General features: G+C 36.7%; 3 protein-coding genes and 1 long non-coding RNA gene across 5 annotated transcripts in view; 1 reads left to right on the forward strand and 3 right to left on the reverse strand.

The window, feature by feature from the left end:
* Nucleotides 1–1,708: 1,708 nt before the first annotated feature.
* LOC149793329 (titin-like) lies at nt 1,709–36,602 on the reverse strand. Of its 2 annotated transcripts, XM_089967306.1 has the most exons (8): nt 36,384–36,463; nt 29,219–29,301; nt 28,820–29,107; nt 28,255–28,584; nt 27,640–27,924; nt 19,342–19,626; nt 15,756–16,040; nt 1,709–2,760 (listed from the first exon to the last, which is right to left on the reverse strand). In XM_089967306.1, exons 3-8 carry the CDS (start codon nt 29,070–29,072, stop codon nt 2,624–2,626), a joined length of 1,575 nt encoding a protein of 524 aa, XP_089823432.1. In that variant the 5' UTR covers nt 29,073–29,107; nt 29,219–29,301; nt 36,384–36,463; the 3' UTR covers nt 1,709–2,623. The 2 variants fall into 2 exon arrangements, with proteins under 2 accessions (XP_089823432.1, XP_089823431.1); XM_089967305.1 differs by lacking the exon at nt 29,219–29,301 and having other exon boundaries at nt 36,384–36,602.
* A 79-nt stretch (nt 36,603–36,681) lies between these two features.
* LOC149793330 (uncharacterized) lies at nt 36,682–39,019 on the forward strand. The gene is made up of 3 exons (XR_016422766.1): nt 36,682–36,974; nt 37,292–37,419; nt 38,880–39,019. It is a non-coding gene; the product is annotated as an uncharacterized LOC149793330 (long non-coding RNA).
* On the reverse strand, nt 37,795–59,610 carry LOC149793331 (uncharacterized). The gene is made up of 4 exons (XM_089967307.1): nt 59,386–59,610; nt 58,716–58,949; nt 40,005–40,146; nt 37,795–38,769 (listed from the first exon to the last, which is right to left on the reverse strand). Exons 1-4 carry the CDS (start codon nt 59,442–59,444, stop codon nt 37,978–37,980), a joined length of 1,227 nt encoding a protein of 408 aa, XP_089823433.1. The 5' UTR covers nt 59,445–59,610; the 3' UTR covers nt 37,795–37,977.
* Nucleotides 59,611–67,245: 7,635 nt separating this feature from the next.
* Nucleotides 67,246–72,089, reverse strand: part of LOC149793332 (uncharacterized) — a 6,821-nt gene continuing 1,977 nt past the window's right edge. Inside the window, exon 2 of the mRNA XM_089967309.1 lies at nt 67,246–68,182. Coding sequence (XP_089823435.1) covers nt 67,590–68,182 — 593 coding nt within the window. The 3' untranslated portion in view covers nt 67,246–67,589. The remainder of the gene's footprint in view (nt 68,183–72,089) is intronic.

Here is a 72,089-nt window from a genome sequence, read left to right on the forward strand (position 1 = left end):
TACGCGAGCGGTAGGAAACATAGTCTGCCACCTTGAAGAACAGCCCGTGTTAGGACTACTATAAAATTACCAAGGTGTTTTCATTTTAGCTTCAAAATCCCATTTCGATCATACCTTTTAACTTACTAATTTGACCCTACTGACCACGGTTCTAAAATTATTCTTTGGCGATATATGACTAAGGCCACATTCAAGTTTTCGCCTGAATAGAATTTTTCGGAACGAAAAGGACGCTAATTACCCAATTTTTTATTTTCCAAATTTATGTTGGTTAGGAGTGTTTTAAAACCATAGATAGCTTGACTCTTATTACAAGTGTGGCTTATGCAGACTTTAGTGTTATGGAAAGCCTACGTTAGATAACTGGGAAGAATGTGATCGATAGTACATCTGTGGTATTTCAGTAGAGGGTCACTTTCACTTCTGCTGCGCACAGACTTTTCTTTCCGAAGATAAGTTAAGATGGTAGCTGTGCTTACATTTATCAGTCGCACAAGGCCGGATTGTCATAAGAGACTCTAATGTATGACTGACTGATTGATTGATTGCGGTCTGGTACCCATTGTTGACTGGTCAACAGCCATGACACCTAATATTGCAAAACTGAACGAAGTACTGATGCATATCTACAGGATAAGACACAGGCTGATTGAGGTTAAAACGAAAGAGACGTTAACCATTTTATTCAAGATGGCGCAATGTAACTGGAAGATGTACTGCGAGAGTATATCCAATGAAAAAGAGAATAACGGGCTGAGGATTATCAGCAACAGCAGCAATAGCAGCAGCAGCAGCAGGGATAAGTGGTGGGCGAGTTTAAGACGCACATAGATGAGCTCTCTGTCTTCTACAGAAAGATTAAACCATGTGATGTAGTCACGCCCATGGCGATACCTAGCCTGGATATCATTGTCGTTAGCATCTCGACGGTCAAGGAGTACAACAAAACGGCCCATTTTAGGGCTATCCACATTCCTTAGAATAGAGATCATATTCAATCATCGCCAATTTTGAACATTTGTGTGTGTGTGTGTAATTGTATTCCACAAAACAATTTCAAAACCGCTTCTACCCCATTGTAAAAGTGTATTTGTTCTTTGTATAGTATGTAGGTATAAACACTCCGAAACATGTGTCGTATGTTAAACCTATATGCAAACACAGAAAGGAATGGTTTATTTCAGGTCATTGCAGTTTCTCTAGATCTGCATTCTGTATTACACATAAGGATATTTTCCTTCACGTCAGCTTACCCAATCGAACATAAAATTTCGGTAATGTGCGTGCTTCAAGCATATAAAGCAGTCGTCAGTCTTGCTATCAATAATAACGTCTTGTCTATTGTTTATGTTTCATCGTGTGTATTTGTTGTGTGTAAGTATAAACACTCCCTCCCTAGTTTGTTAATGTACGATAGTATGTGTATTGGTGCTTATAGTGTGCATATAAACACTCCTATCCTTATGTGTTAGTATGTTTGCATGCATCTACGTATATCATATGTGTATACACATTCATCCTTTTTGTTGGATAGTATGGTGGGTGATGGATTATAATAAATAATTAGGTGTTTGGTAGTAAGCTATGGGTTGAATGGTATAACAAAACAAATGTGTTGGATATCATATAATGTTTAATCATTACATTTCCCATTATGGCCTCATCAATATTTCACACTAGGAAATGGTCTGTAACAGTCCGGCAGTTAATATTATATTTGCCGTCAGGACCTCATACAGTCACTGCGATGTTAAATTTCATTTATGACCCTAATAATACTATCCCAATCTTAAAAATATGGACATTTTTAAAACAAAAAATAGGATTTACCTTATGATTCCATACGTCGCCACATATATACTTACTGGCCCATATATAAGTATAATACCCCCAGTCGTCTCACATAAATCTTTCCGTGCGTAAGTATCGGCCGACACGGCTACCCAGCTTAAAATACGCATGATTTATCCGGAAGAAAAGAGTGAAACAGGAGCAACATGATATACATGTAATGCGTCAACTTAACTACCTAAAACAAGAAACCAGTCTTGAATTCTGATTATTTTCTCTGACTGGAGGTAGATAATAAATCTTACTGAAGCATTTTGGACAATATGACTGGCATTTTGGACAATATGAATAAAATAACTTAAACTAATGCAGCATGTGTGCATTGGAAACTATTCCTTTGCTTAGACAGTAATAAAGAAAATATTAAATTCTGTTAAATCTTATTTTTAAGTCTGATTTTATTTAAATATGAGCAATAGAAACAAACAATTAATGGATTTCTCGTCACTCTGAAGACTACCCAATGACCACAACAAATTTGGGTAGAAATCGTTCTGCAAAACTGCATATTGAAAAGACTAATATGAAGCCACATAAAAATGCACAAAACATGTGTATCAATTATGTGTATCGATACCTATTTTCTGATATTTACATACGTACAAATACATTATAAAATCACTCAAGGAGTGAGAAACATAATAAATTAAAAGACAAAAGAAATTCATTCAAAACATTCAATGCACGACATAAACATGTGTGTGGATTCTTCTGCTGATGCTGATGATGAACCATTTGATGACTTTCTGCTTTTTCAAAACAATTCAACCCATTACCTCCAGAAAAGGCCAGCAATGGCCCAAAATACATCCCAAACGAAAGTGACGACGGGAAAGGCATTTAAAGCCACCTCAAAAAAACTCGGTTTCTGGTGAACGTGAATATCTACCTCAGTATGTCTGGGTTCCGCTGGAAAACAAAAAACATCATATTGTCTCGTCTGTTTTCTCTCTCATTTACTCATCAATTATTGTTGCTTTCTTCTCTTGCTTTCTTCATTCCATCGTTCTTTTCACAAGTGTTTTTGTTATAATTTCCAGCACACATAAAAATTATATACCAATGTAAGTAATGATTTAACGACGATGCTATCAGAAAAAATCCTTTTTAAGTATCACGTTACTTACAAATAACTCACATACGACGTTAACTAGAAAGCTTCATCTTTTAGTAACCATGAAACAAAAGAAATATGGTTTTTTTAATGATAGGTTAGGGCTGTTAAAGATTGGGGTAGCTTGCATTGTCTAGCAATACATACTGAACAGTGTGTACTTAACAATACAATTTGTGTCATTATATATTAATGTCAATTACTGATTAAGTGCTCAAAGGACAGTTTACAAGTATTCATTTGATAAAACAATTATGCAGTGACTTGAATACTTGTACATGCCACAATCTGGCTGTAACATGCATCAACCGTAAGTCGTTGTGTATCCATCAGATCGTGAAATAGAGTAACAAAATACCCATAATTCAAAGTTTTAAAAGTTTATTTTCTTCTACGATCAGTCAATCTATGATCCCTGACATTAAACTGAGAAGCTAGACATTTAGAGAAATTACAATAAGGGGAATGTCTTATGAGACAACGACAACGTGTTCCAGAAACTGTCAGCAGATACGTCCTAAAGCCATCACGTCAATGCTTATCACAAGGATCAACATAGAGCTGAGAACCTCCCACTGACCCACTAATTTAAACAATAGATACAAGATACAAAACGTTAATTTAATATCGATAGTCGGTAACATAAAACCACAAACACTGGAAGAATTATTTTACCGATATGACGTAATACAAATGCTTAATATTTCTGAGGACATGTACACAGATAGTACATATTTAAAAGAAAACTATAAGCATCAAAAACATTACCATGCTAACAGGAACATCAGATTAAAAAACAAGGCAACAATATATAATATGATGACATTCATTTATAATAAAACTTATGAACATATCAAACACGCAACAAAAAGGTATACGTTTAAATTGTTACAAAAGAAATATGACAATTTCCTTCGTAAAAACATGTACATTTTTTAATGTAAGAAAGTGTTTATTTAAAATTAGCATTATGAAAGCAGGATTTAAGCCTTAAAACCTCAGTAATATTAGTAACATTAAAGCTGGTTTGCTGATGACTACTAAATATAATGACATCAAGGGTATTTACAATGGGACCCTGGTCATGTCTTAATCAACCTGCTGAGTTCCGTTAAATCAAAGATTGCTTTTGGTTCATTGGACAGGATATTCCACATTCTTAAGCGTTAAATTTAAACGAGACCTTACTTTACCATGTGTTCATCATTGTTGGTATTATTGCCCAGTATTGGTGTCTATGATTATTGTTGGTAGTATTGCCCAGTATTGGTGTCTATGATTAAAGTTGCAGTTTTTAACGTGACCAGATTCCTAAGTTATTAAATGTCTTCCTGTATGCTTTAGTTGTCATGTCTCTTAATCTACTATTTTGAAGAATAAGAAGGTTTGCTTTTCTTAGAAGAGAAACATACGAGCTATTAAAATCATTAAACACCAATTTTAAAGCCCCATACAGTATATTTCTTGCCATGTTTTCAGGATATGTTTTGATACAGAAATGCAGCATAAGGGGACTTCAGTTACAGTTTGACATAATAAAGCTGACGTGGATCATAAGCTTAGTCAGAGTAGATAAATAATGGTCGAGACATTTCACGATGTTTAATTATCTTGCTGATGTTTGATAAACAATTATGTGTGGTTCCTAATATTTAGTTCAGAATCAATATGTACTCCAAGGAGTTTTGCACAGTCCACACGTGTTATTTCATGGTCTTTTATGTGACACTGAATAAAATATGCGCATTGTTTGGCCAAGAACAGTTCGTTGGAATTGGAATGGCCGGGAGAGGGAGTTGCTTGTATACCACTGGCTGAAAACCAGTCGATCAATATCTTGCTCTCATTTGCAGACCTTTGATTTGTATGGATGTAAGATGTGTTGTCATCAGCGTAAGGATCCAGTGTTATTCGTTTGGTGAAGTAGAAGATGTCGTTTAAAACTATATTTATAGGTTACTGCATATGTGGGAAAAAATGAACGAGGTTTTTGGATGGAATACTGCACGACCTTGGGAGTGCAGTATATCCATCCGACAAAACGAGTTCATATTTTCGCATACAAATGCAGTAACCTTTTTAGTATATGCTAAATTTTTTTTTCTACCTAAGGCTTACTTATATAAACAAAATACACTACAAGAAACAACGTAAATGAATGTATGCCGTATTACAAACTAAATACACAAGCGCATATTCATCATTATACAACACCAATATTATTACTGCGCACAAAACTCCGCCCAGATAAATTTGAACTTAGTGGGGCGCTCGACATAACTTTCGAATGAAAATAGCGTGTCTAGTTACAATTGAAATTTGGAGTCATATTGTGAATGAATGTGCATTGCAACAACTTTTACATTTGATCTGGAATGAATAGAGTTTGGCATTTTGTTTCGATTCTACGAAATTTCGTGAGTATGGACTGGATTTGTATGTGTCAATTCCACATGAAATGCATGTGATTGAGTAAGCTAGAGAGAAGCGTGTTTACGCCTGCAAATGTGTTTATATTTCTGTCATTGAATGTTTGAAAACATAATGTGGGAAAAATATTAAATCTTTCAATTGCAATTATCAAAAAGACTCTATGAAATTTAATGCTTATTTCATTTTGAGTGCAGTAAGGAGGATAAAATTGTACTTACCATCAAAATTACAGTACTATTTCGAAATGTGTAATCAAGATTGAGAACCTATGACATGGCTTATGTAATTCGGATTTGCAGAACTAAGAAAGTACATTTTATGTTATTTGTAAGGACATTTTCTTGCGTTTGTTGTATATACTCTAGCTAGCCTAACTCCGAAACATTGTATCAACGCGGAATGTGCTAAATCAGCTGGTATGTGGCAGTCCACGAAACATCTGTTTCAGTTCATTCAGAAACAAATTTAAACAACCGCAACGTAAAGCGCCTCTTACGCGAGTGTACATGATTTGTTTACCAATCAAAAGTGCTGGTGTCTGCATCCAGTGTTTGTTTACAATAGAAAGTAGTTTTTTATGCAGTTAATGCTATATGTGTATTGGCGCGCGGGTTCAGTATCGAGTAATACTGCACAATGCTGACAATGTAAAGTTAACGGGGGAAAAATGAGCATATAATAATAAATATGATATGTTCCAGTATTAAGACTTGATGTACTCCTTTGGAGGCATTATACCAGTTTATCAATGAGGATCCCAGATTAACGCATTGTTTTGGTTATACAAATAGCGCTCATTTAGTGTGATCAAGTTTGCAGCATTTTGGAGACTTTCATGTCAATTCAGTGATGAGGATGTGCGGAATACTCAAGGCCCTGGACACGTCCATTAGTCTTGCACCAAGACTGGAACCATTGTCCAGGCGCTCCTCCAGTACTATACCAGTTTCATTAGCGTGGTTAGGCATTCGTACCTTTTGGTAAAAGTAGATGGTAAAGTTACGAAAATATAATCAAAATGCAAATAAAAGATGATTACATAAAATTCTTTAAAAATGCTGGAAGTGTAAGTTAAAAATGCTGACTGGGATCTATTTGCCCATGTGTATGACATCAGTCTGTGGTATGCTCATGCCAGATGGTTCTACTCAAAATCAACGAGGACTTATTTGGATGGTTCTTGATTCCCTTTAGTCGCAGCAAAACTTCAAACATGAAACGGTGGTCAAACGCTATTGAGCTTCTTATCTGCGATTTCAGAAGTTCCGTATCTTGAAACTCTAAAATACACGTCAGTTTTCTGTTGAGAAGTGATCTGCCACGTAAACAGGCCTGCTGCTGCACCATGAACAGCGTCTGTCTTTATTCCAGCCATGACAACGCTGATTTGCAGCTTGCATACAACTAAGTAACAATTGTGTTGTTCTTCTGCGAGCGATGGTGTCGGCGTGGGCATCAACAGCACCAACCTTGTCCGTGTAACCCATCAGCGTAGTTCTGCAGTTACCCAAGCATTTGCTGCTTCAGCGTCAGTTCTCGGTTGTGACAACACAACTGTTTTCAGCCGCAACTTTCTAGACATTCCTGTAAAATCCAAACATATGCGACAGTAGAATTACACAACCCTATTAACCTTGTGCGTTAATTTGTAATCAGCTTGCCATGAATCCCACACTGAAATTTGCGTTGGGTGGGGATGAGCAGCAAATGTTGCAGCTTATTTGTCTATCGTTCATCTTACCTGGAATATTTTATATTGTCGCATGATGACCAATTGGTTGTTCGCGCAGAGTGCTCGCCGAAGCACACTTACCACAAAAATATTCGCGGTAATGTTGCTAAGCATTTAACTGTCTGGCTATGCGTTGCTGCTCACCAAATTATTTAACTGTGCTGCTGACACTTCAATGCTTATTTTAATGACCTGGGCTGGAGTTTTTCAATTTTGCCAGTTTAGACCATTAGCGGTAAGCGCAGAGTCTGCGCATATTGTGCGCAGAGTTCGTGGAACTCCGGAAACTACTCTAGATTCAATGTTGTTGTTTTCTGTTGCAGAGATCGCTATTTCTTTTATAACCCCAATGATTAGTTTACCTAGTGAAATTCCATGTTCGCGAGCCACTTTGGCATTTCTGCTAAATAACTCCCCCATAACATCGCCAAGCCCATCTCCCTAATAAACTCGATGCACAGGCCGGCGTGAGTTTACCAACCTAACCGCGGTTACCGCGTATAGGTGTATGATCGTCATTGTTTGCTAAATAATCGGTCGATTACTTAGTTGAAATATGCCGCTGTGTCCCTGATATGCAAACTTACGGTAACTGTTACTGTACGGTGGCCAGGTAAATAACCATCTTGATTGGTCAGTGTAATTCTCATAGGAGAAAGAATATTGTTGTGACATCGTAGAAACACCGGCTACTTAAGCACCACACTTATAAGATCGCCCAGAGAAATATTCGGGGAAAACCTATACAGGATATATCCTTGTCGCGGACCACCAATGTTTGCGGAGCTGGTTGTTTCAATGATACTGTTATGCTGATAGCTTCCAGTAACAACATCGCATGTTAGATTTACCTCTATCATTGATGTAATGTTAACAATGCTCGAGGCTGCATGACGCCCATTGCCGTTTGTAGAATTATATGAGGTCCACCTGCGGACGTCGTCTGGATCCCAACCGAACACGGTCTTGATCGAAGATGATCCAGTTCCGACGCGGTACCCAGAAATGATACCTCGATCGTCGAGTTTAAAGTTGGCTATTGGACGGTCGTTCAGGTAACAGAATCCTTTGGTGATATTTTAAACCCCGTTTAAGTTCAGCATCGAATGCCTTGATGTCTTAGCGCCATCTGGGAATCCAAGGACGTGCCAATCGGTTGGGTATTCGCTTGAGGAAAAAAAGTGAATTATTAGATGGTATTCCACCAAACTGCGCTCATCGGAATTTAAGGCAAACCTTAATATACACGCATTTACACCAGGGCAATTTCCATTAATGGAGGGCGCGGTACGAGCGCTGAGAAATATAACATCAAATTTTTATCTCGTCGTCGACACCAACACGCCTTCTTCATTGACGGCGTTCTATTTGCAACTATCAGGTCAAGTGAAATTACTTCGCCAGTGGAATCTATTATATTCTAACACAGTCGTATAATTGTGGTGTGCTAGCAGAAATAACAATGATTAATCACCGTTAGAGCGACTAGCCACTATATGCATTATCAATTACCTCGTCAGTCAGCGGAAGATACACTGGATTCATGACACTGCCAGTGTACCAACTCTGACAGATTGCCGCTAATTCATTGGCGATTTGGTAGGAATTTTTTCTGGTGCGAAATCTTCCCAGAAGGATTTGTCTGTCAACCTAACTGATCCCATTATTGTGACACAGCGGAGATTAATCGCCGTCGTGTTGTGGCGTAACTTGCTGTTTAGTGACTTATTTGCTCGGACGGAGGTCAACATGATGACTGTTGCTGCGGCGGTCTACCAATGCGGGTTATTTGTTTTGACCAATAACTTGGCTACCCCTGTCTCCGTCGTGGTACTTGGGTCGGCGCGGAGTTCGAGTAATTTACATCTTTCATAACATTAACCCAGTTATGATCATTTTTCGTTAACGATCGCCTCTGGTAAGTTCTCGATAAACCCATTTATTCCGATCGTCGCGTAAATTAAGCTTTATTCCTGGTAATAAATGTTGACTTCTGCTGTCCTACTCGTCCTTGGAAAGCATGGATACGTTCCTTGCAGGCCCATTTGTTAATAAAGGTTGCTTTTAATTCTGAGTTATACTCGGAGTTTCCTCTAACAGAGTTTATCCCGGGAGAGTTTATTTCGTGTACGCAGATTGCAGGATACATACCAGAGTTTCCATTGTGGCTTTCTCTCTCCATGAGCGGGACACAGTGAAATTCTTCACCTCACAATAGTTTGACAGACTTCACATGGTACAGGATCGCCGCCCAATTTCACAAGATCAGCATGTATCCAACAGTATTCAGGAACACACTACTGACCGTAATAAATAGGCATTCCCATGCGCAGTCATTTGCATTGTTGTTTTCTATCGTATTTATTAATATTATAATATTCCTATTAATTACAGTTTGCGGAGACAGCATTGAAAAGAAGCGAGGCGACCTCAGTGTTTTATTTCGCCGTTTAATTTTTGTGGAACGGGTACTTTGAAAAATAAAATATCTTCCGGTCGCGGTTTAGTGTTTTTATATAATAATAATAATAATAATAATAATAATAATAATAATAATGAGGACTTTGTATAGCGCCTAATGTTTAGAAGCTCTAAGCGCTTTACAACATTAGACAACACGTATAAGATCAGAAACATAATATTATCATTACAAAAACAAACAACACGAAATTAGAAAAACATTAAAAAAAATTAAAAAAAACATGCTGAGAATATTTCATGTAGGAGACATTATTAGGTCCTTAATTTTGTTCTTGCAGTCGAAATAATTGAGTTTTGATAGCCCTCTTGAATGTGATCACTGTGTCTTTGTGTCTAAATTCAGTGGGCAATTCATTCTACGTTGTTGGGTCCTGGTATGAAAAAAAACGCTGTCCATATGACTTTGTTTTCATAGTGGGAATAATGAGTATACCATTGTCAGAAGAGGAGCCTACGTATCTTGCTGGTGTGTATACATGGGTGAGGTCAGATAGGAATGTTGGACTAGAGACCGACAGTGAAATGTAGCACAGAGAACAAATTTTGTGTTTGATTCTGGATCGAATGGATAGCCAGTGTACGGTACAGATCAGCGTTTTGAAGTTTCTGTAGTAGATATTGAGATGAACCAGACAGAATTGAGTTACAATAGTCCAGTCTTGAAAGTACTAATGAACACACACATGTTTTAGTGGCGGCAACTGAAAGATATTTGCGAATTGAGCTGATCCGTCTCAGCTCAAGATATGCAGCCTTGCATATGTTCATGACATATTGGTGCAATGTGAGAGTACTGTCCAGAGTAACACCTAGGTTTCGTACTGATTGTGTGAATTTAATGTTGGCGTTGCTGATATTTATTGTTTGAGGTAAAGGATGCGATTGAGAAAGTATTTGTGTTGTGATCAGAATGGCCTCAGTTTTATCATCATTCATCTGCAGCTTGTTACAAGTCATCCATGATTTCACATCGGAAATGCACCTCTCTACACCTTGGATTCTCGCATCAACTTCAGTTGGGTGGCTAGATTTGTATATTTGGGTGTCATCAGCGTACAATTGGTGAGAGACTGGATGATGATCTATGACACTTGAGAGCGACTGAGTGTACAGAATGAAGAGAACAGGTCCATGCACAGACCCCTGTGGAACACCACAACATAGATCAACTGGGCTGGAGTGTATTCCATTTGCAGATACAATTTGTGTCCTGTTGAGTAAGTAGGACTTGAACCACAGTAAGGCTGTATTATGAATGCCAAGTACATGCTGGAGGCGGTGAAGTAATGTATCATGGTTTATTGTGTCACATGCTGCAAACAAATGAAGGAGGGTGAGGACTGTAATCTTTCCGCTATCCAATGCAGAGAGAATGTCATTAACTACTTTTAGAAGAATTGTTTCAATACTGTGGCAAGGGCGATATGCAGATTGTACATTGCTGAATTTAGATGAGATACAAGCTGGGATAGAACAACATTTTCTAAGATTTTTTAAATGAATGGGAGATTAGAAACTGGGCGGTAGTTCTTTAAATCGTGTTGGTCCAGTGTTTGTTTCTTCAGCAGAGGCTTTACAATGGCAGATATGAAAGATGATGGGAATTCCCCAGATGAGAGAGAGAGGTATTAATAACATCAGTTAGTGAAGGTAATACTGGATCTTAGCACTCAAGCAGCAGTGATGTTGGAATTGGATCAAGTTCACATGACTTTGGTGCACTCTTCATCACGATTGTACGTACAAAATCCATAGAGACAGGTTCAAATGCTGCTAATGGTTGCCGATTAAATTCTGTATAACAACCCTATGGTAACGACGAGTCAATTGAAATTGTGGTGTCAAGCTTTGTGGTTTGTAGTTTGTCACGGAAGAAATTTGCAAACATGTCCGGAAGGTCGACTGGAGAGAAGGTAGTTGGAAGTGGTGTTGATTTATTCCTTGACATTTGCTTGTTAGTAATCTCGAAGAGCTCTTTGCAACTGGAACTTTCCATGATCTTAGTAGTGTAGTGGGCTGATTTCGCTGCATGGACTATATTTGTGACATTCTTCTTAGCGACTTCATAGATTTGCTTATGAATAGTGAGTCTGGTGGAAAGCCAGAGCCTCTCAGCTTTACGGCGGTCTCTTTTAGCAGTGCGAAGCTGGCCCCTAACACTGCTATACCATGGAGAACACTTTTGAATTGATACTCTGCACTTGGTAGCTAGGAATGTTTGTCAAGTAATGAACGCAGACAGTTATCGAGTTGTTCTGCGGTAGGAGGTAAGCAAGTTGTTAGGTTAGCTTGGATGTCATGCATTAGTTTGGTTCTATTTATCATACAGAGGTTTCTCTTAGTAGCAGATAAAGGTGGAGGGTTAGGGACTGATACGTCAAGATGGCATATAATGCAGAGGTGATCTGATGCAAGGTCATGGGATACCAGGGAGGGCCGTAGAATGTTATCATCAGGTCTATGAAGAATCCAGTCTAAAATGTGACCATGTTTATGGGTGGGTTGGTTAACTGACTGTTTGAGGTTGAAAAGATTAATGAAATCTATGAGTTTTTATGTATTTGAGTTTTCGGAACAGTCAAAGTGAAAGTTGAAATCTCCAAGAATAATTAGGTTGCCACCTATCGAATTTCCATATTCCAGGAGATTCGGAAACTACTCCAAAAAGAGAGAGTCAGCCAGTTTGTTTTTTCTACTAGGAGGAGGGCGATATAGGCAGAAAAAATGAACTGACCTTTGCTCCAATGTGAGTGTCGTTTGGACTAGTTGAAACGATGCGTGGTCGAAACTGAATGTTGTGGTATAGTTAAGATGTTTTCTCGTGGAGTTCTTTGTGATGACAGCAATTCCACCTCCGCGAGAATTACGGGGGAACGACTTGATGGAGTAACCAGTGGGTGTTAGATCTGCACACTTGGGCTCATCGCCTGATGTTTTTACGATGTTTCTGTCACGAAGAATATGTCAACATTTTAGTCGTTGATAAAATGAACTATTTCTGTGCGCTTTTCCGGTGGTCCTATTGACTGGGCATTGAATAATGTAATGCGCAGAGGTATTTCTTGGATAGTTGACACAAAGGTTGACGAATTAATTGGGATTTGAATTAGGTTATCTAAATTGACGGTCGAAAATGTTTTAAATGGTTGTGCCGAAATAAGGGAGATAACTGGAATTCTTCTTCCTGTTCTACGCCGGCCAGCTTCGAAACAACGTTTCTTCTTTCGCTTCTGTTTAGATTTAGGTAATGATGAATGTAGTCCCAGTTCGTTTAGTCTAGAGCACAATGTAGTGTGGAGAGTCAAGGAGTGAACATTTAAAGCAATTAATGAGGGTCCATCGTAGCATAAACGGGTTGACTGGCGAGTATCATGTGATGGCCGTTTGTTCAAATACATTGGAGCAAGACAGCTGAGAAAAAGTCTAATTATTATCGTTTCCAAAACAAGGAGATGAAGAAACACGTACGAATTTAACAGCCAATACATAATGAGCACAATAACGAAGATGAAAAAAGGCAACAAGCACAAATATCATGAAAACGGCACTAACAAACGGAACAGCTGCTTCAGGCCGGTTAAGCTATAGCGGCCATCTTGAAAGATTTATGGTAACCATAAACAGTTTACCGGGAAATAGTTTTTGCAGCAGAACCTGTCCCTTTGCCAATATGACCATTCAAAGTCGTTTTTAGGTGCCCCATCCCTTGCTGCTTAAGCTGTCAAAAATTACTTTCAGTTTGGTCACTTACGGCAAGCAATTCGATTAAATTTACTTGAATGTTTTAACATTGTTATTTGTAGTGTGCTTCGTGATGAATATTCCAATCGATTGTCAAATAGTTCTAGCTCTAACTTAAAGATGGGATCATCTATATCCACCGCCCAGCTCTGCCAAATATTCCCGAAACCTAAATGTGGATGATCGATAGATAAACATATAGACAAATGGAGAAACAAATACACTACTTGAAATTGAAGAATTCCAAAGAGCACAAGGCACAGCTAGATATTTGTTTGAGTATATGTGTAAAGTTTCAATGAGATATCTTGGACCGTTTATGAATTTTGCTGTGCAACCAAAAGTCTGAACGATGACTTCATGGACAGCTGGACACGTGGACAAAACCATTAAACATAACGAAATTGATGGCGGTACATTAACGCAACAACTGTAATGAACTTATTAAATTTCGCATAAATGTCTTAAATGGTTTAGAAGATCTGATCTGGAAACGACAACGTTAAATTGCAAGAAAATCTTGACCTTTGCTCCAATGTGAGTGTCGTTTGGACTAGTTGAAACGATGCGTGGTCGAAACTGAATGTTGTGGTATAGTTAAGATGTTTTATCATGGAGTTCTTTGTGATGACAGCAATTCCACCTCCGCGAGAATTACCGGGGAACGACTTGATGGAGTAACCAGTGGGTGTTAGATCCGCACACTTGGGCTCATCGCCTGATGTTTTTAGCCACGTTTCTGTCACGAAGAATATGTCAACATTTTAGTCGTTGATAAAATGAACTATTTCTGTGCGCTTTTCCGGTGGTCCTATTGACTGGACATTGAATAATGCAATGCGCAGAGGTATTTCTTGGATAGTTGACACAAAGGTTGACGAATTAATTGGGATTTGAATTAGGTTATCTAAATTAACGGTCGAAAATGTTTTAAATGGTTGTGCCGAAATAAGGGAGATAACTGGAATTCTTCTTCCTGTTCTACGCCGGCCAGCTTCGAAACAACGTTTCTTTCTTCGCTTCTGTTTACATTTAGGTAATGATGAATGTAGTCCCAGTTCGTTTAGTCTAGAGCACAATGTAGTGTGGAGAGTCAAGGAGTGAACATTTAAAGCAATTAATGAGGGTCCATCGTAGCATAAACGAGTTGACTGGCGAGTATCATGTGATGGCCGTTTGTTCAAAAACATTGGAGCAAGACAGCTGAGAAAAAGTCTAATTATTATCGTTTCCAATACAAGGAGATGAAGAAACACATACGAATTTAATAGCCAATACATAATGAACAGAATAACGAAGATGGAAACAGGCAACAAGCACAAATATCATGAAAACGGCACTAACAAACGGAACAGCTTCTTCAAGCCGGTTAAGCTATAGCGGCCATCTTGAAAGATTTATGGTAACCATAAACAGTTTACCGGGAAATAGTTTTTGCAGCAGAACCTGTCCCTTTGCCAATATGACCATTCAAAGTCGTTTTTAGGTGCCCCATCCCTTGCTGCTTAAGCTGTCAAAAATTACGTTCAGTTTGGTCACTTACGGCAAGCAATTCGATTAAATTTACTTGAATGTTTAACATTGTTATTTGTAGTGTGCTTCGTGATGAATATTCCAATCGATTGTCAAATACTTCTAGCTCTAACTTAAAGATGGGATCATCTATATCCACCGCCCAGCTCTGCCAAATATTCCCGAAACCTAAATGTGAATGATCGATAGATAAACATATAGACAGATGGAGAAACAAATACACTACTTGAAATTGAAGAATTCCAAAGAGCACAAGGCACAGCTAGATATTTGTTTGAGTATATGTGTAAAGTTTCAATGAGATATCTTGGACCGTTTATGAATTTTGCTGTGCAACCAAAAGTCTGAACGATGACTTCATGGACAACTGGACTCGTGGACAAAACCATTAAACATAACGAAATTGATGGCGGTACATTAACGCAACAACTGTAATGAACTTATTAAATTTCGCATAAATGTCTTAAATGGTTTAGAAGATCTGATCTGGAAACGAAAACGTTAAATAGCAAGAAAATCTTTCAGACTGATTGATTGGTTGGCTCTTTGTTATAATTATAAATGAATGGCAATGTTTTTGTGTGTCTAACATGAAAAGAAAATATAATTAGTTAGAGTCTTTCACAAAGGTAGCTATGACTTCCTTTGCAAACGTAAATACTAATTTCATATTTTAAATATGATTGAAGATTGTATGAGTATTCTTAGCTGATCTTATCAATATGATTTCCGCAGCCTTCCTTTCTACCGTCTTCTTGAATCACATACAATTACATCACAGTAGCTTTCTAAGCTTTACGTTATTGGCCATTTAATGAATAATCTGAAATCGAATTAGATTACTCTTAGTAAAGCTTAAAGTTTACTTACGGGGTTTGACGTTCTCTGGAACTGAAGTAGCTCCATCGACGTCATCAATTTTAGCAGCAATGCTGATCAACAAATCTTTGTCTTCAAATAGTGTCGTATCTATGCTATAGTCAAATGTATTTGGTTCCAGAACTGTACTGTACGTACGACCATCGGGTTTGACTGAGTAGCGGATGACGTAGGATGTGATTGGCTGGGTTAATCCTGTTGGAGGTCCCCAAGTTAAGATGATGGAGTTTCCACTGTTCCTCATTGTGAACGATGTTGGCGGACCTGGTGGTTTTACTGAAAAGTAGATAATGGTATTGGTAAATGAAAACTGATGAGAACTCTCTTCAAGGCCATAATGTGATACAAAACTCATAAAATGTTGCTCCTTCTGATGCATTAAAAATGAGTCGTCATAAATGAAGTTTTTGTTTTTCTTTCTAATGATGTAATGTAGTTAAATACAGGGTATCATTTCGGACAAATTTCATCAACATGCCAAAATAGCTGAACATTTATCATACTCGGACAGGTCTGAAAATATGAGTTGGGCAGTATTACGTCATCAAATTTCAACCGAAAGGAGATCAAATTAGTGCTGTCAATAATTCTACAACACGTTTCGTATTACACGGACACTTTAGTATCTAAATCTCACAAAAATTACGCGATAACTTTTAGAGCGATGTCGCCATTTTTAACTTTGAACTGGACCTGCAGTAAAATATTGTACTTATAATATTTTATGTTTGTTTCTTTAGTTAGTGTATATTAAAGTAGAAAATGACTTAACGGTTGATTATTTTAATTAATTCAGCTAGTATTGTAAAAGGCATACACCTTTTCGAAAATAACTAAGCCAAACGCCGGATACTGATAAAACCAACCTTGCAGGCTTTGCAAGTGCTAATATCATAAATCATGAAAAGTGAATATTAACAGTCTAAGCGAAAATATTTCGCTAGCGAATAGTTTATTTTTAAAAAAAAATATTTAGAGGACATATCAGTTTCTGCAAGTTACGCGTGAATGCCAGTTATGAACATGCTAGGTAAGAGAAACCATAACCATGGTCAGGTGGCAGTAACAATAAAGAAAACGTGTGTCAAAGCTAACAACGCAAATTCTGAGTTACAAGCTAAACTGGAATAAGCAAGACAATCGAGTTTTTAGATAATTACAAGGAGGGTTTGTCTCATTCAGTAAATTCCACAACAAATATTAAGTTGTTGTCCAATACAAAATAAATAAATAGTAAACAAAATATAAAAAAATACAATCTAATATAAAACAATAATTTTATCAGACTAAAATACATATTTTTATATTGTTAAGAGTCTATGTTCTTAAAATAAATAACATAAAAGAGTGAAGAAAACAAGATTTGTAAAATTTAACAAATAATTTATTTCCCTAGAATACAAAGCGAAAATGAGGAAAAAGAGCTTTCGTTATTGCGAATTAAATCCAATAATAATCTAAGAATTAAACGCACAAGTCCTAGTAATAAAAAGTCCTGAATGAAACTCATTTTAAGTGCCGATGAGATCCAAATATGAAGGCAATGGCGTGTCTGTTATAGTCTACGAAGTACTACTGTATCAACAGTCTCTTGTTGAATCACAAAAATATTATTGCAGGTTTGAATTCCGTATATATTTCATTGAATGTCTTTATCTAAGAAAAGTGTCTTAGCACTTTTTATTTTTATGGAAAGTAGTCACTTGAATTCAATAATTTGAAGAAAATAAAATTCACCCCAAACTGGTCACAGCATAATACAGCTTAAAGTGCCAGATGTTAAATCACGATGGTAAAATCCTCACAATCACAAGATAATATAGTTCTTTGCTAGACCTCAGATTACATTAGCATTTTCTAAAAACAACCAATACCTAACGGAAAAAAATGAATGATCTGATGAGCCTTGTTTACTTACAATACCATAGCCTATAAAATTCAAGTGGGATTTTCCCCAAATCCTGACCCTGATCAACATATTTACCACTTATTTAATTGAACAATAGTTTGGCTAATAAGCTCTTACACAGAGAGAATAAAAAAGCTATTTTTAGTTGTTTACATAAATGAAATTAGATTTTAAAAAACAAGTTCAATCAGGTCAAGTAGAAATTAACTCAGTTTTGGACAAGGTCAAGTCAGTAAACAATGTTACATTACAGTAGCATATAATGAAATAAAAAATTTAAAACTAACAGACAAACACTTACTTTAAATATGCATAACAATATTCATCACTTAATTCGCATTATTAATGATTTGTAATATTTAAAAAAAATATAATGGAAGAACACAACTACTAATGAGACAAATGATAAAAAAGTGAACAGTTTTATTTTATTCAATAATTTATTTTAATTTACCAATTCATATTTGCTTTACGATTTGGAACATTGATACTATAAAGCTGTGTTTCAGAAATCAATTTAACAGAATAATTGTGATGACATTATTGTGTCTTTCTAAGTCGTCAATGTCCAATTTTTCTATTGATACTCATTGTATGACTAGTATCCACTGATTAACCAATAACATCGCCCGCTATATTAGACTTTTTATTTTTTTTAAACGACTGTGTCTACATAGGGATGACTTGGTTCTTTGATATCTCTATTTTCGCATAAGCTATCTACAAGTGCCTGATACTTTTACAAAGTTATACAAAAATACATTGGATTATAACAATATATATCACAGCGTCTAATATCTAGCAACCATTAATTTGCAAAACTTATTCACTGTGCTGAGAAAACTTGTGATCCCGCTCAAATATTTGAAACTTTTAATTAACTTATACATTAACCAATCAGGAATAATCGAATGAATGTTATCACTATCAGTTGCAATTCAATGACCTTTTCCTTCCAAAACTCGTTGACGTTAAATTGCATAAGGTCTTTCAGATTTATTGGCTATTGGTCGGTTGATTGATTGACGAACTGACATGATTATAAATGAGTGAAAATGCTTCATAACTTGTGAGTGTATTCATTAAAGGAATTATATGATAACGACAATCACATGGGTATCGATGATTTTCTGATCATTGATACTTCTTCTTGTGAAATTTAAGAAACATTAAAGAGCTTTATAATGTATGATGGATGTATTTAAGATTATGTCCATCCATTCATATCTTCATATTTATGTCATTGATTCTATCATCAGGATTTCCTCAGCCTTTCCTTTCTAATATATGTTCATTGATCAAAGTCCATTTCATTGCAATCGGGGGGCCCCGAGTGGCCGAGTGGTCCAAAGCGTTCTCCGTTACGGATCACTGCCATCTCACCTCTGTCTGCGTAGGTTCGAGTCTCGGATTCGGCCAATGTGGGTATGTGAGAAAGCTTGCCAGTAGCTTCTCGAGGGTCGGTGGTTCTTCCCGGGCTTTTCCCGGGTTCTTCCTCCACCATTAATACTGGCCGCCATGTATAGCCTATCGTGTGCTGAAAAATGACGTTAAACCCTACAACAACAACATCATCTCAATCGCTCAATAGGATACATTTAGAGACAATCTACTGAAAACCCTGACACTTATTCACATAAATTTTAGCACCACTTCAAGTCTACTTACCCGCGCTGACGTACAGTGGATTTGAGGTAACTCCTTCGACGTCCTCAATTCTAGCAGTAATATTGATCAACAAGTATTTGCCATCAAAATGTATAGTGTCAATGCTAAAGTGCAATACATTTGGTTCCAGAACTACACTGTACGACGGACCAAATGGTTGAACTCTGTAACGGATGACGTATGATGTTATTGGCAGAGTTAATCCTGTTGGCGATTCCCAACTCAAGATGATGGCGTTGCCACTGAACTCTGATTTGAACGATGTCGGGGGACCTGGCGGTTTTACTGAAAGGTAGGATAAATATTCATCTATATAATATACAACTGGTGAAACAACAATGAAAGAATCATACTAAAGGAGATGGTAAAATATTGGATCTACTCTATCGTTTCTGGCAAAAATGTATCATAGCTGATAAACTTTGCTAACTCTAATGAATTTAAGCTAATTTATCATAAATATAGGTTTATTTATTTTTCTTATGATATTTTCTAGTTAAATACGGAGGTAGGTGCCAAAATTCCTAAATATTTAAGGCACTAGAATATGGTTGAAGGTATGAGCGGGTCAATGTTACATTCGGAACCTTCTACAGAACGGAGAATACATTAGAACCGTCATTTCTGCACAATCTTTTCGTGTAAAGTGGTTTCGCTTATATACAAATCTCCATATATATATATATATATATATATATATATATATATATATATATATATATATATATATATATATATATATATATAACGATTTCTTTTTTTATAGAAATCAGATAATGTTATGATCGTGAGGAATAACTATTTTGGACCGGCTACTGATGTAACCACCTTGCATAAATTGCAAGTGTTCCTGTCAACAATTATTGGACCAGATAAGACATTTATTTGACGTTTTAGTCATCGCGAGTAGGGATGTCTTCTATTACCATTATAGCTATGTGAAATTATAATCAAATGTTACATTGTAGCAATACGTGTTTTGACAAATGTTTTCAAAATTCCACATTGAGAATGAAACTAAAGTGCATTTTGAGCAGCGAACTTAACCTTCCTACAAATGACAGGTTGCCATTTATAAGCCGTGAACGCTACCAAATACATAGTTCATTTCAGTTTGAAGTACCATTTAAATCATTAAATTCCTCGACAAGTTCTCATTCCAAACCAAATAAATATATAAATAAATTTAGATTAAGTATGAAACAATGATTTTCTATTGCTACATTAACGTTTCTCGTATTTAACATTCAAACTGCAATATTGATAATGTTTTTAATATTTAAAAATATTGTTTGCAATATAAAAATTCTTTAACAACAACATCAATAATGACAATAATAATAATAAAGAAGAAGAAGAAGAAGAAGGAAAAATGACAATTACAATGTAAGTGAATAGATTTTTGCTTTCATTTCATTAATCATTTCTTTTCTAAATTGATTGACTCGTTTTTTATGGCAAATATATTATACTGTAACGTAATACGTATTATGAAAATATCAAGCTACCCGTCGGCCTGTACTTCGTGTAAAGAGCTCTTTGTGGATTGCATTTTTAGACTCTGAATCAGGACACAAGGCGAGTTTTACGAAGTCATTAAGGGCACCATCGTCACAAGCCACCAGAGACAAACGGCTACGCTCAGTGACGAATGAGCGTAGCCGACTGTCGGCCGCGCGTAATGACGAAGTAAAGCCCAACAGTTTATAAAATAGCTGATACTTAGCATTTATTAAAACAAGCACTAGTAAATTAATATAGTTAGCTTTATAACATAATGTCTTTCTTAGACGACCCGTGTGCTCGTATGTGCTGAGAGAAAGCAGTATTAATGAGCACATTGTAATCCCAGTGATTAATCTAAATAGACAACCCCCCAAACTAAAACTAAACATAACAACAAAACTGAATCTACTTCTGATGTTAAGGTAGAAATGAGCAATTCTAATATAATGAACCGTAATATAAATATCTAAGACAATTTAAGAACCAGGAAAAGGGTCATTTTCCCATCAAATTCATGTCCAGAATATTATAAGTGTAAACAAGATCAGGTCTCCTATTCAAATAGTAGTAAAAAGAATTGTAAAACAGCTGGTACACAATGAATTTCCAACATGAACATCAATGTACTTAATTTAAGCTCAAATAAATATGAGTACCTCCATTAATAATGACCTGAATGTTTAATCTATAATCGTAAAGAAATAATATGTGTATTATGATGTTTACAAAATGAATGTCACTTATCACGTAGGCCTTTAATTCGATTTCTGACCAAAGTCAATCACACAATGTACATGAATATAACATTAAATCATGGAGAAAAGCCAACACGCAATACGAATGAAATATACGTTACATTTTCTGACTGCTAAAATAATATTTGCCATCAACTGTGGCTACTGAACAAATCTTAGCTACTTATGTGGACGTTTCTGCGTTGAGAAAGAGATTAAAGACATGTGTACCAATATGTACCAATATAACTTCCAAGAAAACATGTAGTCTAGGACGGAAAATGAATCCAGAAATAAATTTTCTCAGGAGAACATAGTATTCGAGAGAAATCAATGATTTTATTACAATTCTTTCATTTTGTGTGCGTTTGTGTGTGCGTGTGTTTTCTATTTGGTTGGAAATACATGTGAAACGTCGCCCTCTTAGTAAGAGGGGTGTTTAATATGGTTTGGTTGCGTTATCCAGAGGATGACCGCCCTCGATATTATAGCCCGGCAGGAATGAACGAAGAATGGAATTTCAACAGAGAACTGAGCGAGAATACTGGTAAGAAATAAACTATAAGAGCCCCCTTTGACAAGAAAATAACAAGTTTAATCAGAACAAATTAAAACGGTAATTCAAATTCAAGTTAGGTTATATAAGTAGAATTTAACAGGTGTGTCAAACTTTGGGTTTATTACATCGTCATAACGAAAGGTGAAGAGAGCGCAATGTCCACAATTGATTGCATCACCTTCATTTACTTTGACCGTATATCAACGTCTCCTAGTTCATCCTACTTGTACTCTTGGTTCTTCCCCTTTATTGACTTCCTGGTCCTTTTATTTTGACCTCGTCCTTCTTTCTCTCTTTTCCCGTACTGCTGTCTTCGGGCTGTCTCGTCCGTCTCTCCGAAAGTAGTTCCTTGTCGCTGTTTTTCTTTCAGGACTTGTACATCCTAGCACTAAACATGCTTTTTTCACGACGATCACCTGGTCCCTTCCTTGTTTCACGAGGAAACCACTAACCACTTTTACGCTTTCACCGGAGTCAATTAAGTTTCCTCTTCTAGAAATTTTCAGACTGAAGAATTTACACTAGGTCGTTATTTTAAAGTCAGATTGCTCTAAAGTGTACGCCCTAATTTATTCTACCCAATCGTAGGCAAGGGTCCCTAATCTTTCCCAAAGAAATAATTTCATTCATCAAATTTAGACTGCTCAGAATCTGTGTACGACAGTGCGTGACAATTTTCCCTTTGAAAATATAAGTGGACATAGGTTCCTACCAAGTGGTTAGGGTTGGTAGCTCAAATGTTTACTTCTAAAGACCGTTTTAAGATACCCCGGTCAATTTTACTGGGTCAGATATATTGTTACTTTGAAGTTTACACTGACATGGGGGAGATGAACGACGAAAGTTCAGAGTGACCCTTCACAAAGATTTTCCTGACTTAACTGCGATAACTTTAATTGCTAAATGCATTTAACTTTAAATTTTCTGTACTTCAAAATTCGACACTTCACAAACTAACTGACGAGTAAACTTTCTAGGCGAAATCACTGCCCTCGATGGTCTAGAACATATGCAGTTATTGGTTACCCTCAACACGTGAAGATCCAGGGAATGCGATTAAGCGAGCCGTATTTCTGAAGTCAATTGAGAATAGAAATTGTGATGGCATTATGCATTACGTTGTCTTCCCAAACATAATTTACCCAACTTTAGTATCGGTAATCATTTTTATCACTTACATTAATACATTATTTGATTAATGGAGTAAGGTATTGAGATCATTCTTTAAACAATGGCATGATTCAAAACGAAAGATAACTACCCACCAATCACGTGGTCCTTACCCACCAATCACGTAGTCCTGCTCAATAAAACTTTTGACAATCAACTCGACAAGCACTCCGACACTATCTATACCAGACGTTCTTCTTGACCTTTATTATTAGATGTTCTACCTTAAAAGGCAATGTTTCACCAGGGCATTAGGCACGCGACCTTAGAAACAATGGCTATGTAAAGTTTGTGCACATTATATTGTGAACGTAAATATAACAGGAACAAAATTTCAATCTTAATATTTATAATCAACACAAATACTAGGAACAACAGTAAAAATACACAACTGTGCAAACACTGAGCAGTAAAATCAGGGAAGCATATTGTATTTTTATCTATATATAATTTACTAAAATGATTACTGCCTTTACGTTTGAGGAGATTCCTCTTTCTCTCTCTCTCTCGCCCGCCCCCCCCCCCCCCCCAAATAATACCGATCATTTGTCTCTTTGTTGTTAAACACCCACGACCGCGAATGAATAAACAATAGCTATAACTAAATACGTCAAATTCGCATGTTTAATGCTTCACTTAACTGTATGTCTCTCTACAGCTTTGAAAAGACTAATAATACATATAAAAAATAATTTCCAATAAAAATTATTATGTCCTTTCAAATGATCATGTGACCGATCGCAATCCACATCAGGGATTTATGGTATCGTCGACGTTTGAGGAAGGGACTAAAGGTAGACACAGTAACATGTCGATCTGTTGTATCCACCTTACAATATCTCCATGCGCGCATTTTTCGCCACCATTGGCACGAGATAACTGCAGTAAATAGCACGAATGAACCATATAAATCTATTGTTGACTTATTATTTCTCATCCATTAATGGATGCAAATTACATACGGTTAAGCGGATGCAGGTGTGTTATTTAAACGTGTACTAATTAGCGAAGTGGATTAGCGCGAATGACAGCTTGCGTCAGGTCAGTTATGTCCACAATGGATGACGTAGTTTCTTAATACTTCGTTTTGTATGAAAATTGAGATAACTATACACATCATGTAAACAATAATTTTAACATGTTATAAATAAAACACCGGGGCATAAAACTAGTTATCACAGCCAGCCGGTATTTGTATGCCGAATGTTGAATATATAGCCACTTGTAAAACGTATACACTTGTGCTGACGATGCACCCTTGATCCCGTGAAAAGCGCAGAAGATTTGCACGTCGGCAAATGTACCAAGAATAACCCAAAGTACTGTTAAATGTACATTAAACGCCAGCCCCTCGTTTAATAGTCATTAAGGTAGGCACTAATATGCATGGCTGACTTTCTAGATTGGTGACCAAAGGGTCTCAATGACCTCGACCTATAACCATAGTATGCATCTAAACTTAATGAGCAGAAACCATCATTTTCTTATTAGACCTGCTTACCATGACAGTGACCTCTGACCCTTACACTCCATTATCAACAGTGTTTCTATTATTTTATATACAATCCATCCACAATGTTTAATCAAAGAACTTACTATAGGGAAACTGTTATTTTACAAAACCAATTAACTTGTGTGCAGCAGTGATTTCAACCTTTTGATGTCAAAACAAAATTATTAATTTTATGCAACATTTTGTCTTCATTCATTACAAAATGAAATTGACATTTGACATTTTGACCCTTAACTAAATAGGAACTATTCCTTACTCCAAATTCAAGCAACCAATCCACAAAGTTTAGACCGGGTGACGGAGAACTAATGTTATTGTGCAAAAACCTTGACCTTGAACTTTGAACTTTGTATCATGGAACCAACAGGATGTTTTCCTTATTCCAAGTGTAAGCCATCCAGAAACTGTATTATCTACTGATAATGGAGATCTGAACTTATCGTATGAAAAATAGTTTTCTTCTGTCAGTAACGGCGAGCCTTACCTTTGGCCTTTTTACCCCCAAAATTATAGAGCATCGTGGAGTTTCATGTGCAAAACAGTTCTCGTTACAGGAATGGCTATATTACACCATCGATAGATTATGTGGTGAAATTAAATCTTCTCAGACATTCTAACCGGATGTATTAACACTGGATGTAAAGTTTGAATCGATAGTGAGAAGCTGGAAAGCGGTTTGCTTCCTTTAATAGTAGCCAAGGTCTCACCAGGATTATGAGCATTACAATCATACAAAAATCTAAGTAACATTAGTTTTCGGATAAAAAGGGATTTAGATTTCGGATTCAATTATATTTTGAGTCTAGCTACAGAATGTTGTAATTGCTTCGTTGTAAGGAACCCAGTCAATTTGGATTTGATTGTTCATGAGATACACCGTGTGTAACATAGAAATACAATATTTCCTCATGCTAATACAATTCTTGGTGTAGTACCTTAAGAAGATAGATTTGACTTAATTGTTTTAGAGAGAAAAGAAATTGTTTTTAGTTTCGACAAGCAGAGTCACCACAGAATGATAAGAATTACAGGAAATATATACGAGTTGTTCACCATCATCATTACTGTGTAAGCTGAGGCGCTGACTATAGTGAGTCAATAAGTTAATATACTAAAATACGACATTTTAAAATTTGGTTACGACAGTGTTTCTTGCTAATAAAGAAATTTAAAGATTATTGGACTTAGGACCTTCCTGGGGCCAATGTCACTCCAAACTCCCCATGTCACACACTTCACCATAGTTAACAAATTTGCACCCAAATCCTTGCAGTGTATGCACCATATCCCATACTCCTTCACGACCAAGCACACATCACCCAATCATGATGCTACTTAATCGGTGTTATATGCATGCAGGTGTACAGACACATTCGTATGAGGACCTAGTAAATAATTCTCATCTATCTACACAATCATTCCTGATTCCTATGAAAGAAATCAAGGTATATAGACTTAATTGTAGAGAATTATAAATATATACACCAGACAGAACGGAAAGTGCTCTCCCTGGATTCTATAGAAGGATGCTTGAGAATGGTAGGCAGAATTACTAGTCTTAATATATTTAGAATTAATTAATAATGAATAATTATATAAATCTTTATTGACAATGTTTGGGTGATGTTAACTTTTATGTGTTGCTGATAATACACTTTAACTGATGTTAACGATTCTACTCAGAGTTGTAGACATTTTGTTTCAGAACCAAGTGTCGTTGATTTGCAGCTGGTAGTGATTAAATCTTTCAGAATGTATTTTCATATGCAAGAAATAAGGCAAAAAATCATGTAAAAATTGTGCATGACTGTCCGTCTTTTACTACTTTCCTTTGTGCACACTAACTCGAAATTGTCACAATCACCGTTTAACAATCTTTCTGTGTGGTTTGCATTTGGAGTAAGAACTCTATCGTATTTGCTAGAATGCTAGAATGTTCCACGTCCAAAGATACGAGCTTGATACTGGTTGGGGCAATTGAAGGGTGATACGGTGAAGCGGATTCAAGAACTATATCCTCTTATTATTTTACATTTGCACTTCTATTTAATTTCTCACTTAAAATGTTCATGATGTTTATACTATTTGTTTTTATCGAATTCAATTAACCTTAAATTTGGCTAACACGGATTACGTACTAACAAGTGAAGATACAAATATGTGTTACATCCGGTGTAGATGCCAAATTAAAACCTACCAGGTTCGACGTCACATATATATAGTCCATCATTTGCTCCTTTGGAAACAGAACACGTATATAAAAATAAATGAATACAGGATCCCAGCCACAAATATATGGACCATTACTTCATATTCTACTGCAACGAATTCCTTCATAAACTGAACATTAGACAAAACTCGCAGAAGCTGAGTTGCTAAACACATGTTAAAGATTTATTGAATCATTCCTTTCTTTGCCATTTTTCAATAATTTGTAATTGTCATTAAAGCACCTTAATTATGAGTCTAATATTAAAAGAAAAGTTTTTTTTTCCACGTTCCTCACGAAGTTGGCGATGAATTCCTAACATATGACACACCTTCTTCGAACTTAAAACACTAATTTAAAATGGGTTACTTACGATCGAAAATTTATCATTATGTCCCCCATTTTTTCGCAGATGGTGTCATCACCGTGATTTCGTCCACCTTTCTTGTCTACTCCGTATTACTGGATCTAAGAATATCCGGTCAAAATTACTTTACACACTCTTTTTAGCGAAGATTTGCCTGAAGAACCTGGAACTGATGTGAACCATTATTACGACATGAAGGTCAGGTATATCCACAAAATGATGACGTAGATTTGTACTTACGAACTCTGACGTACAGCGGATCTGAAGTAGTTCCCTCAACGTCTTCAATTTTAGCAGTGATACTGATCCACAAGTGTTTGCCATCAAAATATTTTTTGACTATTCTAAATTGAAATAAATTTGGTTCAACGACTTTACTGTAGGTCAAATCATCTGGTAGAACCAAGTAACTGATGACGTAGGATGTGATTGGCAAGCTTAATCCTGTTGGTGGTGTCCACGTCAAGACGATATCGTTGTCATTGGACTGCGTTGTGATTGATGTTGGGGAACCCGGAACTTTTACTGAAAGGTAAGGTATTTGGTCAAGAATTGTTTCGTGTTTGTAAAATACACGTATAGCTCGATTAAATATTACAATATGAATGAGACTGAACAATAAATCTGGATTGAATGATTGACTGATTTCAAAATCATGTTCCGTATAATTATAATCATTACAAATTTGAATATTAAGTAAAGTTTTGTTACAGAGCTCCTCTTCGCTGTATATAATACAGGGTGCAAGTTAAATCAAACGATCTTGAGAAGTCGATTTTCTTAACACTAATGAAGCACCAAAAATGTTTTGAAGATAAGTGCTTGTAAAAGTGACATTTACAGAAAATTACATACTTGATCTGATCTTTAGATGAAACCCTTTTCCAGAAGTCCATGTGCCACTGTTGAATATCACAATCACATTACTGTCACGCGATACTATGACTTTTTCATCTTCCTGCGCATGACAAAAGTGGTCCTTGCCAATATTGACATAGGCGTCAATACAGTGTTTATTACTGGGCACTGCCAACTGAAGGGTAACAAACGTAAATGTCAGGAAACATGTGTCCTTGGTGGACAATGTCCATTGGCATAGGACTCCATTTCTATAGGTGCCTGCCGTTTCCAGAAATATCAATGATGTTGATGCTGAAGGACCCAACCAGATTGTTCTGCCGCAACCTGTAAAAAGTGAATCTTATACTTAAATCATTTATGAAGACTTGAATAGGGGTCTAGTAGTTCCATGACTGTGTAAAAACGTGTTTATACAATTAATTGTACAAGCAACATAAAAGCGATTGTTTATGAACCAGAGAGGTGCAAAAAAAAAATTGGCAAAATCAATGTCCATGTGAACTATAGGCTAACTTTGTCAGAATACGAACATACAAAGAGACATAGACAAATGGATTACCTATCCTTGCATATCTGGCTGCAGACGGATTTCCTAATCCAACGTAGTTTTGGGCTTGAACTTGAATTTTGAACAAACGCCCCTCTTGTCCTTCAACAGGTATCCTGGAGAAAAGCGATCCCCTTCCTACGATATTGCTTGTGGTATTGGTATCGGGCAAAATAGAATATGACACAACATACATTGTAATGTCGTCATCTGCTTCCACTGGTGGATCCCACGTGACTATAACGTGATGTGGTGTCACGTCCATTGTAACATTTTTGGGAGGAAACGGGACGGTTAAACCTAAAGAATGAGACGTGTTATTGCAAAGATTTGCATTTTATACATATTATAAAACGATTTTGAAGAAGCAATACTATTTAAAAAAGAAAATAAAAAAGATCATGAACTCACATATTCAGAAATTGAGCAACTCAGGCTGCAACAGGAACTGCGATTAGTGGTTCTGCCTTCAGATACGCATTTGTATTCCACACCTATTCCGAAATGAATAAAGATGTGAACGTTGTCTTCTGTAAGAAATCAAAGGTTTGCAAAAGTCTAATCCATTTTACCAGTTCTACTTGATATTATGACTATTTCATCACATTTAAGAATTATTTCTAGTATTAGCAAATATTGTGTAACAAAATGTAACGTTAGTAATGTCATGATGGGCCATTTATGGTTGACAGCACACCTTTTACAGATATCTTAATTACTAGAGGCCAAAGTGGGTCTGTGATCTCACCCGTCCGGTGTGTGCCTAACCTAAAAATGCAAAAGCATTAAACGACTTCCTGTGAAAATGTCCTCCGATAGTATACATCATGAAACAATTACTTCAAGATGTCTCTAATTTTAGCATTTTTATCAAGATTTATAGACATGCAATCGTCATTAGTTCAACGGATGGTGCAGCCTCTACTTTTCACAATTTACCGCTGTCAAGACTGCAATAAAATCCAAGTGAAATTTAACATCACGATTGTTGTGCAATGGCGTGCCCCTGTACACGACATTTTATTCCAATTGCCTCGACACTAAATACCCTACTTGTGTTTCCATAATCCAAACAAAATCATATCTTGCCGCTCCAAGTAGACATGTCTCTAAGTACCTAACATAATGTATAACTTCATCCGATGAAAGGTATATGACTCCGATGCTAATGTGTGTGTGATTTAGATTTTTAACGTAGCTTTAACAATTTTTCAGTCATATCGCTACGATGTCTGCAGTGTGGCAGTTTATAGTGATGTCTAGCACTGGGGCATCATGCCGCAGACAAGTAGCATGATGTCCCACCCAGTCACATTATCCTGACACCGGGCCGACCAGTCCTTACACTAACCTTTTAATGCTGAGCGCCAAGCGAGGCAGCTGTTAGCACCGTTTTTGTAAGTCTTTGGTGACTCCGATGCTAAAGAAGCCACTTTAATGCGCAACAACGATGAGTATCACTTAGTTGAACGCCAATCTGCGTTATGATAAAAGGCAGCATATATATATATATATATATATATATATATATATATATATATATATATATATATATATATATATATATATATATTCTAACACAACAAAATGATTTCTCACAACTTACCTACAGATAACATATGCGTCAAGTGGATAGCGAATATCATAGTGCAGGCATGATTGTTTTCATGGTAGTCAGAATTTCTTGTAAATAATTACGAAATAAGCCGCTATTAATCTCTGCAGTTCGAATTGTCAAATGGATCGTTTTGAATATTTCCGATGCAATCCAAACATTCTTTAGTCCAGTTTGCAGGACGACCTTTCTCAGACGTTCTCTTTCTTATGCTATGTCTAAATCGGTCGCCTACTTTAAACTTTCCTTTGACACGTCGTCCTGGTTATCTTTACCACTAGCTTTTGCTAAAGTCATCCCGATATTTTATTTGCATTATTGTATTAGTCACCAGCGACTGCAACACGTTCAGGTGTTTTTTTGTTTTATTCTTTGTTAAGTATTTTCACAAACCTATATTCAGTGTCCTGTAAAATCTTTCCACTACAACTGCCTTTCGGTTAATACGTATGTAGTTTAGTTTCTTCCATCCATGTCTCAAACCGATTATTATAAGTTTTGCCCCTACGATCTACACGAAGCTTTGTAGATCTTTTATACTTGTAATCAATATTTGTAACAATATTTAACAAGACATATAAATAAATTAGGGTATAGCAATACACACCAGATTTTGACGATCCACTGGTAGGTATTATAAACATTTAGATAAATACAACTTTTTAGAATTGGAAACCATCAAGAACATGATGGAATAAATAATAGCAGTGACAAATATGAAGTCCTGAAGTAAATTACTATAAATCAGTCTAAGCCCAGGACTGATATGGCCAGCCACACAATGTGACAACATAAATCAATATCAATACTTGCATAGGGCCCCAATTAAATAATTAATAGGTGAACATTAACCCAAGCATCAGGACCCCCGCACAAGTGGACAAAATAGTATAGGTAATTATTGCCTAAACATGGGAGATCGGCAATTGGTAAGACTCTTGAACCATTAGAATTAATAAATATAAGATGGTTAAAAATCAAAATCACCAGACCCTGCTAATTACAATAATAATTCAATTATATATAATATAGGCCATGTAAATTATAACTATTTAAACCTACCGACGGATCCTATTTATAAGAGTGTAAGATAGTCATATAAGAAAATAGTATAGTTACACTAGCAATGCAGTTGAGTCACAGGTAATGTATCCTAACTATCCATTACCACAGAGAGTCAATACTTTTCATTACTTACTAACAACATATCTCTCTCTCTCTCTCTCTGTCTCTCTCTCTCTCTTATCCATCTCTTCTCTTTCAGCATAAAAGGAAGTGGTGTGATATATATTATATATTCATTACAATTACTTGGTCGAGAAATATTAGAAATTATAAGGTGGCTTCATCCCAGTCATTAGACCCAGCTGCATATGTGGCGTTGCTCGAGAAATAAAAATTTAAATCGTTTATCCAGGATCCCTAATTATAACTATAAGGTGGTCAAAAATCCAAAGACCATCAGACCCCGCCGCATAATGCGGCACCGAAATTATTTAGAGGAATTAAGGCCCCAAATTAATTATATAAGATGTCTAAACACCTAAGTCACCCGACCCTCCGCACACGGCGGAAACTTACCTATTCATATAGAACCTCAAACTACCAGATGTCATAAATTAAAACCAACCAAAATAAAGTAGGATTTATTACCCACTTCATAAAAAAAATTCGTTGATATTTTCTTTCTTTCCATACATCCAACAGCATAGATGCATTTATTCAAACTTCTGCAAGACGCTATTCATTTTTCGGAAACTGGGATCTAAATTAACCCTGGAGGTTACAACGGATCCTTTCCTAACTATATCCCTGCCACCCACCCTCGCCCGGTCATTGAATCAAATAGTGTGACGATATGCACACATTAAACATACTACCCCGATGAATATGTAAGCACGGTACCTGGGTGGCGCTATATGTGGGGTATAATCGCTCAATAAGCAAAGCAGTAGATTCAGACTTCATAACGATGAGCAGGGGTGCTTCTAATACCGCTCGTCATTTGTCCCGTGGGATTTAATTGTACCGAAAAGAGAAACAATTAAGTAGTACACTGTGTACATCCATGCGTTGGGGGATGAGACTCTTCTTCAGTCCCTCTGGAACAATTAATTAGTCCGCTATTGCGGAATTTAAACCGTCACGCATGCACGATGTGCGCAAGCGACGTTAATGCAGTCTCATCATCATCATCATCAGCAGCAGCAGCAGCCTGGCTACCTTCGTTGTCAGGTCAACACGGTAAAAATTAATTTGGTTAATGATGTAAAAGATGGTTGGTATTGGATGATGGATGCAACGTCTGTGGCAAAAAGGATTGCAGCTGAATGGAGGTATCCAGTTGCCCTAGACTTTGTGACAAGTCAAGTGAAGAGTATGAAGGAGCCAGAGATCTGGTCAAATACGTCATAGAGGAGGACGTGGAGAAGTTGAAGGATTCATTAAGTCTGGGTGTGTTAAAGTGGGTAAATTGAATGAGGCCCTTGATAGTGTGACAAAAGTTAGGGATTTTTTTTAAAGAATAAATAGAGTATTTAACAGATTGGCCTTACTGTCAATCAACAGAACACATGGTTAGAAAGGTGATGGAAGAAGAGGTGAAGAAGATAAAAGATAAATGGGCTAAGGAGAGAAAGGAGAAATACAATAGACAGAAAAAAGCGGCCTTTGACAGACTCAATGAAAATTATGTAAAGATGCAGGAAAAATTCAGAGCCATTGGACACCCTGACAGGATAGCAGAGTATGAAAAGAAGAAGAAGAAAGGAATAATCGAGAAAGTTAGGAGATGGTGGAAGAACTGGAGGAAATATAAGAAGAAGAAGAAACCAAAGGCCCTTTTCATGGCCACTAACATGTCTCGAAAAAATGCCTATTCTCTCTTGCATAAATTTATTTTAGTCGGTTGTATTGTTGTTTGAGTGATATATTTATGTCTCTAACCATTCTCTATGTCTATGTCTTTATTGTATTTGTCCATACCTAGACAGTAACGCGAATTCAGTTCAGCTACTAGCACAGTGTTTCTCAAACCTTTTTTGTCTTGCGGCGCACCAAAAAGATTTAAAAATGTTCACGGCACACCTCAAAAGATTTAACAATTTTTGTGGTGAAGAACTTATTCATTTTTACATATATGTTTAATTTTAAATTTAATGTGAAGGATGCGCCTGCTTTCGAGAGCAAATGAGATTGAAGCGAGACTCCAAAGTCGACAAACAAGTACGCATTTCATCGTCGATTTTAAGAAGTCTATCTCTGTTTCTCAATTTGATTTAAGTCAATTCTGAAAATCCAAACTCACAAAACCACGAAGATACACATGGCAGAATTACTTTGATTGCTTTTGAACTGATTGCAGGATATGACTTCTTGATTGAGATCTAAAACTCATCCAGGCTCTTTTCGGGAAATGTTGACTGAAAAAATGTATCGTTTTTTAAATCAATCAGCTGTTCTTTTTCTTCGGTTGTAAGATTTGTAGAGATTGCGTTTTTATATATGTTACTTTTTTAACTTTTGCGACATTGATTTACCATTACATTTTTCGATATGTTCAAGGTTTCATAACGCTAGCAATTTTATATATTTTTCAAAACTCCCACGGCACACCTGCAGATCTCTCGCGGAACACAAATGTGCTGAGGCGCACATTTTGAGAATCACTGCACTAGCAACACTGTTCCTCACTGTTCCGTCCGATTGAGGTCACCCACTTGCAACATTGTTACCAATGTTTCCCCAGTGTCCAGTGCCGTGACATCACCCTTCTCCAATTCCCCTTGTCCCTAGACAGTTCTAATACATTGTCACTATACATTCCCTGTGTTAAATTCCTCTTCTCCGTAGAGTAGCCCACCCATGTTTAAATTCCCCTTTTCCGCAGAGTAGCCCACCATGTTAAATTCCCCATGTCCGTTGAGTGCCGGGACCATGTTTATAATCGTCCGTAGGGTAACCCATATACTTCTTACCCCTCATGAGTGAAACAACATAAAATGTTGATAGATTTCGGTTCATCTAATAAGGGAAAGTTGTGGCGGGGATAGTATAATTTGTATAAATACATTAAATTCAGCTGTACATTTCACACTGTCCACATTTACACTGTCCACATTCTACACCACACGCGCGGGCGCCGATGACGTCATCGCAAGCCATAACTAGGGGATCTCAAATGGGTAAGAATTTAATATTGAATTTATAAAACGAGTTGAATAATGTCCAGCTTTTGCGAACCTTGGCGAGCAAAAGGTGGATGTTATTCAACACTTTTCATAAATTTATAGTAAATCAATACTCTTTTGAGTTTCATTTTATCATATAGTTTTTGTTTCAGTGGAAAGTATTTAGATAGAAAGAAGAATGAATAAATTTTGATTATGACTGATGATGCACATTTCTTTTCTTATGCATAAAATATAGTACCAAAGAAAGTTTAACTAGTATAAGTAGAATGTATTTTTTTACAAACCATAATCAAAGAACAAAGGTCCATCCTAATAAACAGAACATTTTACACAGACAAAATAATTTTTCAACACAAAATGATCAATGCCTGTGATGTCACATTGTTTGATACGGTAGAACAGGGGTGCACAACTCCCGGCCCGCGAACGTGTTCTGTCCGGCCCTCATGGCAAATTAAAACAACAAAGAAATCTGGCCCGTGAACTGTAATTATATTGAAGAAATTAGTATTTGTTGCCCTCGAGTGGTCTTAGAAAATGCAATCTGGCCCTTCGCCAAAAACGGCGGTGCACACCTGCGGTAGGCCTAGAATATGTGTTTACCCTAACATGTCACTTTCACAACTATGCATTACATTGTTGCGATTTTCATGTCAAATACGATTACTGGATGCAAAAATTCCCATTTTTACTGTAATGTATTAGTGATCGGACATTTGCAGTATTTGATTTGGAACAGTAGACTGTACAGAAGAAAATCAATTTTTTTTTCGAGTCGGATTGGAATCACACATTTACAACGTAAATATGTTGTGGTTGGATAAAGGTCTGTCATTTGGGAGACTGGTTTATGTCCACATTTTTCAGTGAGCAGAGGTGAGTTTATTTACTTCTGTAAGTTAGCATTTAAACTACGCTTGTATATCAGGTGGATTCTATGATATATATATATATATATATATATATATATATATATATATATATATATATATATATATATCGCCATCCCAACCCCCACCCCAACCCCGCTATAAAATGAGCAATACCCTTAGTTTTACGTCTTCTTGCTCTTCTTTTACGCCATTTTTCTTATCATGATATTGTCATACATGACATAACAAACTTCTCTGGTGGTAAATTGTCCATATTCAGACATCCGAGATAAATTCTTCTCAACTTCCTTTCGCGACACGACTTGAAAAATGGCTACCAAAATGTTCATTCTGAACAAAACATTCCAGAAGGTGGGGTTCAAAAGGTTTTTCAACGATCGCGGTCATTCAAAGAGAATACTGCACATTAATTTCATGGGCTTATCTGGATTGATCAGAATCATATAAAGTGGCATGTTCACGTGTTATAATATCAAAATATGAAACTGCACACACTATAGATAAAATGCACCGACTATGTGAGAAATATGAAAAACTACATTATAATTCTAAATACAAAGGCAAATCTATGCAAAATGGATTCGATATAGTATTAAATGATGAGCAACATTACTCCAGTCAATATATTCTTTTGTATATACAGACAAATTTAGAATAATTCTTCTTCATGCAGTTGACACTTGAAAATCAGGTTCCGCTAAAAAAAAACGTTGACTTTTCTCTTTCATATGGGCTATTTTTATTTGACCTCACACTACACCTAGCTGCATACATGGATACTCGCCATTTTAAGTATAGCAGCATGACAAAACAATTATTGAAGTCCAAGCTAATATTGTACATAGTATATACATTATCAAACTAAATGTACTTACCTTCAAAAGAAATACACATAGCCCATAGACATATCTGAAATTTACCGGCTTTCATCATCGCGATATTGATTGCACACGTGTCTATTAGGTAATGACGCCCGACTTGTACCAAGTTACCTCAGATCTCATGTATTATCTTTCAGGAACACGCATGCATAATTCTCGGAATCAAATATACTTGTTTTCGGTTTCAATTGACCTATCGCCAGATGTCAATCATTCTGCTCGATTGACCAATCAGCGAGCGCTATTATACACACCTCCAGACACTGTTTAAGTCCGCCATTTTCCTCCGACAAGCTGCTTTTGTCGATATCGACCCGGCTATTGTATATATTTAAACATTTCGCAGCGGTTCGGCAATTTTTCAATTCACAATGGTGAAGAGGTGTCAATGGGAGCTTTGCAATTCTGATACTCGTTATCCAGATCGTCAAAATGGAGGAGTTAAGTTTATTCCTTTCCCGAAACCAAAATGTAACTTAGAAGTTAGAGAAGTGCAAGCGATGGATAAAGGCGTGTGGTCGTCCGCACGATCAGCTGAACGTTGGCACAGTTGATGGCAATTACCACATGTTTGTTTGCACAAAGGTAGGTAAAAAAACATGTCCTTTCGATAATTTAATATAAAGAAAATAAAACCTTTTAAAAAAACCAAAATATCGATCGTGTGTGGAACAAGCACTATATCGTGCATCATTTTAAAGTTTGAACATTAACATTTTAATGTTGGTTTGTCCCATAAATAATGCATCATTGTCTCGATCTTCTAGACACATCAGCAACTCGGTATTTTTTGTCATCTAACTGTTGGCAGGGAGTATAGTATATACTCTATAAGTAAATTTCCTTGAAGATAAATATGTTTATTGATTTACTCGAATAAAGCACATCATACATATTTTTAGCACTTCCCTGATGGAGAGCCCACAGATAGATACCCTGACCCAGTACCAGCGGATGTAATACTAACACGACACACACCTGCAAGACCTCCACCAAGAAAAAGGTGGAAAACTCCATCCAGTGTAAACGTGTAAGTTGAACATTATTGTGTAAAATAAATCGATGCTTAGTATATCAAAAAATAAACCACTCAAATGAGAGAGTTCAAGATCATGATGCATGTGCATTTCAGTGAGGATGACAATTGTAATTGTAATCACTATGTTGACTATATGGCTTTATATGTTTGAAGAAGTGTCAGTGGGTGTGAGAGAGGAAGGAAATAAAGTGAATAGATAGATATGCATTTTGCAGTGTGTATACAGGTATGTCTATATGCATACTATTATAACTGTGTTCCTTTTTAAGAGGCCTGCAAAATAGATTAGTCGAGGACTTTGTGTCACCTTTAATAAATTTAAGATCATTACCATTATTCATATTATTACAATAAAGAATTCAATCAGAATTTAAGCACTTTATTTGAATCCACTGAAAGCAAAGCCAGTGTTATTTTAGTTCAGAAGAAAATACAGACCTACTTTTGGCTGTTGCTGATTCAAGTCAAGAGAATGATGTCAGTCTGCAGAACGATGTCACTTTACAAGAAAACTATAATCTCGGTACATGTAATTTATTTATGTTTCTTTCATTTAATAAACGCATGAAAAGCGAATGCAGAACACGGCTTCTCCAATATACCCTCCATCACTGTTTTATCTGGCAAAATCCTCTGTATGTGGAGGTCCTGTCTTGTGTATGTGACAAAATCACAACAATTTGCACCAGTGACTAGCAACTGGCCTTGCACTTGAAACCAGTGGGAATGATTCCTTTTCAGTACAATTTCTCTTCCATAGTTTTCAAGAAATAGTGTGTCCTTCTTCTCATATGACTCTAAGGCATCAACAATAGTCCAGTCCCGTATAGAAAACGGACACTTCACTTCCAGAACTCCAGACTGCCCACCATTACATATTTTTCCATCTGGTGATGCACCCAAGAATGGAAATAATGGGTTCACAACGAACCCACAGTCATGTACATGATTATTTGTCTTCTTCATGTACGTAGTTTTTGCCACTTTTTCGCTTGAAATACCATAACTTGTGGCAGCTGATTTAAATGGCTTTGGCTTAAAAATACTGTTCAAGAATTTTTCTGTCATACATGCTTTTCTTAGCATAAATTTGCCAAAGTTGGATGCAGTTATTCTGCTTTCTCTCTCCTTGTACCACTGGTCACAAACATTCTGGTCCCTAGTATTCCTTTCTATCGATATGGCTTCTTCATCTGACAAAGCTAGATTTGACCACTTGTCAGTGTTTTCCAACACAGAAGAAGGTATCTTAATATTTGTTATTTTGGGAAAGTCCAGATCTCCGCAGTCTGTATGCTGTTGTATTGGAACTTCTACAGCTTTTATTAATGGAATCTGAAACTGGACAGTTGAATAACTGATATAAATGACTAAGCAAATTGAAACTATAGGTTGTACAAATTTTCTTATACATTAGAGAATATCTGAATAGGTAAATTTTCTCCTTTCAGGTGCATCAGCGTTGGATCTCCTTGCTTTGGCTGCAGAGAACTTAGCATTGACAGAGAAACTTGCTCAGCAAGTACTTATTAATGAAGAACTGAGGCGTGACAGTACAAGAGTGGAGAAAAAACAAGAGAAAACATGTCTAAGGGAGCTAACATTGAATAACTGTACAGTAGCAACAGTGAGGGATAGCCATGTGAAAGATAACTTTAAATACTATATCGGATTTATTTATGAACAATTTATGAACATTTTCAAATTCCTTGTGTCAGATGAATTTGAAATACCTCTTAGCTTCCCAAGGACTATAACCAGCATTCAGAACATGCCTTTGGTAGCTCAACTGCTGCTGACACTAATTAAGTTACGCTTGAATTTTGACTTCAAACATTTAGCCAATTTGTTTCAAGTTTCACAACAGAATGTTGGTGCCGTTTTCCGAGCATGGATCAACTTCATGTTTTACAGGTTTGGATCAGTTCCTATCTGGCCTGACAGAGAAGTGTTGTTGCAACAAATGCCATTGAAATTCAAGGAGGACTTTTCAACAACCTTTGTCATTTTATATGGTACTGAACTAAAAGTGGAAAGGCCTAGTGCCCTGAGAAGTCAGAGTCAGTGTTATTCTGACTACAAGTCAGCAACAACCCTTAAAGGCCTTGTTGGAATTGATCCAAAAGGATCTTTCATTTTTATATCTATGTTGTTTTCCGGCTCAATTTCAGACAAAGAAATTACTACACAGTGTGGTTTGCTACCATTAATGCAACAGTTGCTGGACTGTGGAAAACTGATAAGAGGTGATGGGGTGATGGTAGATAAAGGTTTTTTAATTAAAGATGAAATTGAAGAACTTGGGCTAAAACTAATAATACCCCCATTTGCACCAGGTGGAGGTCAGATGTCAGCAGCAGATGTAGCATTGACTAAGAAAATTACCACACACCGTGTCCATGTGGAACGAGCAATCTCAAGAGCAAAAAAGTTTAAAATTATCGACAATAGACTGGACTTGTGTTTATTGCATGTGCGAATCAGGTTTGGTTTTGTTGCTGTTTCTTGACTGGCTCTATGCCATTACTCATTCAAGACTGACACATGTATATAAAGTAGAAAGAACAAGAACTTACATGATAACACAGAGGACTGCCTATATTCTGTGGGCCGTGTTCTGTCTGTATTGTGTGATCAGGAGAAGACACAATATATGACATTGGACAACCCTTTAGACTTTGTAGAAATGTTATGTCTGTTTCCCGCAGTTGTATCTTCCTATAATTAAACCACAAAAATGTATATTCATCATCGTAAATTCTTGCTTAAATGCATTGACACGGTCATGTTATTGACTGAATGAAAGATTACACCTTTTATAATTATTAAGAAATAAATATATAACAAAATCTACAAGCCATTTTCATTTATGTTGCTTATATGAGTTTTAGATGCACTAGCAGCAGAGAGGGCAAACAGACCCAAGAAATCCGACAAAAAAATAAAACCTCCATGGAAATCTAATCCGCAGAAAGGTCTAGATTTTTACAAATAAAAGCTTCCTGGGAGGTTTTTATTTTTGTTGAAACCACCCCCATCAATGAAACCTTAGTTCGAAAAGGTAGCTGAAATATAAAGTATTCTACGTGTTTATTTATTTTTTGTTTCCTCTACTGGACGGCCAACACTGGTAGGCGCTCTCTGCTGCTATCCAAATATTTTATCAAGACCTACACGATATCTTGTTCTAGGATTGTGTAAATTTATTGTTATAAATCCATGCGGAGTAGCTTGCGCTCGTGAAAAGAAATTTCTGAATTTATTTTAATCCATGTCACCACCACACCAGGTTTGATGAATATTTCGTAGCGTATGTGTGTCTACGCCATTAAACAGAACTAAAATATTACAGTTGTCTCTGATCACTTTTGGTATTTGTGTGTATCGTTCAGTAACATAGATCACATCTGTATTTTTATGTCTGCCACGAGAAAATATCCTGGCTGGATTTGTTTGTTTATCTAGCATCACATCATCATACACAACTAAATTATTAATAAATCCGTCTAAAACTTCAACGCTCGGTGCTTCATTAATATCGGTTATAAACTCTATAACATCATTATCTTCGTCTAGTAATCTTGTGTTTTGATTGAAATCTTTAAGTACATCATAACACCTCTGATCATCAATGGATGGTGCTACCAAATATAATTTATCCCATTTCAGCCATCTCATTATCAAATTAAGTAATAATTGCGTCTTACCCGATCCAGATGGTCCTATGATAATCATTCTGATAGAATTTGGTAACGCAGGGTGGTGTTTAACTGGCTCTCGCTGCCGAGTTGCTGAGAAATCAATTATATCCATATATTTTATAACATAAATTTATATTGTTTACGCTGTAGAGTTAAAACGCCAACTACTGATTTAGCTACGGTTACAACAAAAAATAAAAAATAGCGTATGGTGGAAAATGTTCTGTGTGCGGTAGAAAGAAATTTTCTTTTTTTACCTAATAAGCGCGGTGGTGATATTGCTAAGATGATGTCAAAGTTTCCAGGTGCTCCATGGGCTAAATACCCAGGAGTAAAACATCTACCAGGATACAATTATTGCGGTCCTGGTACCAGACTTGATATCAGGCTTGATAATCAAGATCAACCAAAACCAGGTGAGTATCCTGTAAACGTTATTGATCGAGCTTGTCACGCTCATGATGTAGCTGATAAAACTGAAAATCTACAAGACAGGCATATTGCAGATGTGAAATTAATTCATGCATTAAATTCTATAAAAAGTAAAAATATCAAAGAAAAATTAGCTAATTGGTTAGCAAGATCCGCGATGAAAAGTAAATTAGCGCTAGGGGCTGGTAATATATAATGGAATCAATTTATTATAGTCCAAGAGGATACTGGAGAGTGTCATGTTTACCCCGACCCAGAGTAACCCAGTTTGAAACATGTATAATCAAGGTAATTCTGACGGGTCATTGTTTGATGTCGAACATTGCCGAAGGCTAGCACTAATCCGTTATGTAAGATTGTTGTGGCTAGAATAGAAGAACCGGATATCGGAGTTGCAAAGTCACAGACAGCCAAGTATCGCCTAGGTGTCGAAATGTTTCCAAGATCAAAAGAAATTGCCTGAAGAAGTGGGAGTGTCCTAACTTCTTTCCCCTGCAAACAGACAGACAGGTTGAACTGGCCGCTAAGACCATTGGACAGGAGCACAGCGCCACCCAATCAGAATCGAGATGGGGGAGACCTTGATTTGGGTAGAATGATATCCCTGCGTTTTCCGGCAAAGGTTAATTCGCTGAGAGAAATTACCCAGAGAAGAGGTTAGCGTAACTCTGAATAGCCATTCGTTATTGGCGGGAAAATCTTAGAGCGGGAAATTCTAAGTACAGAAAGCTTCAAAAGGTCGGTAGATATTTGTTCGGTCTTTGTGGAATGCGACTGCATTTTAATTGTAGGTCGTATGTATACTTTATTAGTACTAGAATCGTAGTACGAAGAATTACTTTGTTTTGTTAATTTGTTTGCATATTTTGAAGAAATGAGTTGATATTTGTAAAGAATTATATAGCTTGCCAGCCGTCGTAAGAGTTAATATTGTAATTTACTATGTGGGTATTTTATAGTAGACTAACACATATGTTCATATGATTATAGATTTTGCCATTGTTGAATATTTGTAATGTACAGACATGCGTCTGATTTTGTCAGATTGTAGTACGATGAGATTAAATATATATGTGTATATATTGACGTGACACAATGTATTGATGTCTGTATAACAATTCGCTGATACTGTGTTATTACGCCATTGTTTACCCTGCAAGAAGTGTGTGGGAATTTCGATGTGTATGCATGCGTGGCCGAAACAGTGACAGCTATCTGATGGTTAATTGTCGTTATAGTGTGAGGTGAGGTTCGATAAAACATTTGTTAACGCCTTGTGGTTTTTCACAGGAAGCTTTGAGGGACAGACCAGTTAAAGTTTGGTCCCGTTGTCTCGGATAGAGAGACGGAGGAAAGTAGGGAAGAAGAGTGTGGAGTTGAAGTCTGGGAGCGGAATTGGAGGAGGAGATAATAGAGAGGGAAAGGAGAAGAAAGGAGAAGTTGAAGTCTGGAGCAAAGCTGGAGGAGATAGAAGAGAGGAAACAGAGACAAAGAAGGAGTTAGAGGAACGGAAAGAAGGAAGAATCAGCGGGAAGAAATAGATGAGTAGATGCAAGGACAGGGGGAAAATCGAACTCACACTGTAAATCACGGGATGAATTAGGCTGTCACTTGGTCGAGGGAAAGACGAGTGATTGGAAGTTATCGTTTTTAAATTATCACATTTATTAAATTGTTATTGATTGAATTTCATCTTCGTGTTCTCTATAATTTAACCGTCGGCATTGCTGACTGGGGGCTCAGAGCTGTAAATCTACATCATCACTAATTTAACTTTCTAACCTAACCAGCCAGGGTGGAACTTTCAATTTAATTTAATTTAATTATATTGGGAGAACCCCACCCCAATACGACAGAACATCACAGAGAGGCAGAGCAGCAATTAGTAAACTTGCTAATGCAGCAGCGGTTAAACATTCTACTGCTGAAGCGTGGTTATCCAGGCAAGCGATATGGCAAATTTACCTACCAGCACCGAAACGAATTCAGTACGCGTATTTCGATGTTAATGTTTACAATGAAGTTCATCAAGCAGATATTTTATTTTTACCATATGATATTGTACGTAGAAAAACATACAAGTACGCGTTAACTGTTGTTGATGTTGCAAGTAGGTATAAAGAGGCAGAGCCGCTATCAACGAAAACATCATCTGAAGTATCTGATGCGTTTGAACGAATTTATCAACGAGGACCATTACGATGGCCACAATTATTACAGGTTGATCCTGGTAAGGAATTTCTTGGTCCAGTATCATCGTTGATGAAACAGCATAATACCAAAATACGACGAGGGCACACTGCAAATCACCGTGATCAGGCAATTGTTGAACGATTTAATCGAACACTTGCTGAGCGGTTATTTGGATATCAATACGCGAAGGAATTTATTCAAGATTAAAGAACTCGCGAATGAGTGGCAAGATTACCAAGCGTGATAGCTGCATTAAATAATGAGATTACACGAACAACCAACATGAAACCCATTAATGCAATTACAAAAAAATATACCAATACAGCAAATAAATATTGAAAAACAAAAAATACTGGGTGATGTTACAGTTAGATATTTATATGAACCGGGTTAACTTGAAGGTGGTAAAAAAGAACGACTGATCCTATTTGGAGTGTTACCACACACAATATATCCACCGTGACAAGATCCTCAGGTAGACCTGCAATCTACAGATTAGATTCGGTTGCTCCTCAACGTGGATTTACACGTGAACAACTACAAATAATTCCCGAGGATACACAACTACCACCGCGATCACTTAACTAGCGGCTCTGCGTCGATTACACTCGAGACAGGTCAACATCACATTTTCTCGTGTATGACCCCGAATATTATCTTTTCTGTCTACGGTAAATTGTCTTGAATCATTTTTCGAATACCTCCACAGCATTATACAAATACAACTTGTGCAATGATTATTGTGCCGCTGTTTTGACTCAATAATAAATTCAACATCAAGATCAAAGTCGCGTTTATTTTTGTTATCAGATTGTTTGTATCCGATTAATTTTTTTCTTATTATATCATCATCGATGATGTTAAATGTATTAACGATTTCAGGAATTATAATTCTCCGTAACTGAGATATTTTTCTAAACCTTGATACCGCTAAATAGACTAAATTTGACCACTCAATACGATCGTCTACAATCCAGACTCGTGTATTAGAAATAGTTAATCCCTGAGACGAGTGAATCGTCATAGCGTATCCCAACACCCATGGAGATTTGTCAGCGCGTAATGCATCTTCGACCATACTGATATCAACAGCGACAATATCATTTAATACGAGATTTTGTTTCTCAGTCTGCCCTGGAATATCAACATTAATATTATGTTTTCGTGTATCTGATGGTCTATAGCACAACGGTACGAGCAATTCTGAATATTTTTCTTTATGCAGCTGAATAACTCTGATTATTTTTCTGCTTGCTACTATCAAATCGTTGGGTCTCCATAAATTTAAAAAATCGTTCATTGAGGTCTCTGAGATCACTCCGCGTATTATTTCACACTGAATTTTGTTTGATTGTAATCTGATTAATTGTTTAAACTCCTTTAAATTTGCATCAAGAGCTCTTGGATCATCATCTATTTCTTCGTAATAATCAACAAATTTTTTTTTGCCAATCATGTAGAGATGGTCCAACAAAAGGCGGCGGTTGACCATGATCGCTACACATTATTATAGCGGTATTTTTCGTCAACAGCCAATCAAGAAACATTTTTAATGTATCCAATGACACCGTACATATCTCGTCCCAAATAATTATTTTAGGTATATATTTTTCTCCTATTCGTTCAGGAGTCCATGTATCCCCGCGCCACCGAAAGAAACTATGATACGTGCACGATTGTACTTGCCGTTGTTTCATCTCTCGTGCAAGTCTGTGTGTGGGTGTCAGCACGATCATATCTGAATTTCTAAAAATATTAATTGCACGAGTCGTTTTGCCGCATCCATCAGGTCCATTGAGATATACTGTCTTATATCTAGTTATTGGATCACTCACCAGCGGCGCTTTCGACATTTCTGATATTTTATCACCCTTACGATAAAAATCTCTCATTGGAACATCTGCTGATTCTGTATAATTGTGTAATATTTCTTTTTTTATTCTCCACGAAATCCATCGTTCATCACTACTTATAAATTCCATAACAGACTCTAAATATTTACTCGAAATATAAAACGAATCTGTTGCGAATCTGACTGCGGTCTCAGGAAATCTATTAATCATCGATAATAAATTTATAGAAACATAAGCCAACATAGAAGATCTTAGATGAGTATACTGTGGGGAGACATCATTTAAGTAACTAACGATCGTACCCAATTTTGTTCCGTCGGATAAATAAACACTTTCTCGATTTACAAATATATCTCTCGCTGTTGTATCAGCGATTATAAAATCGTACTCGGCATCATCTAGAATTAATCGTGCGTAATGTCTTTTATGATCATATCCACCACCTTGAGTAAATTTACCTATAATTTTTCTACCGAGATCTTTTGCGGTTTTGAGTTTAATCTCGAGAATTTTAGGAGCTTCTTTGGTAATATCATCTTCGGAAACACCAGGACATTTTTCCTTAAATTCCTTAATAACTTCATCGAGACTGATAGAATCTGGCATGGGCAACCAAACTTCGGTCTGCGCGTGATATGATATAATTGCCTCACTAACCACCAACGATGTCAGTATCGCACAATCTAGCATATATCGTAATAAAACTATAGGCGCCCAACGTTTTCCACAAAAATGTCTACCAAACTAAACATAACAAATCTTGTGAAGATTTTCGTTAAACTCGAATGATTCAACACAAGCGAATCCAGTCAGATCAAAATCAGGTAATGGTCCATTAATTGCCACTCGCGTCATCTCGTTTGTTGGGTGACCAAATCTTTTAAAGTACACAGAACAATCTCCGTATCCTAGAAAACTTCCCGGGTAACATGCAACCATATCAACCGAAATAACATCATTGTAATTATACTTGGTATTCCACAATCCGCCATCTCCATATTCGACGCAACTTGCGCGTACTTCCTCGAGTAAATCAAATTGTGTTGGTTTCCATAAATTTTTTTCTCTGGCATTATGAGCCGCAACAGATGGAACGGTAAAACAATTAGTTAGTAATTTGTCAGTATTTTCCGCGTGCTTGCACTCTAAAAACTTCTCCGCGAGATGTTTCATCTCGTTGTGGAGAGATTCTGTTCGATACATTTCACCGTTTGGACTAACAAACTGATCAAATCCACCTTCCTCATTACTTTTAAATAACCATACCGATACAGGATCGTTTTTACTTATTTCGTTAATAAAATCAAACATGCCTCCCCCCATATCTGAGGGGTAAAATCTAACAGTTCGATCACGTGGAAATACTGTTACTGCGCTGGTCCATGCGTGCGCATTATGAGCAATACTATTTATTGGAGCTCCTTTCGATTTATATTTCGATTCGTATAATATTTCTCCCGTTATCGATGATACTTTTATTGGAAATTTTAATATTTTTCCTAACTCAGCAACATCTTTTATTGTAGCACCGGTATCCTTAACTAAATCAGCCCACAAGTTTATTTATTCACGTCTTAAATCAGTTAATCCATTTCCACTCATTGCGTTTGTAAAGTGTTCTATTACTCGTTCGGCTCCACAATTTATTTTTGAAAATTTCATGGGTGTCAGTTTATCAACGCTGGTTTTTTTTATTTATCTCATAGATTCCATAAATAACTGCTGTTACAGGATACGCTTGCTTATAATACGGTTTATCAATACCAGTTAATAGACCCGGTCTGGAATTTTTGCTTAATATGGCAATTTTATTATTACCAAGGACAGGATCATATTTGTCACGGATAATCCAACTATCAGTTTCTGTTAATACAACAAATTTTACTCTGAAGAAATATTTTTGATTACCCTCGTACTCAGCGATGTAATTAATGATAGTTTCCGCTCGTTTGTCATTCACTGTAGCGTCCTTGACAGTATTGCGAATAATCTTGAACGTTGACCATACATGAGATGCACCATCTGTGCAAAATTCTTTCTTGGCATCGTGAATTTTCAAGATCAAACTTTTGTTTTTCGGATCAACTAGATCTCGCACTGGTAAGTTAGGAGATAATCTGTCGAGATTAAATTTATATTTAGAAGACCTAGTTTGGGATAACTTTTCGAATTCGTTTAATTAAAACAAATATTTAAATAAAGAATATTATATATACAATGTCTCAATGCAAATGGCTCATGATCGGTTCAGTAAATCGATGCAATAAATCCTGCAGAAAGGAATATTGTTGGATGCACTTACAAACTATACGGCTAGGAAGTCTAGAACCAATACAGTGTCTGCGATGTGGTGTTGTTGTGCGAGGAAAAACAGAATTATGTGGAAAGTGCGGCGAAAAACGGTTCAGAGAACTTAAAAGATATTATGACAAAAAAAATAATAATAGTGAAAACGCCATAAAATCCGTGGAGGATTATATATCAAGATTTCAGACAAACAATGATTTAAACAAATAATATTATTGTATAAATGGAGCAAATTAAATTTGTCCCACATCCTGTCATCAAGAATTACGAATCAAATATTAATGGTGTCATCAGACACTGTAGGTTGAAAAGGCCGGTTGGTAATGTTAATAATCGTGGTTATCTAATGTTTACTGCTGGGAAGAAACCTTATCTCTGTCATCGTTTCATTTACGAGTGTCACAAGGGGTTGATCAAAGATGGTCTTGTGATTGATCATATTGACGGGGATCCTCAAAATAATCGTTTATCCAACCTTCGAGTTGTCGCACCAAGTGAGAATAAGAATAATACACGTGGTAATACTGGAAGATGTAAAACAATCGGAAAGAGGGTAGTAAAGTCTACAAGCATAGAAACCGGTGAAGAAATTGAATTTCAGTATATGACCGCGGCTGCGAAATACTTTAATGTTAATCCGCGTTTGGTACAATTTATCGCAGAAAATATAACCAGATCTGTTTTTTCCAGTAAATATAAACAAAAAATCACCTTCCAATTTTGTTAACTATTATCACTACCTCCAATTAATTATTTAATTTATGTCACAGTATTTCCCCTATACACTACTGAATTTTTGATTATGCGAAAGGGAGATTACTTCTGTATTCGTAGATTTCTGATTTTTTTATGATCGTAATTAGTCAGTTTAACCATTTACGTCGTAATTAATTACTCGTAGAAGTATATTTAGGGTTTTTAATATATAAACGTATTTTCCCATCATACAACAGAGCGGAGTTATTTTTAGATCTGTTACGAGAACTCAGGGTAATTTACAATCTGTTTGGAACCGCTGTTATTGATCCGCAGGTAGTTGTATATAGGCAGAACACGCTGCATTTACAATCGCAGGTTTGTATTTGTAGTCTGTTACGAAAAACGCTGTTATAATACAGATATATTCAGAAATCGTTGTTATAATACAGAAACCGTTACTTTAATGTAGAAACAGATATTTAAATGCAGAAACTATTATTATTCAGAAACCGTTGTTTTAGTGCAAATATATGTACCTTAACTATATATTAATTTCCGAAACATATGTTTGTAAGATGATTCGATAGATCAATCGGTATCGTATTGGACTGTGACGGTCGCGGTCAAGGATCGAATCCCTATGGTTGACAACTGTCGGTGGTGCGCATAATTGCGATTTTATAATAATTGGGGGGCACCGCAAAAAAAAACCTCCGCTCAGCAGAACCCTCAACCACATATCAACTGGTGGTTGATACATATTTTCGTATCACCCACGGGCTGATTATTGGGGGTGGGTCTGCTGAGCGTATTTGTTTGTACTATCTTTCATTCATTATATGTTTGTACTGTCCTTCATTCATTATATATATCCATTTCATTGTACATACCCATTTCATTGTATATACTCACTCATTGTATATACCCATTTCATTGTATATACTCATTTCCTTAATTAAGTTATATGTTTGTACTGTCCTTAATTAAGTTATATGTTTGTACTGTCCTGAGCTCGCTAAAACGCGCGAAAGGGGCTCGTCATTCATTGTATATATCCATAATCTGAGCTCGCTAAAACACTCGATTAGGGGCTCGTCATTCATTGTATATATCCATTTCATTGTATATATTCATTGTATATGTTGTGCCGTCCTTGAAACATCCCGACGAACTCGCTAAACACTCGCTAGGGGTTCTATAGGAATAATTTTTTTTTTTATTTTAAAGATTTATATATTATATAATGAACCATGAAAATATCAAAGACATTATTTCTGTTATTAAAAAACTAGAAGAAAACGGAATTAATATATCTGATGAACTAAATCCTGAAAAAATAATGTTTGATTTTGAAACGTTAGAAGAACTTAAAAATGAAAATAAGTATGTTTTATCATCTCAATATATAAGTTCATAAAGCGGATTCAGGCAGCTATGTTTCAATCACTAGCTATGGTAAACGATGATCAAGTAAATGAATTTATTCCTCTTGCTGTCGCAGTAGAAAAGGTCAGATCGGGATTATCCAGCGAGTACGAAACAAAAAAAAAACTCAGTACCCGCATAAGATACTTAAGAAAAACTATGTCAACGGGTAACGACCAAAGCAACCCTGTCTGAAATATTTTATTTCTGAAATATAAAATCTGATTAATTTCCCTCATCATGTATATCACATCAGAATTAATAAATTGATTAATTTACATAAAAAATAAAATATTTCTGAATAATAATAAAATCTTTCAGAATAATAATAAAATATTTTTTGAAAAACTGATTGATTTGTATACTTTTGAGTAGCAACCACCCTATCAAAATTAATAAACTGATTGATTTGTATACTTTTAAGTAGCAATCACCCCATCAGAATTAATACATTAATTGATTTGTATACTTTTAAGTAGCAATCACCCCATCACAATTAATAAATCATTTGATTTGTATACTTTTAAGTAGCAATCACCCCATCAGAATTAATAAATTAATTGATTTGTATACTTTTAAGTAGCAATCACCCCATCAGAATTAATAAATTAATTAATTTACATAAATAATAAAATATTTCATAATAATAATAAAATATTTTTTTGTAGCATTTTTTGGAAAACTGATTAATTCACATAATTTTCAGTACCAACCACCCCATCAGAATTAATAAACTGATTAATTTCCATAATTTTCAGTACCAATTACCCCATCAGAAATAATAAACTGATTGATTTGTATAATTTTTAGTACCAACCACCCCATCAGAATTAATAAATTAATTGATTTGTATACTTTTGAGTAGCAATCACCCCATCAGATTGATTCATAAAAAATAAAATATTTCAGAATAATAATAAAAACATTTCAGAATAATAATAAAATATTTTTTTGGTAGTACTTTTGGGAAAACTGATTAATCTGAATAATTTTCAGTACCAACCACCCCAACAGAATTAAGGAACTGATTGATTTGTGTAATTTTAAATACCAACCACCCCATCAGAATTAATAAACTGATTGATTTGTGTAATTTTAAGTACCAACCACCCCATCAGATTGATTCATAAAAAACAAAATATTTCAGAATAATAATAAATTATTTCAGATTATACAAAATTGATTAATTTGTGTAATTTATCCCATCAGTGATTAATTAACCCTTACATTTATTTATTTATTCTGAAATATAATTTTTTAAGTTGATCGAGTTTAATACAGGAGTGTGTATAATTTAGAATCTGATCTCTGTTACAAATGATCTCGATAATATGTTCTCGACGGAGTTCATCTAACTGTTCTTGTGTTAATAAGAAATCCTCACTTCCATATTCATCAATAACTAAATTAACGTTAAATTGCTCTGTGTTTGAAGGTTGTGAAAACACTGTTCTGATGGCGTTTTCAAGTACTTCTTTGTCATGTATAAAAACCCTCACGTGCTGGTACATTATATAATATTTACTGGATTAATTAAGATTTCACATCCAGATTTATCACAAGCTCTTCTCCAAGTATGTCAATTAAGCGATTAAGGTGGTCTGTGAGCTTAAAATTTATTCGTGTTAACATATTATTGTGACACCGCAGATACACAGGATTAGTTGGTTCTTGCACGATTAAACTTCCAGGGGATACTTGTGGTGTAAATGTATATAAAATATATCCCTGTTGAGCTTGATTTGATTTTCTGAGATCTATTTGATAGCTACCATCGACTACGTCACAAACCAGACTGACCACGATCGTGCTGGTTATATTAACGATTCCCGGAGATACGTACCTGCCGCCGCCATGTGGATCATTATTATGTCTAAGAACAGTTGGAGGTGGTGCTAGTTTTCTCCATGCATCGAGTATTTTAAGGAAGTTTTCGTTGATGAGATCGTTAAGTGATTTTTTAGTTCATTCGCGTTATATCCGGAGAATTTAAAATTTGGTAGATCAGCTTCCTTTATTTTATACTTGTCTAAAAACTTCTTTTTGCCACAGTAGTCTGCTTTAGCATTAATTACTGCATTAATTAATCGCTGGTTAAGATATTCCATGTCGGATACAAGTTGATTTAATATTTCTATACGCGTAATGATTTCTTTGCGTGAGCTTGTTATATCAAAAAGATGTTCTTGAAAGTACTGTTGTAGCTGCTCTAGTTGTTGCTTATGATGTTTATTAATTTCTGTAAAATATTTAGCAAGTTCAACTGTGCTAATACCAACTAGGGCAACTGTTCTGAATTCTGTTTTTTCAAACAAAAATGTCCAAGAAAATATATCTCTATCAGGGAAATCATAAAATGTATCACCAGCCTTTGAATTTTTTGTATCAATTAACGTTTTTTTATACACTGTATCAATTTCGTGATATGATTGTCCATCTGTGATATAATCAGAATTTTTCGGTTCTGCTGGTCCCTCATACACTGGGGGAACATCCGGCCAACCTAGTACGGATCTTATCGTGGACTGATAAATATCAACGGCATAATCAGGAGAGTGTATTTCAATCGTCGAGGACAGAGTCGGCTCATGAACGTTAATCGATATTTTTGCTTCTTTTCCGGTTATTGATTTTATTCTACGTTGAAATTCTTCATTGATCTCTTCAATCTCATAACTACCAGTGGGTATTCCAACAGCTATCCAGTCAGGAGTACCATCTGGTATGTTCTTGTTAGCAAATACAAGCGAATTATTTGCTGGTGTACCATTAAATGATTTTGATCTGATATTTGGCCAGCTGTAATATACCCGTAATTGAGCCAGTGCTATTTCTTTTACTGAAAATGCAGTAGGAAAGTTAATACTAAATTCAGGATTAGTTGAACTTACCGAGATCATCGTTATCTTTGGTGGAGTTGTATTAGTCACGATCTGCTGAAGTAATTCTGTCATTATTAGTACTTGTATCTTTAATACCGATACCTTCGTGATACATTTCAGTCATCATTGAAAACTCGAAATCAGATATAATTCCATCACTGAGACTCGCTGATAACAGCGAGGATAATTTCGAGTATGCTACCGTCGTTGTGTGTAATTTTATTATGTAATTGGATACTTTTTCATTCGTGCAGGTGCACATTTATTTTGCAATGATACTGAGCACACCTGCAATTGTTGTTGCTGTTGAAATACAGATAGTTACGGCTACTGGTGCCATCATTGTCACCGCTGATAATATAACACCTGTTGCAGCAACAACAGTGGATACTGAATAAACAATCACGTCCACGATAACTAATCGTGGTCGATATTTTTTTACTTTTACTGTATACTGTTCGACTCGATCTTTTAATGCTGCCTGCCATTCACGCGCTTGATTGTACCTGTATTGTGCACCATCCATATATTTTTATGCAGTAAATAACTGAGGTGTTTCAGCTACAAATTCCAAACACCACTAGTAAGATGTTGCGGTTAATTTCTTATCAGCTGCTTCCAGAATAAAAATTTCTTCACTTCCGCTATTTAATATAACAGATACAACCCCGGAAAACTTATCAGTTGAATGACGCCATGGATACGTTGTAAATATTTCAAATTTTGCAGCACTAAACACAGACAGCCTGTACACGCCAGTGACTGTTGCGGTATATCTGATAGTTTTATTTTGCTGCGACCATGTTGCGAATCCAGATGACACCGTGTATACGATATTTGTAATATGCCCAGGAGTTATTCCGGCTGGAATTTTAATTAAACTGGTTTTGTTAACGCTATCAGGAATGCCTGCTACGATATCCCGCTGTGTTTGTTTGATCGTGTCGATGTTCGTCTTGATATCAGAAAGTTTTATGTCAACGGAGTGCGGAGTTCCAAAGAATTTATCTATGGATTCATCGGTTTTTTGAAAGTTTCTTCGAAATCTTCCAAAAGCGCCTACGTGAGCGTCATACTCGGCCCGCAGCGTGGATAATTTACCATCTACGATGTTGTAGTTGACGTCAACGTACTTTTTTGTTGCTGCGTCTTCGTCGGATGTTGGATCTCTTAAAACTACTATTTTATTTCCGTTCATGCTGAGTTCACCCGTCATTATATCGCCGGTGTTTTTCACGCGATTAGCAACATTTTTTGCAATTTCATCTCTGATGGTTGTAAACAATATACTTGAATCCCTGATTTTGCCGCTGTCAGTAAACACAGGAATATTATCCGTAACTGCACCGAGTACTCGTCGAATTATATCATTCCATCTGATGTTGCTCGTTTTTAGTTTACCATATCGATCCTGAAAAATAACAACCTCATCTGGGTCAACTCCAGCCATGTTCATGATATCAGCGAGTTTATCTTTAGTTGCGTACTTTGACAGATCAACGTCGGATTTTTTTTTCTTACTGGTAGAAGATCTTCCGTAAATATCAACCATTATATTTTAAGATCTGTTTAAAACGAATCGGTTGCTTGTATAATCATGCACGACTTTATGTGGCGGTTTGGATGATTTTGATATAGCGTTAAGTACATTAATTACTTCACGGCCACATATTGGCGGATCTGTCATTGTTTGTGTGGGTAGCGTTGAATACCAAACTTTGGAACCAGAGGTTCTTGCGTGAAGTGGTGCAACAAACTTGATAAACTCACGTGGTGGAGCTAACCCGTAGGAATCAAATAAACGATTCCACGTGGATCAACCGCGTATGATACCCAATGAGTACCGGGTCCCGAATTCGAGTCGAGATTAATAATACCTGTTTCGAGTTTATTTGGTCGGTCCGGCAATTGATCTCGCATAAAAACACCTCTAAAGGCTTTTATTTTTAATTTTTTAGCAACATCAAGTAAATCAAACTTTGATGCTGGAATATCTAAAGTGGAAGCCTCAGACCTCTTCCCCAGCGAGATCCCGGTAATCTTAGACCGCGTCCCTTTTTTTTTTGTATCCCTTTCCTGTTGCTTTCTTTAGAGCCATTCCAGCTGCTGTTCCAACAGCACCTAATGCGGCTGCTTTTGCTACGGCTGCAGCAGCAGCAGCTATTAATGCTGAAATAGCCACAAGAAGTGGAAATATACCACCCGTTTTAACCATGTCCTTGATGGCGCTCGGAGAAAGATGGAATTGAACTCCGGTTTTTGACTCTAGGGCTTTATTGAAATGTTTAATCTGATTATTTGTCAACGATAATTTATTTGGACCACCACCAATCTGATCTCGTTTTAGATATATTTTAGTTCCGCATTTGTTGGCGTTTTTTGATTGAAGCTTTTTGACCTGACCAGGAGTCAGAGTGACATTAACATGACCATACGACATTTTTATATAAATATATTTTTCCAAATAACATGATTAAAGATTTTCCACTGGTGCATCAACGACTCTCATTCGACCACTACCACCTTCAAGTAACATCGCTTTGTCACTAAGTATAACCGCGATTGCTTTGTAGGTTCCGCGAATAATGGGTGGACCAGCTATATCAGGAGGAGGTTCAGTAACATGAGCTCGAAAGTGTATATCAACGACAGATTGCTTGGATAAATCAAGATGCTCCAGCGAAAAATAATAAATCAGATATAATGTTGTAAAATCTATTTGTGATATTTGCAGCCCAGTATCCACGTTTTGATCACGTCCCATAAATGAATTCAAACGATGATATGCACGCGCTACGTGATTTTGACCAAAATTTAGTTGAATATCTTCAGTTGGTTCTTGTTGTCCGTTTATCCGCAAGGAAACTTCATTAACTCCAAATTTGTCAAATATCATATGTGAACGTTCTTGATTATTCGTCCGAGCATTATCCTGCAGCGCAATAAAAATATGCCGTGGTGCAGAGACACCTTGCTGTGATGCTATATGCCATGTAAATAAACCATTAATAGAACTTTGAATAGCATCTGTGGTTACTGTCAACCATGATAACAATGATTTACCGCCTTGATCCATAAAAGAGAGTAATTTTTGTTCTTCAGCAATAGATGGAGTCATTACTGGCATCCACAATGAAAGCTTTGATATATTTACTTTACCATCAGCAACACCATTACCTCGCCAGATTGCATCATTATCATCACCTTTTCTTACGAGCGCAACTGTGTGTTTAGCTCCAAAGATGCCCTTTCTAACATTTCTGCAAAATCCAAAGATATGAGACAATGGAATTGCACATGAAAAAGTTCTATCATCTTCTGACAAAGCTGCTCGGCGTGTTGCAAACCCAAAGTTGTAAGTTGCGTTAACACTTTTTATAATATCAAATTCACCTGCTGGTCTGGCTACATGTTCAAAATCATCTGGTTGTGGATCAACTGCAGTATTTCGTGGTGTCAGTAATTTAGCATATTGAACATGATCAGCGTTGTCAGTAATATCCTTGGCAAACATCATTGCTGGACCGGCTGATCTTGTGTAATCATCAGAATATCTCGCTAGACCAATTATTGTTGTAGCAACATCAACATCCTTCTGAATTGATTCAATATTTTTTCCATCAATCACGTATGTGGCGCTATTAAACAACGCCATAATTCCGTTGTTGACAAAACCAACACGTAAATTAGCACCATATGGCGTATTAGCTACAATATTCGTTACAAGTCTACCTTCTACTTCAATAAACGAATCAGCGGGTAAAAAATATCTACTTGTATCCTGAACCTGTAATTCGATTCTCCCCCGCTGATTTGGTTGTCTTGCGTCATAGGAATAAAATTGATAATCACGTACCGATTCATATTTAATACTGTGTTTGTTTCGCGCTTGAACATTTTTATTATAATTACCATTTTTCCAAATGATGATCTAAATCATCGTCGACGAAGACCGCTTCCTGCTATTAAATTTGATATATTTCTTTCTACTTCTTCAGATAATTCCGCTAGTTTTTTATTTGCAGCCTGATTTATTATTTTACTTACGTCTGCGCGCATAATTTCAGTACTTGGTAATTTTACCGGTTGTTGTTTTCGTCGCAATAATCGTGCTAGTCTTTCTTTGATCGCCGAGAACGCCTTACCAGCAACATTGACAATTGCTCCAGGAGCTTTTTCACGAACAATATCAATAGCTTTCATCGATAATTGTTTTGCAACAGGTACTGCTTTTGGAGCCATCCTTGTAAATAATCCCTGAATAACAATACCAAGTCCATCTCCGTAAGTAGCTCTGTAGATTGGTAATCGTGAGTTTACCGCTCTGACCTGTATGGGTTTACGATGATTATTGTGTACTATCATCTTATTTAATTTGCTATTTATCTAACAACTAGTCATCAACAAGTTCATCGATAAGTTCTCGGTAAACGCCGACATCCATGATACCACCTTGAAATAATCGCCGACAAATATCAGATGCTTCATTAATTATTTCTGGTGAATTATTTCCAGCTCGTTTTCCTCCTATGAGAACTTCTAACCGCGACACATCATTAATGATATTATCAGGACATAAACCAGATCCTGTTTTAGGTTTATCTTGAGGTGTTTTAAATACTGGTGGTTGCATTACCGGAGAAGATACTTCAGTGGTGACCTGGGATGTGCCAGGCAAATCACATTTAAATCCACATGGTGAATCTACTGGTGTAAATGTCATTACCGGCGCAGAAATCTTTTTACGTTGTAAAGGTGGAGGAAGTTGATACTGGGAGAGTTTTTCTTGTTCTAGTTGTTCCAGCCTCTCTCTATAAAGTTTTTTTTACTTCTTCATCAAGAGTTCTATATTCTAAATCATCATATCTAGCTTGTTTTTTGTTTCTATATATGCGATATATCCATTTAATAAGATTATCATCACTTACTTTTTCATGACGAGGTTTTAAAATATCAGATTTATTAAATATACTAATTAATATTTTTTCAGGTAATTTTTCTTTTTTAGTATTTCTAATATCTTCGACAAACCCTTCCTTAAATCTTGCAATCAATTCTACGTTTTCTTTTATTGGTTTGGGTTTAGGTGCAAGTTCTTTTCTCACGTCGGCGACTTCAGTACGAAGTTTTCCAATACCTTCAAGTATTTCTTCACCAACAGGAGGTTGAGCCGCAGCTATATCAGTTGGAAGATCTCGTAAAATCTTCTTTGTCTGTTTAGTTCTTTTTGCTATTTTTTCAGCTTGTTCTGCTGTTTGTTTTGATACCGGAAGAATATCTTCTTTGATGACTGTTGTAACTTTCTCAGTAGCTGCAGTGACGGGTTTAAACAGTCTTTTAGTGTCCTCTTCGTACCCAATTTGTGCTTCTTGCCGCGCTTGTGGATTTTCTCTAAATGAATCTCGTACGGGGAGAAATTTTTTAATTGCTTCTAGTCTCTCTCGTGCTATTCTTGCAGTATGAGATTCTGGATGCACCATTAGTTTGATATAACAATTTTTTAATTAATATAGCAGCAGAGAGGGCGCCTACCAATGTTGGTCGTCCAGTAGAGGAAACAAAAAATAAATAAACACGTAGAATACTTTATTTTTCAGCTACCTTTTAGAACTAAGGTTTCATTGATAGGGTTGGTTTCAACAAAAATAAAAACCTCCCAGGAAGCTTTTATTTGTAAAAATCTAGACCTTTCTGCGGATTAGATTTCCATGGAGGTTTTATTTTTTTTTGTCGGAATTCTTGGGTCTGTTTGCCCTCTCTGCTGCTGCACCAAATGTAAAAACATGTTTTATTACCTATCGTCTTCAAACAATGCAGTAAGTGGCTTCCGCTTCCTGTTTATATTTCCTGGTTTGGCAATGACCGTAGTCGAGACTGGCTCAGCTTGTATTTTTGCACCTCTCGGTTTGTCCCATTGCTGAGGCAAAGTTGTGCATGATGGTTGTGCAGGTACATCTTTAAACCCTTCCAAAATCCAGTCTTTGAGGGTCATTAAAAGTGCGAGAACATGGGCACACTGGCCAGAAATTCTGAAAACGTCACAGAAAGAAAAAATTAATCGGCTAGTCTGACAAAATAAAATCAATGGTACACTGATAACAAACGGGGCACATACATGAAGGTCATTTTATACATAAAAAGAACTGTATATATACATTGTCTATTGCTGTCTAATTTATGCTCCTTTTGTAATTTTACCACTTCAACATAAAATAAAATTTAATATATGTATCAGGGAAACTGAAACATTTATTTGACAAATACTTTAAAAAATTCAACTCTACATAATACTACACAGGTCAGCACAGACTGTGTACATGTACACAAAATACATGCATATAGCACTGAATCAGCTGATCTATAATACGGACACATTATCACCAAAACCAGAATACACTAGATACTCCTATTTAAAAAGCAGCCTTCTTATAAAAAATATACAATCGAAAGGTTTCTGACACTTACCCTGATTTACAGCTGCATAGAGCTTCAGTCACTCGTTTCTTTGAAGTATCGATTGCCATGATAGTTTTATGCGGTTCTTCGCTCTTGCGCTGACTCCGAAATATCCTGCATTTTACTTGAATTTCTTCATTCCCGACACGAAAAAGTTTTACATCATCAACGTAGGAGTTTTTACTAAATGCTCTCGCTTTCTGTCTCTGTCTCAGTGTTGTTTCATATGCCAAATATTGCTCACCAATGTCGTCTGGTATATCTCTTATGCTATCACGCCCGCCACTTTCACAGAATGTTTGTCGATACGCATCTGCATTTTGCCATCAAGTTACATCTGCTGTTTCTAACACGGTAAAGTAATGTAATTTATACGTAGGTGGTAATGACAAAAAAACCTTCCGGCATATGCCTGGTGTATGGAACTTTATAAATTTGTTGATAAGAAAAGATGTTAAGTCTTGATATTAGTTCAGCTAATAGAAGCACGAGTGTTTTGTAAATACTTTGGTAGACACCTGGCTGTTGTTGTTGTTGTTGTAGGGTTTAACGCCATTTTTCAGCACACGATAGGCTATACATGGCGGCCAGTATTCATGGTGGAGGAAGAACCTGAGATAGCCCCGGAAAGAACGAACCGACCCTAGAGAATTTACTGGCAAGCTTTCTCACATACCGCCATTGGCCGAATCCGAGATTCGAACCTACGCAGACAGCAGACAGCGGTGACATGGCTCTGATCCGTAACGGAAAGCTCTTCTGACCAATCGGCCACTCACGGCCCCGGTAGACACCTGATAGTAACGCAAGTGCAGGGACTGGTAAAAACAATAATAGGCGAACTACGGTATCAATCTGTTTTGTTTCTAATGATATCAAACCTAATTTATAGTCAGTAATAAGTAAAATAGTAGCAATGCCATTTAAGTCTAAATATTATCAGTAGTAACACTATATGCAGAAGGAGATATTATTATTATTATTATTATTATTCTCAAGGATATGAGACTTCATTAAATGAACCTGTTTATTGTAAATACTCGGATCATTTATATTTCCCGAATGGCTCGAACATACGAACGGACGAGTGACAGAGGCAAAACGCCAGTTGATGTTATGTTTAGAGTTGTCGATACAATATTAGTGAGTGGGGATACCCTGGCGACAACGGGACTTTTGTGCTAACATTGGGAAATTTAACATTGGTGGGATTATATATCGACAAAGGAATGGGACTCTCTAGCGACAAGAGGAAAATGGAACATAGCGACAAGGGATTGGGACTGTCTAGCGATAAGAGGAATTTGAGAGGGGTGACGTCACGGTAATGGACACTGAAGACACAATGGCAACAATGTTGCAAGGGGCCTACCTCAATCGGGCGGAGCAGTGCTGCGAGGGGTTGACCTGAATACGCACTACTCTAGGGACAAGGGTCAAATAGAGACATAGGCATAGAGACGTAGTAAGAGAGAGGGTTAGAGACATAGACAGAAACATTGACATAAATAGATTTCTGGACATCGATCTATCCAACAACAAAAATTGTATAAAAAAATTGTTTGGACAAGTGATAATAGACATCTTTTCTAAACAGTAGAGGAGCCCTGAAAAGGGTTTTCGTTTTTCTTGTTAACACCGTCCAGTTAACATAGAGGGCATAGCACGGATCTTCTTTTCTCCATTAAACTTTGTCTGACCTTTGGACAGTAGATTAAGACTCCATTAAGACAGCTGTGTCTCTCCACATAGATGCTTCGTTTTTAAATGGCTGTCTCTGTACTCTTGCTAATTGCCCATGATGATTTGACATACATGGGATAGTCCTGGTTGAACAGCATCGACGATATGCGGTTAGACGATTCTACGTTAGTCCACATCTTGTGACGAGAACAGGTAAATGGAATGAAATGAGGTGAAACGCGGTTATTTATAGTAGAAGAGCGGATCGAAACGGATTGAGTTCTTTCGCCAATCCTAACACGCGTTACAAAATTCAGAGTGCGGAGTCTGTCTTCCTATCCGAAGAGAGCTGCCTGTGGTTTCACATTCCCTACATTGGTGCATTAGCGTCTGTGCGCAGTGAATCAATGCGACAGAGTTAGAACATGACGGAAACTAAGAAGACGATAACTTGGGGTTCACCAGCGGTGGAAACGAGGAATGATAGCATAGCAGCGGCAACTAAAATATCCACAATCGTACTTCCAGAAGATAACTGTTTTAATTGGGATTTAGTGGATTTTCTCTCTTCACAAGAATTTGTTACGGTACCAATACCTTCTTCTCTTTCTCCTTTTAAACACAGACAGAACAAAGAATTGGAGACATATTTGCAAAACCTAAAAGAAGCAGAAATAGCCTTTCACATTCACAACAACAGCAAGAAGAAGAGGCACGAAAATAAAAACGACAGGAAGAAGAAGAAGAAGAAAAAAGGCAAGGTCTAGTAGAGAAGGAGGAAAGTGAAAGTTAAACTGTGACAGTATTCTTAGACATTTTGGCAGAGTTAAGGAGTCTGAAAGAAATATATCAGAGTTCTTTAAAACGACCCTAGAGAAAAAGACCTTACCGAGCCAAACACTCTAATCCCGTCTACACTCACACTACGTCTGAGATACCAACGCTAGATCATCGACAGCGGCAGGTCCAGACGTAGGTCGTGGTCATGGTAAAGGGATAAGGCAGTTAAAGCTCATTACTTCCCGTTTAAAAGAAACAAAACATATAAACATCTTCCTGTCCTTTTCAAGGCCACCAATCTCTCTCGCAAAGCGACTACTCAATATTTGCCAAAATCGATTAAAACCAACATTCATTTTTTCTTTCTGGTATATTTTCTTTAAAACTTTACAATCCAAATTCACAACACAACAATTTAAAAATGTCATAGGTTCCCTCTTTGTCTTTTCACTCTCTCCATTTTTAATTTCTTCACTCTCATAGGTTTTTCCTCTTCTCCCTCTTTCTTCTCGTTTTTTCTTCTCTTTCTGAACGTGTTTGGGTTCTTCCTTTTCGGAGAGTACATTCTCTTCCTGTTCAGAACCCATCTAATCCTCTTGCTTCTGTTGTTTCTCAGGGCAGTTTGAATACCAACGTCAGTTCTCTTGAAAATGATAACAGGTATCTTGACCTTTTTCTCTTTTAATGCCTGTCTTGATTCGACGTTGTGGACATTTTGAAGACCAATGCCCTTTTTTCTCGCAGATACAGCAAGTATATTGACTATTATCTCGAAAGGAGGAGGAGTAGTCCGTCGGCTTCTCGAGAAAACCGTCGTATGACGTATCGCAAAGCTCTGATCAGACGTTCGATCTGTATTGGCTCTTCCATCTTTCTAGTCAGATTGAGAATGAAATGGATACGTTGAGGGAAGACACTGACCCTTTATAGACACTAGCATTGCATTGATATATAGTTGGCCATGCCGTTTAAAAGGTCGTCATTGACATTTTTCAAACGAGATGAAACGACCGCACTATTTCGTGAAGAAATGAGAAGAAATAAAAGGCAGAAACGTGGCCTATCGCCTCGCACAGTAGCTGAAGTCTTGGCCCAAATCGATGCCAGAGAGTCAAAGTCAAACCAAACTCCACCAACAGTAACCCTGAAAAGAACTACCACATTCGAGAGACGGATAAACGCTCCTCTAGAAATTTAGAACATAGCTTGCACGTACACGGTGATGTTTACGATTTCAAGTCAGACGTAACACTGGAGAAAACAGGGGGGTTCATCATCGATTTGTGGAATTTTTTGTTAACTACACTGAAACTGCAATGTCAAGCCAACCAAGACGATCGTTTGATACTTTCCATTTATGACGACAGTCTGAAGTCAGCCGTTTGGATCGAGCTTAGCAGAGCATCAGAACTGACAACTTCAAAAGTCATCGCCAAGATTCAAGCAGTCCAACGACTAGTTTCACCTCACCGTTGGAAAAGCGACCCTGTACATGAACCACGTTTCTCTGTACGCAGAAAGGTGCTATTGGTGGACGAACTTTGTAGCACCAAAACGAGTCCCATCCAAATTAATAACACTTTATACATGATGTGTTTAGCCGGCGCTATCGTCATGAGACGAACGTATGCCGATAAAAACACCACCGCAGAATAAAAGAGAGCCTGGCAAAATATTCAAGATCGGACCAACAAAAAAAAGTAGACATCCTGTTAAAGCATGCGGGCTTATCCAAAGACACACCCTGTAGCATTCCTGAAATGCAAAGATTGCAAGATGTCTGAGCTTAACGCCATACATTGAAAGTAAACATTCAATAAATGCGCGGACCACTGTTGCGTAGAGGCAAACTTTTCAAAGACGGAAAAGACATTTACGTCTATCATCACGATGAACATTTTGATGCCGTTACCAGTATCACTGCATTCCAGGGATACAGTTATTACTGAGAGAAATGTGACTATAGTTAGAACAAACGAGATCAGCGTAAGCATTGCCGAACAAACTGTCCAGGATGTTTGGCCTCTAAACCTTGTCTTAACGAAGAAAAAACAACAAAAACGAATGCATTGTTCAGCTCATCAGGGAACATTTGTCAGTCCAACATGTTACCAACAGCATCTGAAGATGCAAGGTTCACAGCGAAAAAATGGTTTGTCTAATCCTGAAATTTTTTCTGCTTATGGACAAGTAATACGTACCAATAGCGCGAAGGTACACATTCGTCCAGGAAAGAAACGATGTCACATTTGTTACCAAATCGTGGACTTGGAACACGAATACTGCATTAAAAATACCACCCCACGGAGAAGGAGGAAGAAGAAGATGACCAGAAAAAAGGGGATTTCATCGACTGCATGCAAGAGACCAGCATTCACATTCAGAAGTGTGCGTGGCTCATCGAGAGTGCTAGAAGTGCATCCAAGAGCTTGTCTTTAGTCATTCCTTCACTGTAGCAAGATTCATCGAGGACGTGAAAGAACTGACCGATTTTGCCCAATGAATCTTAGACCCTATCAACGAAACGTGGGGCGAAGAGGACATCGAACATTACGGAGATTGCCATCGCTACGCCACGGTGATGGCTCACAATGTTTCGGGATACGATGTATAGTTTCTTCTTAAATACTATACGGAACAAAGCACCGAACGTCCTAAAGTCACCTTAATGGAGCCAAGCTCATTCCATGCAAGTGGGACCACTGATTACAGGACTCGTGGGAGGTGCTGCTTTACGAGGGATAGGTCAAAGTTAAAAAAGGACCAAGAAGATAAAAGGGGTTTCTGGGGTGAAACAGATGTCAGACGTGTACTTTGGAATCTGGTGGAAGGACGAATGCTGATTTTAGTCCCTTACAAACGATGGATGAATTTCATCTGTCAATCACGGTCTTTAGCTACCATCCCTAGTAGGATTGTAGCGTTCTTGTTGACACTTTCCGCACTCCCCAACGTGAAGAACTCAAAGATTGGGTTATAAGGATGATGTCCACTCCTTCTTCGATAGAAGTGAAAAAGAAAGAAGGGAAAGCAGTAGTGAACAACAAGAACAAGAAAAAAGCCATCCCATTGCTGCTACCACCACTACCCTTGACTTCAACTCCCGTGGCACGTTGGACTCGCAAAGCCGTTTCCTAACCACCACCTCATCCTATCCATAGTAGCATCCTTGAACAGTAGGTGACTTAAAAGAGAGAGAGAGAGAGAGAGAGAGAGAGAGAGTCCTGATGGAGAATTTGTTAGCTAGCATTTATTACGATCCATCCCATCCTGCAGCATATGGAGCAGTTCTGAAATTGTATCGCGCTGCCAAAACCCGATTCGATAGTGTCTGTTTACCTCAAGTGCAAGAATGGTTACAATAACGAGCAACGTACACCTTACACAAAGCCATTTGACGAAAATATTCAAAAAATCGCACCTGAGTGGAGGGTATCGATCTTCAATGGTAAGCCGATTTAGCCGACGCCTCTCATTTGGCCACCTACAACCGTGGCTACAAATATTTGTTTTGTGTCTGACGAAACCATACCGCGTATGTGCAATAAGTGATTCTGTTTTCGATAGGCAAATATGTATCTTCTGAGAAAAAGGGTGAGATTTAGAAAGACGGGGAATCAGGAAAGTACATGAAATATTTAAGCGATCAACTGTTTCGTTGGAATTGATACCTTACCTTTTATGGTCTAGTCTGCATAATAAACATCTACAGCAATTTAGAGTCACAGTGCTGGATTTATTTAGCCAAGATAACTGACACCTAATAAATGAACGGAAACACGAATTCATTGAGTGGAAAAGAGCCGTTATGAAAATGGGTTGACCTGCAGAACAGTGGAACATGCAATTAATAAATCTTGTAGAAAGAATCTTTACATTGGGCAAAGAAGAGAGAGCTGCTACAGGAAGTAATATTATTATTAGTAGGAGTAGTATGCAGAGGAAGAAGAACGGTAAGTACTTATAATAGGTAATCTACGCATTTCTTTGGACAGCGTCTCGTTGTCGTCTTCAGTCATGAAATTTTCGAGGGAATGCATTGATATTGCCGCAAGTTAAGATATGTATTTAAATCCACATGTATGACCAAGATCCTTTAAGGACTAAACAACACAATTTATTTAATTTTCTTTATGAATTGTCGATATATGTTCTTTCTTTGTCAGTCGTTTGGTACTGGAACTAGGAGTTTAGCAAACCGTAGCAACACCTGTTGCTAAGGTAAACATCTTATTTGACTGAAGCACAATATGTCAATTTGATAACATATGTCAATGGGGGCATTGTGTGTAATGTGTGTTCTAGAACGTTCTTCGCATACATGATTGAAAATTTTCACTGGTTGAACTCTTCCACGTCAGATCAGGATGGAATAGCTCGTTGTGATCGAATACACGTTTTGTATTAAACAACTCTTCATCTACAGTAATCACAAATACTTGCTCTTTTTGATGATTTAATATGTAATACAACCGATCCTTATCGTTCGGTACGTTCTATAATTCTCTAGGCATAGTTGGTACCCCAAGACTTTGCTTTCAGCTTTACATTCCTCCCTGGTCTAAAAGCAAATGTGTGTACTTAGCAGGCTGTCTCAGTTTCCAAAATCACTGTACAGTTTATCCCAGAATGCTAACATATATCTGATCTTGTTTGTGAGTTTCTGTTTGATCTTGAGTAGTATGGTCACACACTTTCAAAGATACTAGGCTAATGTTCTGACTACCAACTTACAAATTAAACGGACCTAGTCAAATGACGGAATAGCCGTAAATTGAGTTCTATGAATTTCTCGACAAAGATTTCGATGAAAATTGCCGTAATTCAAAATGATGGAAAACCATGAATATAAGTAATGTTCGAATGAATTAGTTACTAATACATATTACGTATCTAGGTCATATGCATGGCGGCTTTAATCTAACTATATATTTGACTCAAAAACTATACATGGATGATGATAGTCGGTAACTAATGATAAGATGTCAGTTTGTGATTGAAAAAATTGTAAAGGTTACATGACAGTAAAAATGTGAAACAATTAATCAGTCAGAAAGTGTTTTTCACTTTACCCAATACGGAAAATAATTAACGTTACACACCAAACTTCTGCTTATATGAAAAAGATACTTCTGCACTACATACATAACATGATTTAATGAAGATGCAGGCTTTCTCAAAATAATATTACCTATGTATTGTGTTTTTTTTCTTGCTTCCTTATTTTTCACATATTAATAGGCTTAGGCCTGAATGTGTTCAAGTACATTTATGACAATATATAAACAATAAATATCGATGATAATTTGACAAAGTAAAATAATCAGGATCATTAGTTCTAAAATTACATTAACACTGTATGTGCTATTAATATTATGTGAATCGGAATCAGAAGTTACGAATACGTTGGCAAAAAATGCGGTTTTATTTTTAAAAAATTCTTTCTAATGTTTTCTCTTCTCCTCTTTCTAAAGCTAAATGTTGCTGAAAATGGTAAAAATTTTTTAATAGATGCAATAAAGACATCGTTATGACACTCGATGAAAGAAAGGTCTTTAATATGTGACTTATTTTCGATGTTCTCTGGATCCGTTTATATTTAGAATACTTGCCACACTATCTTCTTTCCTGAAAACGCCAAGGATAATAAAAGAAGTGTACAGGTCACCTATGTTATTGTACACGACACCACAAACTACAGGCCATGATGAAAATGTAACAAAGTATAACGATTTCTAAAATGTAAAGAGTTACAGATCCATGCAATGGCTACACGTCTTTTCCACAGCTGTCATCACAGCAGCTGAGCCAAAGAAAGCTCCTAGGATAGCCTTCCAGCCAATACCGACCACTGCTACAGACTGCAGGACAGAGACTACACTCCCAGCTGCCACAGTGCCCCCATAAAGTGCCATAATCTTAGCCGCCAAGGATCCTGCTAATATTCCAGCCGCCCCGAATCCGATTACTGGGAGCCCGTATGTGACTAGTCCAACCAGGGCCAATATACCGCCTATACCAACAGCAGAGATACCTCCAAGACATTTAAATATACACCAAAATTGCTTCTCTGTCATTTCCTCTCCATCCTTTGGCTTCTCATTATCTGTTTCAGAAGACGGCTGTGAATGGGGAATGTCATCAGACGATGCACGCAGTTTTTTTACAAGCTCTCTGAGTAATGCCCTCTGGCCTACAGGTATTCCTAAATCCTTTATGTCATCTTCCGATAAACCTCGAACTGCTGCAATGTTGACTATTTTCTGCTCCTCCAGAATTCGGATCGTCTTGTCATCTAGCCCGTGCTTTTTTAGCATCTTCTCAAATGTATGTTCGAGACATACTGAAATGTGGAAAGGAAGATGGTATTAAAATGCCAAAATTATCTTGTAATATCATTGTCTATTAATTCGGTGAATAAGGCGCTCATCAAATTAAAATAACATGAACCCAAATTAACACTTGTGAAATATGAGGAAACAAACTTGTTCTGATGCTGAGCGATTTAATTCCAATTAAGAAGAAGACATTTACTCCAATATTCCTGGAGAATTACATAAAACAGTTAAGATGCACAACGACTCTTAGTTTTGTGAATCAAACATATCAGAAATTACACAGAATAAACACGAGACTGATTACACTTTCGAATCAAATGATCGTTGAATCGGTAATATGTCAAAAAAATAAAGCTGGGAATCCGTTGAAGACCAAAACTATCGTAAACGTACATATTATGATTTAACAAATATGAATTGTTGACAAACTGTTGGATCCCATTGCTTTTAAAATTTCAAACATTTGGAACTAAAGAATTATTTCACTAATATACAAATGTAATGTAAAGAGAGTCCATCAAGCAACAGGGAGTGTTCTCTGAACTCTTGTTTCAGTATGTTCTTAAAAATATCGTGGTTATATTTTGTTAGAAATCAAAGCAAGATATGTATTATCGCGTTTTGAAAGACGAACACTATGACAAAATAGTGCCAAACATCTGCCACATAACGGTAAACTGTTGTACCCAGTTCTAATACAGACGTAGCAACATATAAAATCCAGTGTATCTCATATATTAATTGGCTTACAATGGAGGGTTTTCAGTTGCCTGCAAACGTGCTGAGTATAAGAACTAAAACTAGGCCATAACTAGATTATTCATCTGACGGGTGGCGATATGAAAAATGGGAAACAAAAACAGCTGATAATCTCTGCTTCAAAGGGAAAATGCAATTAAGTACTTTATTATGCACAGAAAAGTGTTAATAGTTTACTATTTCGCTTATTTATCCTTGGGAACTATGCACACAACGAAGGTTAGATTTTAATGTAACAATACTGATTCGTCAGTATTTTGACTGTTTCGATCCAAGGAAGAAAACTGCAACAGGTTGTTTGCTGTTTGTAGACAATCAGTCTTCTTAATTAACAATCGCAGCTTAAAGATTTGTATTCGTTATTATTATATACTCATTTTCCCCCGTTAACTTTATATTGTCAGAATCGTTCAATATTACCCGATACTGGACTCGCGCGACAATACACATATAGCATTCACGAGCATAAAGGAACTACTTTCTATTGTAAACAAACAATGGACGCAGACGCTAGCAATTTTGATATCATATACATTCGCGTAAGAGGATTTTTACGTTGTCGTTGTTTAAATTTGTTTCTGACTGAACTAAAACATGTTTCGTGGACTGCACAAAAAAACCCAGCTGTTTTGGTACATTTCGCGTTGATACAATGTTACGGATTTAGGCTAGCTACATTATGTATCAAACGGAAGATAAAGTCCTTTCAAATAGCATACAAGTGACAAGTCATATACTCTCTTCTTTAGCTGGTGATAAGAATGGCAAAATAAAATATACTTACAGTTTTACATCCTGAATTTCCTCAAAATGTATTTTCTTAATTCTGCAAATCCGAATTACATGAGCCATTTCATAGGTTTTCAATCTGGATTACACATTTCAAAATTGTGCTGTAATTTCGATAATTAAGTGCAATTGCATCCTCCTTACAGCACTCAAAATGAAATAAGCATTAAATTCCATAGCGTCTTTTTGATAATTGAAATTAAAAGACTTCATATTTTTCCACATTATGTTTTCAAACATTCAATGACAGAAACAGAAACACGTTTGCAGATGTAAACTCGCTTCTCCCGCGCCACTTCAATCCGATGTATTTCATGTATACTTTGCACAGATGAATCCAGTCCAAAATCACAAACTTTCGTCGAATCGAAACAAAATACCAAAATATATTCATTCCAGATCAAATGAAACAGTTGTTGCAATGCGCATTCATTCACAATATGCCGTTGATTCTTGCAGTGTATTTTATTTATATAACTAAACCTTAGATAGAATTTTTAAATGAGCATATAATAAAAGAGCATATAATAAAAAGGTTACTGAATTTGTATGGGAAAATATGAACTCGTTTTGTCGGAAGGATATACTGCACTCCCAAGGTCGTGCAATATTCCATCCCAAAACTCGTTCATATTTTCCCATACAAACGCAGTAGTCTATAATTCTGTCGATAACTTTATGTAAGGTTGTTAGTTTATTGAATTGCACTGGACCCGGCAGGACGAGTGGTCTAAAAAGCTCACTTTTACAGATCACTGCCATCTGGAGGAATGCGGGTTTGTGCGAAAGCTTGCGCGTAGCTTCCCGTAGGTCGGTGGTTCTAACCGGGGCATTCCTGGGTTTTTCCTCAACCAAATATATTGGTCGTCATGCATAACCTTCCGCTACACCAACAACAACAGCAACAAAAGTGCATACAAACTATAATTAGCATTAACCCATACACCCTTAGACCAAAGTGTACGGCATCCAATAAGGTGATAATATTCCGTATATACCATGGTAAACTGGCTTGAAAGTGTATCCCTCAGATCTATTAAAACATGCCGATACCAGACCTAGAGAATTTACTGTTCACTGTTTTAGAATTAATTATATGTATCAGTATATGCAACGTGTAAAATTTAGAATATATAGCTACTGAATTTATTCCTGTGCTTTCGTATTACGGATTACGGATAAATGTATGACCTTTCCTGAAATTTCCATAAGGGAATACATTACACTCACAACATATAGATAAGTTGTTGTTGTGGGGTTTAACGCCATTTTTCAGCACGATAGGCTATACATGGCGGCCAGTATTAATGGTGGAGGAAGAACCCGGAAAACCCCGGAAAGAACCACCGACCCACGAGAAGCTACTGGCAAGCTTTCTCACATGCCCACATTGGCTGAATCTTAGACTCGAACCGCCGCAGACAGAGGTGAGATGGCAGTGATCCGTAACGAAGAACGCTTTAGACCACTCGGCCACTCGGGGCCCCTATAAATAAGTAACAATCCCCAAGCTGCTTCTTGATTTAAGTAGTTTCAAATAAGACTTCAACATAGAAAATCAACTTTATTCAAGTTTTTGATGAGGGCCCAGAATTCAATCTCTTTAACAGTGATCGGTCACATATTTAGACACGGTCCTTGTCGCGCATTTATTTTTTTATTTTCTTTCAAATAATATTCAAAAATAAAGTATACTGTATCTCCACGTAATGATTATTGAAGACGTATTGTGGATAAATTCACTCAGATACATAGTTGAAGTTTGGCATATATATATATATATATATATATATATATATATATATATATATATATATATATTCTTTTACGTACCAGTCTCCAGCTACTTGGAACGAATTGCCCATGGATCTTAGAAGGACACTGTGATCTCATTCAAGAGTGATCTTGTAACTCACCATTTTCGACAACAAGAACAGACTTAAAGACTAAATGATGTTTATGTCCTTAAATATAATCATCATTTGTTTTTATTTTATAATTACTTCCTTGATGTGTTTGTAATCTTGTCGTTTGTATACGTTTTTATGTATTATCTAATATCGCAAAACGCTTTGAGCTTCTAAAGATTAGACTCTGTACAAAGTACACATTATTATTATTATTATGACAGCAGACTTTTCGCCGTCTGTGATTTTTACATAGTCTGACCCCCAGGCACAGTTAACAAAGAGCTTGATTAAGATGAGATTAATAACCTTTTGATATAGTTTTCAAATAAAATAATATTTTTTGCTAGCGAATATCCAATCTACTCGGGTAAATTATAATTACTTTAGGAAAGACAATCATTTTGCTTATTTTTCCTGCTTTAATTTAATAATACGCTCGAAAGAAAATGGTTAG

This window comes from Sinohyriopsis cumingii, chromosome 8 (assembly GCF_028554795.1).
Source record: "Sinohyriopsis cumingii isolate HCF-2022 chromosome 8, ASM2855479v2, whole genome shotgun sequence".
NCBI classification, from domain to species: Eukaryota; Metazoa; Mollusca; class Bivalvia; order Unionida; family Unionidae; genus Sinohyriopsis; species Sinohyriopsis cumingii.

Coding starts and splice junctions, on each gene's coding strand:
- LOC149793331 (XM_089967307.1), bottom strand. CDS start 59,444: ATGGCAATCGATACTTCAAAGAAACGAGTGACTGAAGCTCTATGCAGC. Junction 58,950..59,385: donor CTATGCAGCTGTAAATCAGG/GTAAGTGTCAGA, acceptor TGACGTTTTCAG/AATTTCTGGCCAGTGTGCCC. Junction 38,770..40,004: donor GCAGTCCTCTGTGTTATCAT/GTAAGTTCTTGT, acceptor TCAACTGTCCAG/TTTCAGATTCCATTAATAAA.
- LOC149793329 (XM_089967305.1), bottom strand. CDS start 36,441: ATGATGAAAGCCGGTAAATTTCAGATATGTCTATGGGCTATGTGTATT. Junction 16,041..19,341: donor TCCACTGTACGTCAGCGCGG/GTAAGTAGACTT, acceptor TCTACTTTTCAG/TAAAACCACCAGGTCCGCCA. Junction 2,761..15,755: donor TCCAGAGAACGTCAAACCCC/GTAAGTAAACTT, acceptor TTTGTTTTCCAG/CGGAACCCAGACATACTGAG.